General features: G+C 41.7%; 1 protein-coding gene and 1 pseudogene across 1 annotated transcript; both read left to right on the top strand.

Moving 5' to 3' along the window:
* Positions 1–9,384: 9,384 nt before the first annotated feature.
* LOC136118336 (trafficking protein particle complex subunit 2-like) lies at positions 9,385–9,805 on the top strand (annotated as a pseudogene).
* A 46-nt stretch (positions 9,806–9,851) lies between these two features.
* On the top strand, positions 9,852–10,196 carry LOC136119272 (NADH dehydrogenase [ubiquinone] 1 beta subcomplex subunit 2, mitochondrial). Its single transcript, XM_065872715.1, has one exon. It carries the CDS (start codon positions 9,861–9,863, stop codon positions 10,176–10,178), a length of 318 nt encoding a protein of 105 aa, XP_065728787.1. The 5' UTR covers positions 9,852–9,860; the 3' UTR covers positions 10,179–10,196.
* The last annotated feature ends 50,752 nt before the right edge of the window (positions 10,197–60,948 follow it).

Here is a 60,948-nt window from a genome sequence, read left to right as displayed (position 1 = left end):
TTCTGGGACTGACCCCTTAACGTGTGGGATCTGACTCGCTCTCCATGTAGATAGTATCAGAATTGAGTTAAACTGGAGGACACCCAGCTGGTGTTGCCGGGATTTGCCTGGTGTGGGGGAAAAACCTCCACACATTTGGTGACCAGAAGTGTCAGAAGTGGTGTTTTGTGTGAGTGCTAAAGAAGACACATGGAACACACATAGTAAAGGAAAAACTGGGTATGTTTTTTCCTTTAAAGCCCCAATTCCCAGAGATTCGGATCCAGTAGGGCTAGGGTGGGGTCTGAGAATTTGCATTTCTGACATGTTTCCCAGTAACCCTGATGTGGGCGAGCTACACACTGAGACCGCAGCTCTAATCTCATGCCACTCTCTCCCAGGATCTTCTTTGTCAATTACCACCTACCAGAGAAAAAGTACTGCCTCTCCCACAGTGAAGGTACAAATGTATACAGCCTACAGGCAGGGAGTATATCTGTGGGTCCCTCCCACTCCCAAGGCCAGTCCCTACCTGCAGTTTACTAAGAGACAGAAATCATTACGTTTCAAAAACTGTGTCCAGGTAGGTTTCTGGCTGTGGTTTCTAACTCGCAGAATTGAACAGAAGCAATTAGACTGAAAGCTGCCAGGTTTTAAGGGCCTGTATAGCCTTTCACCTCTCCGGTCTCACAGCACTGAAGTGGAGGCTACATTTGGTTCTTTTGCCAATAGTGCTCTCCTGTGTCTCTTCCACCAGGTCAGAAGCTGTTGGAGAGTAGAAAGCACATTTTATTCACCTCTGTATCTCTTCCAAGCCCGTGCTCAGCTCCCTTGCTAGAAAGGAACATAAAGTTTTGCACATTCTAGATGTAACAGGAATCACATTTAGAAGATATTAAACAGCTACACTTTCTATTCTCATATGACTGATGTTCTCTCAAAGCCCATCCATCATTAAAGCTCAGTTTACTGCCCAGGAAAAAAGAGGGAGGTATCAAAGAGTCATAGTTCATGAAAGAAGATATTACTAAGTGATGTCCCACTGGGTAGAAAGCTGAAGCAGATATACCTTCTGATTCTAGGAGGAAGCCATGAGGTAGAGAAAGCTAGAGCAGGAGAGAGGACATGCCCCTGGGGTCAAATCAAGAGAGGTCAAGGAGGAAAGGCAGAAGCAGAGGGGGCTTTCCTGTTTGGGGCCTGAGGAGGAGACCACCTTCAGAGAACTCCTGCAAAAAATAAAAAGAGAAAATGGCAACAGAAGAGAAAAATAGACATGGTAGTATGCCATGAGGATGCAAAAAAAAAGGTATCTGGGAACGGTCAGCTCATGTGGGGCAGGGAAGGTATCCAAACACTCTGACATGCTGCCAGAGGTGGAAAGGTGTGGAAGAGTGAGGAGGGTGGTGGGAAGAGCAGGGGGAAACTGACCCTGTGGCAGAAGCTATATGGTGGAAAACCATAGACCCAGGATGGAGGGAGGTGGCTGAGACCCAGAGAATCTGCAGCTTTAGTGAGGACCAATGTGACGGAGAAACCCTGGGCCCCAGTAGGCCACCACATCGCAAGTCATGCTGACTGCAGTGTCAGCAGTTTCTACCAGCAGGATCCCCAGTGGATGGACAGGACATCATCTCAAAGGCTAGAAGGGACCAGGGGACAGCATCAGGACCCGTAGGTGGACATCACCCCTTTCCTCGCCACAAAGAGGACAGCTAAGCTTTCCTTCCACCCAGGAGTCATCTTGTGGATATCTAAGGTGAGTCCTAAGAGGAAACAGGAATCTTGACTTTGAGTATTTATCCAAAAGATACTAAACAAATCTCTAAAAGGCTGTTTAAGCAGCAGAGCCTGAAATACCCTCAATGTGCAAATTTCAGTTTTTTCCCCACCTTCAGTGGGAATGGGGGGAGAAAGAAGATAATAATAGTTTCTTCTCCACATCCAAATGTCCATGTAAAAATGTGTCCTTGAAACTCAACAAAAATGTGACAAAGTGTGTAGGATTTTGCTGTTACATTCATTTTGTATAAGCCTAGTTTATTTAAGCTAAAGTTTCTTCCACTGGAAAATAATAGCAGAAAATGGAGCTACTGGGAACAGCCCAGAAACAGTATCCAGGACACTGTGTGTGGCAAGATTGGATGGATAGATAGTAAGGAGGATGACCTACTCTTCAAAAGTTTCCTTCCTCTTTACTACAAAACTCATTTTTCCCCCCTCTGGCATTCATCTGTTGAAATGAATTGCCCCTCCCAAGGAGGATACACACAAAGATAGAATGCTAATAACCACAATACCTAGCACCTCAGCTTCCTTACAGTAGGCATTGAATATTTATTTGGTCATTCGATGTGCTAATTAGATTTGAAGAGAGAGATCATGAAAATTACGTGGTGTACTTGGTTGATTTAACGAAGGGAAGACAAGATGAGCGCTCCTAGGAATATCCATGGAGCTGACAAGGGCTGGGTATGGTCATACTTTGTAGTAGCTGCTATTGGATGGAGAGCAGGGCTACCTGTCTGCTGTCCTAGATGTGCTGGGAACAGAGAATGAGCTCGCTTTGAGACATGACTTTCCTCTTAGTTCCAACTGAGTTGGAAGTTTGGCCTCTTTTTCTCCTTCTCCATATTCTGCTCTAGAGAGGCATTTGAAGAACATCTAGAACAAAAACCTCCTATTATGGATGAGGAACCTGAGCTCACAAAGGTAAAATAATTTACACAACTTCTAAATGACAGAGACTGGAATAATTTTCAAGCCTCCCAGGTCAGGTTTTTCCTTTACTGCAGACTCCTCTGGATGCAGGCAACAAATCAAACTGTCAGAGGGGGAAAAAAAAATTATTGGCCCAGAGAAGTAAAGTCCAGGGGCAATTTCGGGTATGGCTGAATTCAAATGCTCAACTCAGTTTGCCAGGAAGACATATTTCACCATCATTCCTTTCCACCTTTTGCTATTTTGGCTTTTATATCATGTCAAAGATGGCTACTGGCACCTCCAGGCTGAGGTTCCACAACTTAGAAAATCCAGTGGGAAGACAAGAGTCTCTTTCCTGACTCGAGATGCTGGTTCCCCTGCCTTTGTTCACTGCTTTAAACCAGTCGCTGTGGTTAGAGCTTCTCTCATAGATGACACATGCTCCTGGAGTATAAGACAGTCACACCCTAAGCTCAGAGACTGAAAGGAGAAGAGAGAGTGGCTTCTCAATGGAAAATCAGAATATTGTTACCAAAAGGAGGAGGGAAAAGAGTCTGTTTCTATGACAGCATCCTTCTAGGCTGTGTGGTCCAGATACACCTGTGACATCAGACACACACCTTGTATTATTCTCAATTGAAAGGAAGGTTAGTTTATTTAATCTTATGAAAGGGGATAAAATGGTCTTCTTTTCATGGAGAATAGACACCTTGCACAATGTTCACTCTGGAAGGTAATGTCAGGAAGGATCCTGGCAGGCAACAGGGGCTCGCTCTAATTCAGATAATCTAAGAGAGTTTAATAAAGAGATATTTACAAAAGCAAAGGGTGTAGGGGAGGTACAGAGATGGTGCAGTACCTGGAGGGTAGTAACGTCTGGGTTCCCTGACCCCCCTGGCCCTGAAGGGGCAAGAGGAGGGGGTGACCCCTAAACCAGGAGGCACAGAGGACTGCTTGGAGAGGGCAACTGGACTGAAGTTGTGACCTGTAGTGAGGATACAGTCTCAAAATGGGAGCTGGGGAAACAACAAATTCCCAAACCTTCCTCTCCTCCCTCCATCCAATTTTCTGTAGAAGGTCTCTATTGGGTGACCCATCACGAGGCCAGAAGCAGGAATCTCATCATTGTGGATCATAAGGTCAGCCTCTCAGAGCACAATGCTGGACAGACAAGGATCAAGATTGGGTCCAGAGAGGAACAGACAGTATTCAGTTTCTCAGTTACATTTGCACCCTATTCATGGGCCATGAGATGTCTGACTGTATGCCCTTGTCTAAACTCCTATACTGCAGCATTGCCCGCTAAACATCTATAATTGAAATCCTTTGAAACATGTGGGATTGTGAACATACATGACAACAGCAACAGCGAGGCCCACTGGGGCTTCATTTTGGTTTGGGGTCATAAGACTTGCTCGAGTGTTTGTTCCTTTGTTTGCTAGCTTTGTGGCCTTGAAAAAGCCAGATAATCTCTCAGAGATGGAGTTTCCTCATCTTCAATATGAAGATAATATTTCCCTTGCCCACCTGATGGTATCTGTCATTCAGTACAAATGAAATATTAGATATAAAAGTGTATGGGGAGGGCTTCCCTGGTGGCGCAGTGGTTGAGAGTCCGCCTGCCGATGCAGGGGACACGGGTTCGTGCCCCGGTCCGGGAAGATCCCACATGCCGTGGAGCGGCTGGGCCCGTGAGCCATGGCCGCTGAGCCTGCGCGTACGGAGCCTGTGCTCCGCAACGGGAGAGGCCACAGCAGTGAGGGGCCCGCGTACCGCAAAAAACAAAAAACAAAGTGTATGGGGAATGACAAAGTACTAATTTCATATTGATCATTTCAGCCTTTGTATGTGAGCATAGGTAATACAATGTTTTATTTATGGCTATGCAGTTTTGTAATTCTTACATCAGGAAAAGTTCTAGAGTGCATTTGATGCATTCTATATGTGGCAGTATGTTTTAACCATGTGAAATTTGAAATGAGTTAATGAGAAATTAACCTCCAGTTTACTCCAGGATTGCATTGAGGAGATGATTTACTGTGATTCTGTTTATTGCTGGGGGAAAAATATAAAAGGTTAATCAAGTTTTCTGCCTGACAAGTGAGTCACTGTGCTTATTATCTGTTTATGAGTAGACAAAGGCACAAAACATCCTTGTGTCCCAGTGAGCTCTGTGAGTCCTTTAAAAACTGTACATTAGCCATGGATCTTCCTTCTAACTCTCCCCTGCAGTTTGCTGAGGATATTTTCCATAATATAACTAGGCTTATCACAATGTATTTCTGCACTGCTGGCTCCTAGGACAATTGCCTAGATTTTCAAACCCCAGATTGGAAGCTGTGGTTTGATAAAAACTACTTTGGAGAAAATGGAAACACTCCCCTCATCCCCTCTTACCTCCCCCTTTCCCTCTATGAATATCCTGGTTCCTAAGACTCTCTTGATCAGATTCCCTTATTGTCCCAGTTTCATGAGAACTCATCAGTGACAGCTTCCAGGGGTGCACTGAGAGTATACTATGTGTTAAGAACTCTACATCAATATTTTACTTAATCTCCCCAATATCAGATGAAGTAGGTGTTATTATCTCCATTGTATGTGAAAGGACTGAAGCTTAGAGAGGCTTACAGCAGAAGAATTTGAATCCAAATGTCTGAGTCCAAAGCCTGTGACCCTAACCACCATACTTTATAGCCTATCTGTTTCCATGTTGTTCTTTCTCTCTTATAGTAAAATCCGATTGATCCTCATAGAAGAATGGGTCTTACTTGGGTCAAGATGCAGAGGGAGTTTTTTTCTTCTCATTTCAGAAGACACTTATGTACCCATTGCAGATACATTGCTGATACTTTTTTGGGAAAGGGACAGCCACTATCCCCTGAGGACGCTATGTTAACAGCTGAGAAGGGAATAGCTGTATTGAGTTGCTGTTCTCTGTTAGTCACCATGAAGTCTAGATTCTAATTATTGCGATATCACAATTCAAGGCCATCTGCAAGACAAATGGTCAAAAGCCAGAGTGCTCAGCTTTGCAATATACTATTGTGGTAAAAACATAACACAGGATTTTTTTTTTTTTTTTGCGGTACGCGGGCCTCTCACTGTTGTGGCCTCTTCCGTTGCGGAGCACAGGCTCCGGACGCGCAGGCTCAGCGGCCATGGCTCACGGGCCCAGCCGCTCCGTGGCATGTGGGATCTTCCCGGACCGGGGCACGAACCCGTGTCCCCTGCATCGGCAGGCGGACTCTCAACCACTGCGCCACCAGGGAAGCCCAGGATTTTTTTTAATATAGAAAATGTAGGAGAATGCTCAGTGACTGAGAATCTATATACGGAACTTAATCTATTTTTCCTAGATGACGGCTATAAGAGGTTAAGCCCAATGGTATAAACTTTACCTTGCTGAATTTCCCCATCAATTTCAGCTGTTCATATTCCATTTTTTACTTCTTAAGCACATTGGAGAAGTATATGAGAAGAAATGCACACTCATCTTTTTAAATGACATAAGAGATAGTGAACAATTTAATAGAAAAGAAAAACACTCAACTCATTTAGTAATTCTTTTAATGAATTTTTGTCAAGTGCTTAATTTTTGCTGGGTTCCAGGAGTACTGGGAAACTTCTAGTCTAATAGGGGATCCAGGGACAAGCAATGTAATATAGTGAGTATTACAGTAAGAGTTAAGTAAGAAGGGTGAGTGGGCATGACCACAACTGACTCAGTCTCAGAGGGTCTAGGAAAACGTCCAAGAACACTTGCTGTCTCCTTTGAGATCTAATGGCTGAGTAGGCCTTAATCAAGCTGGGGGAGGGTGTTTCAGGCTGAGGTGCAACACAGACAAAAGCCTGGCTCCATTTTAAGGAAATGAAAGTAGTTCAGCGTTGTTGGCACTGTGAGGGAGGAAGTGGCAAAAGATAAAGAATGGCAAGAAGCAGAAGCTAAATCTTAGAGAGTCTCTTAGCTCCGTTAAATGATTTGGACTTTTCTATTAAGGTCAACAAGTAGCTATTAAAATTTTTAAGCCAGTGAATGACACGATCAAATTTGTGCTTTAGGAAGATGATTACTCTTGACTCCAGGTCCCAGAGGACGCTGGTCTGGGTTGGCGTGCTGGTGCAGTGACACTGACCTTCACCTCTGAGGAAGCTGAGTCCTTGTTTTCCTTGCCTTTGTTGGGCCATAGATGTTGCAATACAGCTATGTTTAGACTCTACATACAGAAAACCCATATTCAAATGAAACATCAATTCCTGTAAGGACAAACTTCTGTCTCCCTGGAGTGGAAGATGTCTGTTGTAAACAACCTGCTACCAAAAGGCTGGCTGATCTCCTTGGTCTCCGCTGCTGGCAGGTTGGGCATTCAAGAGCAGCGTTAGCTAGATCCGCGGGGACCCATCAAGCGTCTGCCGCACGCCCACTCTGTTCTGGCACCTTTTCCGCAGCACAGTATCATCCTTCCCCACTGGTCGTTGAGAGACCGCTCTGCAGTGGATGCTCCCTGGGGGACGGTAATATCTGCATACTTTGTGCCCATTCCTATAGGTGAGTCTACATACCTCTTCCCCGGACTTGCTTGTCCCTAGTTCTCCAGTCCTTTACCTTCCAGACTCAAGGCCAATCATCCATACAAAATGGGTAACCAAGCTTGCTGTTCATCACTTCCTTACTGAGTAATTTCCTATCTCTCCCTTGACTAACGGACAGGTCTAAGATGCAGTTTTTACGTCTTCTCAGGGGATGGACACACAGAATTGAGCGATCAGTCACACCTAGTGGCAGCCTGCTTGCTAACGAATCCTCATATCGGCTCTCCTTACATCTACTTTCCCCTTGTCCTGATCTCTGGGATTATTCTCAAGCCTTCAGGCTGTGCTTCCAAGGGAGCCCAGGCTAAATGGTTGGCATCAGGAGTGAGCTTAGAAATCAAACCATAAGAATGGGATTTTCAAATTAGATTACTAGTGGTAGTTACTATTACCCTGCACTGGGTGCATCAGAGTTGGTTGAATATCCATCCAGGTTGTAAAATTTTAACTGTGACATCACACCAGTGACAGCTATAAAGAAAGTGCCTGAATGTTCTAGATTCATTTTCCCATTCTCACAAGCTGGGAGTGCAGTGGCATAAATTACTATGTTGTCACACTTTTCTGAACCTATGGAAGGAAAGCTGTTGGTGATCAGGGGGATAGCTGAATAGGTGCTGTGGGTGCTCAGGTGTATTCGTTCCCTGTGAAATATTTCAGCATTTCTTCTTTCTGATGATTCGGTAACTGATGGCATTTTCCACCTTCATTGATTCCATGCTCTAAATCAATGAAACTCTACCCTGATGTGTACAACTGAATTGCCTCAGTGCTTAAAAAAAAATCAATGCATGTACGGACTCCATCATTTAAATCAGAATGTCTAAAAGCGGGGCCCAGATATCTGTGTTTTTAAAAGCTCCTCGCATGGTTGTAATGTGCAGCCAGGGTTGATGACAGCACTTCCAGACCAACAGAGAGGGGAGGGTGGAGGGTGACTTACATTCATTGAGCAAGCACTACCATTGGCATCTTCCCTTTTTATATACACATGCAGTTTCAATAACAGTGATATGGGAAAGAGTAATCAGATTTCTCCTTGAAGGAACATGCCAACAGTTTGGTAGAAATACTTATATTTGATGCTTGGGGTAAAAGGTGAGTCCTCTCAAGGGCATGTTCAAAACAAAACTGTTTCCAAAAATCGCAGGCATATGACAAGGAGAGGAATTGTTTGGCCTTTGTGGGACTGGGAAAGAGAATGTACAGAAGAGGGATAGGAAAGAATAAAGCACAAAGTAGCCTGCTGTGAGCCTCCAGATCTCCCACGACTCAACTCCCAGTGCTTGGGGTTAGGTCGTAAGTGTTAAGGTTTCTGCCCAGGTGACATGGTCAGTATGAAAACAGGAGCTGGATGGTCAGGAATGTCTCTCCCAAGGTCTATGTCTCAATGTGATAATAGCTCATATTCACTGAGGGTAATTTTAGACATTCAGGAGTTGCAAAAATGAGTTGAAAGATGCTGTCTGTCCCATTGTGACAGAAAAGAACCTGCTGATGTCAGGAGATCACCTTGGTGATGGGCTCACAGCTAGCGCTACACTTATGAGGCTCCACAGAGAGCCAGTGGGACCAAAAATGCCCCTCCAGGGTGCTAAGCTCTTGAGAGTAATCATGAACCAGCACCTCCCAAAGGGTGTTCTGTGGAACTGGAGTTCTACGGACATTAAATGAAAAAAATATACAAGGGTTTCCTGATCAAAGACGTTGGTCAGAAGGGCTAAATGAAAGGTCTTCCAAAGCCTTTAGTTTGCTAAATGAGCCTGGTGAGGGTCCAAGAGGGGAAACAAGACTGCAGCTCTCCTGCATGTTCTCATGAAATACCTCAAAGACCCCAATTCCCTGAGAGTCATTTGGGGAAACATTCCTACAGGCCTATGTATGAATGACTGATGACAAATAGATGTTTTTGCAAGAAATGAACAGAGACAAAAAGATATAAGTACATGCACTTATACATTTTAAATTTGCCTTCTTTTTAAATCAGAAACAAAAGTAAGTTGTTTTTCCTTTTTCTAGAAATAAGCCTTCATCAAAACAAACTGTTAGGCCACGGGAATTCACTGGGCATTTCCGTTACTGGTGTCTCACCGCAGGGCCTATCTATTGAAGACAATGTCTGGAAGCTTCTACGTTGTCATTGTTGGTCACATGATAATCCAGTTTTTGAAATGGAGTTTCTGCCAGCTGGAAAAGCAGAATCCAAAGACGATCACCACCATCTGAACGAGTTCGTAGCTCACACTGCTATCGACCTCGTAGACAGAACATGTGGCTGTCAAACAACACGTACCTGAAGACGGGGAACGAGTTCAGTGAATGGTTTGTTTCAGCATTCGTCACTGCGGGTCATATGAGATTTATTATGTGGCATGACGTCAGGCAAGAAGCCGGAATAAAGAACTTCTTTATCGATGTCTATGATTTATACATAAAGTTTGAAATGAATCCATTTTATGAACCCAATTCTCCTATTTGGTCAAGCGCATTTGACAGAAAAGTTCAGTTTCTTGGGAAGAAACACCTTTTATGCTGAATGCAAAAAATTCGGAAGTAGCGGCCTGGGGATTGCTGACCGAACGTGGGCTGGCATGTCGGCTTTGACGCGTCTAGCGCCTTTAGCGCGCGTTGGAGGCCACTTCTTCAGGGGCCTCCGCGCGCGGGCGGCTGGAGGCGCTGGAGTCCGTCATGCTGGTGGAGGTGTGCATATCAAGCCCCAGTACAGGCAGTTTCCCCAGCTGACCAGATCCCAGGTGATCAAGGCAGAGTTCTTCAGTGCAACCATGTGGTTCTGGATTCTCTGGCGCTTTTGGCATGACTCAGATGCCGTGCTGGGCCACTTTCCATATCCAGATCCTTCCCAGTGGACGGATGAAGAATTAGGTATCCTTCCTGATGATGAAGACTGAAAATGTAGACTCAACTCTTTCCAAGAGCCAGGTGAGAATTTCAAGAAGTTACAGACATCATATTGTATATTAAGTTGTAAATTAAAGTTTTGGTCAAGAATGAGAAAAAAAAAAAAAAATTCGGAAGTAGACAGTGTCACTACAGTAGGGTATACTCAGGAATGTGTACATTGTAAGTAACTTGATTAAACAGCATGGAAAAGTTTTAGTTGTAGTCTCAATTTATCGAAACCTAATGCAATTGCTTTCACATTTAAACATAGTATATCAGTTTCTTACAATTATCAACAGATTGATATTTGCTTGTAAAGAGTGTTATTTATGAAGAGTTCTTTATCGGGAATCTTGAAATATTTCTATTTTAAAAATTGAGAATAAGCTTTTGAATTTCCTCATTCAGATAGCTTGATCTTGTTCCAAATGTCATGGTCAAGATTTGGTAGGCAGATTTAAACCCAAAAGCTTCTTCAGTAGGGGATGAAGTTGATAGCACATACAGGGGCTCATCTATACATCTGAGATGTTATGAAAACGTATAGGTAGAATACATAGAAGTCGTATATGTACACTAAGAAGCCAAGAAGCCAGAGCAGACAGCTTTGTGTTGCCAAATGCCACAGGCCTGCCCCTGTCGGAGACGGGGAACGGCGATCCTCCTGTAATCCTAGAATCCTGGATCCATGTTTGTCAAGTGGGAGGCTAGGACCAAAGTGACAGGTTATGTTCTTATGTTTCCTTTCCTCAGACAGTAAACTAAAGATGAAGTGAACCCGTTGATAGCTGTACTAGGAAAAAGTTGTACAGCAGTTTTAGAATTGTAAATAAAGAAAAGCTTGCATCACATTAACCCTTGCGCTCTTGGCTATTTAGGCTGTATACCATAACGAAGGGGGCGGGAGTGACTTCTTTTGTACTGTAACAGCGTGGGATCTTACAGTAAACCAGTAAAGGTCCATTGAAAAGCAAGTAATATGACTGGGTATTTTCTGTGCTAATTGCGAGCACAGAAAGAATTTTGTTCCATTCTGAGTAACCCGAGCAAGTAATTCTAAGTTTGGTCTTGTATCTTTGTGTGAAGCTGTTAGCATAATTTTTTACCGCATTTATTTGATATCCTAAATAAAGATGTTTGTCCAAGGAAAAAATAACAAAACAAAACAAAAAACAGGCTGTTATCCTGCACGAGGCATTGTGTAGTCCATGGATGCTTATCCCCCATTGGTTGTACATGATGTAATGGCTCTGCATAGTTATTTCACTGACTCCTTGAAACTGCAACTCCCTGTTGAAAGTTGAAGTAATATATGTGAGAACAGTAGGGAGCCCGAAAGTAAAGAATTCATCCCGCTGAATTTTTTCCTATCATACGTTCATGATGTGACTTCACAAGTCGACCGCAAACCGAGAAGCAGTTCACATTTATTGGCGGGAGGTTAGAAACAGCTTGTGCTTCTGGGTCAAGTCACCTTTACTGAAGTGGAGAGACTGTGATGATGTAGCTTTGGCGTGGGAGGCAAGAGACCTGAATTCTCGTCCCAGTGATTCATACTCTTGCTGTGTGACCTTGGCCAAATGCCTAGCTGTCTCATCTGTAAAGTGGGGCTTAGATGCTCTTGCAGGTCTCTTCCAGTTTGAATCTAGGTGTATCTGGATAACTGCACGATAATAAATGTAAGCCATTCCAAAGTGACTGGAGAAAACCTTGGAGAACTTGGAATGGACAAAAAGGATCCTCCTTAGGAAAGACCCCTTCTTAACAATGAGGCTCCAGAAGTTTTACAGCCGCTATTCTCTGTGGGCCTGGGGGTAGAGATAGCGAGATGCTTAGTTTGAGAAAGCTTTACTCATTCCTAGGGCTCCTTTTCTTACTCTGTTGAAGGTTACACGATGCTGGGAAAAGGCTGAGGGGTCCAGGCCCTGAGTCTCCACGCGATGTTGCTATCCACTCACACGAGTGTCCAGCCATGATGCTCCCTTGCTCAGTTGTGGTGTCCAGGGCTGTGTGTCTCCACGCCTGCTTAGTCCTCTCTTGCACCCTTGCAGCTGTCCCTGACTTGAAGTTCATATTGATACCTTCTTTCCCTCTGCCCTTTACTTCCTCGTGGACTACTGGAGCTCTCACAGTGGGGCAAATATTTTTCTGAGGGTTGTGAAGAGCTCAGTCTCTACCAGAGCAACAACCTCTGTCCCATCGCCCAAGAATGGTTAGCATAACTTTCCTTAGAAGTAGTAAGACAACAATATGTTTGCATTTTCATACGCTGTCATATTAAATTCTCAATGATTCACCTAATTTTGTCTCCCTATTAGAATTTCTGATGTCTGAATTGGAAGGTTGGCGTGGCCAGGATGTATATAACTTGAACAAAGCTCTCCATGTGATTCTAGCGTTCTCTCCATCTCTCCACTCCCCCACCCAAACATGAGGCCTCTCTCCTTCTTTGGTCCTTTAGCTCTAAACATAGGGAAGCAGGACATTTCTGTTGACCTTAGCAGTGTTTGAAAGGTTCATTTCATTTGCGGCTTTAGACTCCCTGTGTGAAATTATGGGAAGAACTGCAACAGAATACATTTTTGTTCATGTGACCTTTTTCCCATTTTAGGTATATCCTTCTAAAATGTCTCTCTCATAATACTGCCCCCTCCATAATTCAAGCCCCTGGACAACTGGTAGAACCTCCAGCGTGGTCTTTCCTGTGTCTTCTCATCCATTCTTCATACAGCAGCTAGAGGGATCTTCTAAGAACTCTGATCGGGACTCATCCCACTGAAAACTCTCTTGGCTTTTACTGCTCTTAGGGCAGATTCTAAAACTCATAACATGGTCCACAAGAGCTTTGTGGTCTGACACAGTCCTAACGATATATCAGATCTCAACTCTGGCCACTTATCCCCTTTCCTTAAGCTTCCACCACACCGGCCTCCTGCTTTTCGCCATGCTCCTTTCTGCATCAGGGCAAATGCTGGTCCTTCAGCCTGGGACCATCTTTGCTCCACTTCTTCATGTTCCCAGTTATAAATCATCACGTAGGTGGATAGGGATGCCACTTTCTTAGGTTGCGGAGTCTATGATTATTACTTAGGAGCCTATCTGAAACTTTAGTTCAATGAGTAGTATGTGTATAAAAGTTAAAATATCTTTATTTTTTTCACATGGGGAGCCGATTTTTTGGCACTGTTAATTGAATGGCCATCCCTCCTGTACGACGCAATGCCACTTTTCCCGTATTTCTTAATTCTGGTGTGAACCTAAGTCTGTATCTACACTCTCTCCTCTTTTACTGAACCTTTGTGCCTATTTTTATACCATCACCACACTGCGTTAATTACCATATAGTTTTATAATAAATCTTTATATCTGGTAAGGAGATTCTCCCCCTCCTGACTAATTGTTCTTCAAGAATTTTTTTGTTCTTGGCCCATTACACTTCCATTGGGCTTTTTGGACCAATTTATCAAGTTCTGGGAGGAAACTCTGTTGAAATGCTCGTTAGAATTGCATTGAATTTTACAGGTATATTTTGGGACATTTTACATATTTATGACTTCTCATCCAGGAAGTTAGCATATGTCTCTATTTTGTAAATCTTTTATGGCTTTCAATAAAGTTTTATAATATTCTCCATAAAGATCTTAGACATCTATATTAGATTTATTGCTAGGTCACTTCTAGATTTTATCACAAGTTTTTGATACTGCAAATGGCATTTTCAAAAATTTATCCTTTCATTGGTTGTGGTTTGTGGTTGATGCACAAGAATGAATTCATTTTTCATAAGGTAATCTAGTATCGAGCAACTTCGATGAAGTCTCTTAGTAGCTCTAGTTTTTGCCTTTCAATTCCTTTAGTTCCCTATGTAGAAATTAATATTTTGCTCACAAATAATGACAATTTGATTTTTCCTTACCTATCATTTTAACTTTTATCTATTTTCATATATTATTCTGCTAACTAGGTCTTTCATAATAATGTTGATTAAAACTGGCATAACAGACATCCTTGTCAGATTTTACTATTAAGTGTAATATTTGCTCTTGGCTTTCTTTGTGATTTCCTTTCTCAGGTTAAAACATTTGTTATAAGTTCATATTATAAATTAGTATTAGCATTAATAATTAGTATTAGCATTATGAATGCTTTCTCTGAATTTGCAGAGATTACCATATGTCATAAAATGAGATGGAATATTTTCCCTCTTTTTCTATTTTCTAGACCAGTTTGTATAAGATGAGAATTGTTTTTTGAAGAACTGTTGGAATTTGCCTATAACATCATCTGGACCTATGCTTGTTTTTTCATTCCTTATTTATTTCTCACTTCTGCAGATTTTCTTTCTATCATGTGAAACTGGGAAGCACACTTTTTTAAAATTTCTATATATTATATATAGTATCCTGAATTTCTACATGTTATGCAAGTTTTTGTATTAACCTGACCCACCAGCTTTCTAAAATCAGGAGTCTTGGATTAGTCCTTTAAAATTTTTTTTTGCTGGGCTTCGCTGGTGGTGCAGTGGTTAAGAATCCGCCTGCCACTGCACGGGACACGGGTTCGAGCCCTGGTCCGGGAAGATCCCACATGCCACGGAACAACTAAGCCTACGTGCCGCGCTCGGCAACAAGAGAAGCCACTTGCAATGAGAAGCCCGTGCACTGCAACAAAGATGCGGCAACCAGAGAAAAGCCTGCGCACAGCAACGAAGACCCAGCGCAGCCAAAAATAAATTAATTAATTAATTTAATTTATATAAAAAAAATTTTTGCTTACTCTTGTAAAATGAGGTCTCTATTTTATTATCTATTCTTGCTAGTTAATACTGGAATATAGGAGGCATGCTTGCATTCAGTTCTAATCACTTTGCTAAGCTCTTTAAAATGTATCCAGCACATTATCAGAGTCAGCAGTCTGTGACTGCAAAATAATATTTTATTTTCTTTGGTATTCAAGATACAAAGAGTACTAGGCATATTGCATGGACTACCAGAAATCTATTTTCCTCCAGGATTTCACTTTCCAATAGGTTTTGGAGAAGCTCTAAGGAATGTATCTACATAAATGGTTCTCTGTTGTTGGAATCATCCACTTGTTCCTGCAGCCCATGCTCTGAACCACTGCTTCTCCAAAGCCAGGCACAGCCCCTCTCGCCACCTCACAGAGCATTCCACATCCTTATCAGATTCCTCCAAGCTTGGACATGATCCCCTCTCATAATTCCCAAACTATTTAACAAAACTTATTTGTGAGCACCTAGAGGAGATGATCAAGTGACTTATAACGGAAAGAAAATTTGTCATCAGATTTTCAAAAACAACGCTCCAGAAGAAAATGAAACAATATATTTAAGACACTCAAAGAAAAAGAATGTGCCGTAAGGGTTGTATAACCAGCCAAATTGACTTTGAATATCAAAAGCTCTAAACTTAGTATCAACATCTAAATATTCAACCCTTAACCCTTTCCTGAATCTACCAGAGATCAACCTTCAGACACACAACATGTCTAAGACTTTGTCATAAATACTGGCATGTAGTTATTTATAGAACTAAGTTGAAATGAGAGTAAAAAGACAAGATTATAGTGTGTAATAGTTATATGTTTTGACGATGTAATCACAGTCTAACTAAAAAATGCCTGGGGGGAGCATCACAAAAAAGCTTTTAATTGTTTTCATAATCCTCTGATGGATAGTATTAATATCAGTATTATGGGACAAACACTGTGTATGACATAGGATGAAACAAATTAGTAATTACGACCTATTCTAATTCTATTATTCCCTCTGTTCTGGAGAACCAGGATTCTTAGTATGGAAAAAAGAAGAGACAGATGTAGGCTAGAAGAGAGTAAGTAAAAACTCAATTGTCCTGAATTTGAATTGAATGAGTGTATATTAGTAGAATTCAAATTTATATTTATGAATATATATATATATATATATATATTTAAGAAGCTCTCGTTTCAAGATCACACTCTGGGTGCAAAGGATGCTCTGTGTCAATGGGCTGGTCCTAAATCTGTCCACTGAAAATTTCTGGAAATAAGGACACAACCCAGTAGCACTGAGCCTCCATAACACCCACAATATGATTTGAAATGAGGGTTTCTTAGAGATGTGACTAATTTCAGAACAGTGGCAGGAAATACACAAGATGATCCTGGACCATGTTCTTAGCCCATAAGGGTCATGTTAAATGGAACCAACTTGAAGAAGCTCCTCAAGGCCAAATATGGGGCTATTTGAGTTTTAATAAAGATATTAACTACAATAGATTAGTACATATCAAATGTGCTTAAATATATGAGTTTTTAGGGTTAGTCATACTTAGAGAAGGATTTGGGAAACCAACTTATTATCTTGAAAACTAATCAAGGGGAAAGACTCAAGCACTCATCCTGTCTTTCCTATATGAATTGTACCTCTGTACCTAAATAGTAGATCAGGAGAAGTGACTCTTCAAAGGAAGATTCCAGTCAATAAATTAAGAAGAAGTGAAATTCCCCTTTTGCAGCCCCTACTTAATTCACTGATCTAGGCATTGATCAGGAATAGCTGCTAATTTCACAAAAAGAGACGAAACCAGACAATCCATGCCTCCTGATGAAAGGGCACAAAACCCCTATAATCTTGCCAAAACAAGTAAACAAACAAACAAACCCAAATCTGATGCAATTATCAATTTATAGGAAATACAGAGGACAGAAGAACCTCTTAAACTACACCATGATGACATAATCAACTTATGGGAGTCTCTACAGGTCAAACAACCTAGATTCTTCAACAAATGCTTTCCAAGGGATAAAGTGGGAATTGGGGAGAAACATTAGATTAAAAGACAAATCTAAAAATAGAAAAAAATAAACTATAGCATTGATGGCTGCAAGATTGGGTGAAAAAAAAAATGATCTCTTAAAAAAGGAAAGCGATTACAATAAAAATCAAGAGAGTGGTTACTTTTAGGGAAGAGGGATCCAGTATGTGGAGGGCTTCTGAGGTAGCTGACGAAGTTCTATTTCTTGACTTGGCAGTGGTTACAAGAGTTATTTGCCTTTAAATAATTCATTAAAGTATAATTTTATATCATGGAGTTTTTTGTATCTAAGTTTTCATTTTACAATGAAAAAAATTTTTTATCTTTATTGGTTGCTTAGGGGATAAGCTTTCAAAATATGACTAAGTGTTCCTAAAATTCATCACTTTGGAGGATCACAAGCCAAAATCTAACCTTTGCATTCCTGTCTAGATCCTGCTGGGTTTCAGGGGAGCAAACTAGTTCAAATCCAACGTGGCCAAATATGTAGTAAGCCTCTTTAACCTTCTCCCCACCCTTTCACATCAATAAGACCCTTCCCCAGTCTATTCATTCATCCTTATCCCCAGAATGACTGGCAGTGGAAACATCAGCTTCCTTTCATAAGCTCTCTCACCTCCACTCACAGGATGTAACCTGACCTCAGGGCAGCAAAGGAATTATAATGACTGTTAGTATATTTCTCAAAGTCTGGGTTATTCAATAAAATAACACCACATGGGGGATGCCACCATTTGAGTCCAGTTATACAGTTAAAAGAAAAATCTTTTTTTGTTTTAAGATTTTTTTGATGTGGACCACTTTTAAAGTCTTTGTTTAATTTGTCACAATGTTGCTTCTGTTTTATGTTTCAGTTTTTTGGCCTCGAGGCATGTGAGATCTTAGCTCTCCAACTGGGGATAGAACCTGCACCCCCTGCATTGGAAAGCAAAGTCTTAACCATTGGACCACCAGGGAAGTCTCAAAAAATCATTTCTTTAGCTATTCAAAGCATACTCTGTTTAAGGCTGACCTTAATTCATGTCATAAGCAAAGCATTGCCATTTTATTCTGAAATATAATTGAGGTGTATGGTGCCCTGTTTTCTCCTTTAAAATGAGCTACCTTGCTGTGGTTTTTATTCTCAAATCTTCTCTTAGGGTCTTTTTCAAAACAAAGGAAATCTCAACTTCTAGAAATGGAAAAACCAACCACTTTCAAAAGATAGTTTTCCCGTCTATCTCTGTTGCTGCAAACCAGATCAAATCAAAAAGTTTTATCTTTATTAGGCACTTGTTTTAATGAATTCCTGTCATTGATTTTTTTAAAATCCCTTCATTTAACCCTTGGTTTCTTCTAGAAATCTTATAACCTCTTCTAATTCTTCCCATGAAGTCATGACACTTCAAAGACATTAAGGCGTTCTATAGGAAGAATTAGTCCCATTTATTTGTTCTCACTCTTATTATTGTGTGTAACAGATACCACAAGCTGGCCACCTAAATCCATTCTGTCCTCCTTCCTGGACCCATGGCTGGAGTAGATTTCCCGATTTCCTTCGCAGTTGTTTTAGGTGACTCGGTTCTCACCGTTGGAATGTGAACAGCAATAATATGCACCCTCCAGGGCTCATGAAACCGCCCCCACTCGTGCTCCTCCGCGTGCTTTCCTCTTTCTGGGTGACTGGGAAGGTGACCATAGGAAGCCTTGGTGGTCATGTGTGGAGAACGGCAGACTCACCATCACACCTGGATCCCTGAGAAACTATGCCACTGCTGCCGCTGACTTAAACTCCCTCAGTGAGAGAGGAACACGTTTCTATTTAACCCACTGAACTTTAAGGGTTTATTTGTTTACCATACTCCCTAATCAATTTCCTGAAATCATTACCTGAAAGTAAGCGCCATAGTAAACACCTAAAATGTATGGAATTAGCTGAGTGTTCAGAACGAAGGAAGGAAGAAAATGGGTATCAAAGACTGGAAAGCTAGAGCCCCGTGTTATCCATGGGGGAAAAAAACTTAATAAAATTATCATCTATGATAACTTGGAAGGCAGACCAAGAGCCTATGAAGCCTGTAGCTCAAGGGAAAGCAATTGGAAAAAGCAAGAATATTATTGTATGTTGGCTCCTATTTATCACTGTTAGCAAAGTATTACAAGAAAGAGATGAACTCAGGCAAAAATTGTCTAGTTTGACAGCTGAAGTGGAATTAAATAACAAGACTTTTAAACTTCAGGGTTTCCTAGGGCTGAGAAAACTGACGGTTTCTGTACCTCAAATACTAGAAGATAAGATTTGTATGTCATAAAAAAAGGGGGGAGACCCAGCCCAGTGGCAAAGATGATATCAAGGATGTTGCCTTACCACCTAAGACGATTGTTTCAGAGGTCAATGTAGATTCCATGAGGGCAAAGTGGATGGGCTGAGCAAAAAACAACAAAAAAACAGACTTTAGAACAGATCTAGAAAAGAATTTGGAGCTTATTTTCTTCTACATGAAACTGACTGGAAGCAAGTAGGTCAGAAGCCTGTCATGTTTTTGAGCAAACTGTATTACCCAGAAACTACAAGCTTGGGTCTGTAAAATTACCCTCATACAGTAGCAGAAAGTGAGCTTTGAAAGATGTACAGCTTATAACATACTCCACGACATCCACCCCATAGGTGACCATGAGCACAGTGGACAAGAATATTCTCCAGGCGGGCAAAAACTAGGGCCACCAAGAACAAGGACAAGAAAGCTCCTTGCAAAGGACAGACGCAGAGTCTAAAAGACATTTCCTTCTAAGGATTGGGGTTCTTTACAATATCTCCCCCTCAAACAGGATTCTATCACTGCTGTGGACCAGCTGTGGACCATCATTGCTGAGGACCAGCTGTGGACCAGCTGTGGACCATCATTGCTGTGGACTGCTTTGAGGGTTTTTATTATGGTTATCCTGTCCACTTTTGTATGTTAAGTGAGCAGATAGAGCACAGGTAAATTATCTTTTGGTATAGAGGGTGCCTGACCTTGAGGGACCATATCTGGATCTGAAGGAGTGGTCTGAGCATCACCTGGAGATCCTAGACTTTGAGACAGATATAATAACTGGATGAAATTTGGGGTTTTCTCCCCTAAAGAGTATGCATGTTTTATGTAAGGGATGATGGTGACCAAAAGGGCTAATTGTGATAGAGATTACTAGAGGTCTACCAAAATCCATTCTCCCCTTCTTTCCGGGCACACAGCTAGACTTCGCTTCTCAACAACCCCAGAAGAGAAGTGACTAAGTTCTCTTCAGTGGAATATTATTAAAGTGATACATGCCACTTCCAAGCATGGCCCATAAAAGCCTCTCACTCTTGTCCCTCTATGCCCTTTCTCCCTACTGGCTGACTGACATGGCAAGGTTTTGGATGACTCCCAGAGATCACATGTGGAAGTTGGCAGGGCCGCTGTCAACCTGGGCTCTTAAACAGCTGTGTGGAAGAGAGGTGCCATCCACTCAAATGCTATTGTAGTGGCTTTTTGATTTGTAAGCTACCGATATTTGGATTTTATTTTAACTACAGCCTAACATTCTCTAACACATCATGCTAAAAAGTAGTAGTGTCTATTTTTGCACAATTTGTCAATTTTTCCAAGAAAGGCTATAGCTGATCCATTGAATCCGAGACCTTTACACTGTCCCTCATCACCATCCATCCCTTCAGGATGAGATTAGATTGCATGGTCTCTTTTTATTTCTTACGATTCCCTTGAATAATCCACTCTGAATCTCTTCTCTCCCTCTCCCACCACTGCTCTCTCTCTCTCTCTCTTTCTCCTTATCCCCTGCTCTGCCTACACCCAACTGTCTACCTACTCCCATACTCACAAACTTTAAATTCATGACCGCTGAAGTAAAATAGGTCCGTAGTGGTGCCCAGCAATCTCATTACATTTCCATAGTTCATTCACTCATCCAGTCTCCTACAGAACAAGTTCGTATTTCCTTCTCCCTTCACAAATCGCCAGGTCCTCAACCCTCCTCCTCCTTCTCGGCTGAGGAGTTTGAATTCTTTTTCAGTAAGAAAGCAGAAGCAATCAGGGGAGAATTTCCACTGGCTCCCACCAGGCCTCTACTGCCTACCTTCATCTGTTCTCATGTAATTTGTCTTCCCTCCTGGGTGAATTGTCTGTGCTCCTCTCTAAAGCCAAAACCTTCATATGTGCACTGGGCACCATTTCCTCTTATCTACTCAAGGGTCTTACTCCAAACAACTCTCTCCTTTCTCTCCTGCTCATCAAATTTTCCCTCTAAACTGGATCTTTCCCATCAACACACAAAACATGTTGCAATATATCTCGTTTTAAAAAACAAAAAACTTAACTCCACACCCTCTTTCAACTGTTATCTCATTTCTTTGCTAGATTTTATATATCTTTCAAAAGAAAACTGTCTATATTCACTCTTTCTCTAATTTCATTCTCTCTTGAACCCACTCCAAACAGTGTTTCTTTCTCACCATTTCATTGAAGCAGCTGATATCATGATCTTTGATGACCTTCATGTTGCCAAACCCCATGGTCAATTATTGATCTACATGTTATTCAACCTGTTAGCAGCATTTAATACAGTCCATCATTCCTTTTTGAAATACTTGATTCTCTTGGCTTCCAGGGACCCTTCTCTCTTGGTTCTTTGCCCTCCTGACTGGTCACTTGTCCACTTCCCCAGCCTCTAATGTTGGAATGCCTCAGGCTCAGTATCTTATGTTTACTCTTTCCCATGTACACACATTCTCTAGAGGATCTTGTCAAGTTTCATAGCTTTTGAGACCATATTTATGCAGGTGGATCCCAAATTTCTGTTTCTAAGCTAGATGTTTCTCTTTAACCCCAGGCTTGTATATCCAACTGCCTTCCTGACATCTTCACGTGGGTATCAAAATTAACTTTCCCCCAAATCAAACTCACGATTATCCTTAAGCCTGCTCAAGCTAAAAGTAGCTCCATATTTGAGTTGCTTAAGCCAAAACCTTCATCCTCCTTGACTGTTCTCTTTCCCTAACACTCTACAACCAGTGCATCAGCATAATCTCTTGCCTCCACCTCAAACTATATCCAGAATCTGACACCTTCTCACCACCTCCATCACCATCATCTCTCACTGGATTACTAAGATAGTATCCTGTGGTCAAAACTGCTTATTTCCTCCCAATATCTCTAGTCCCTCCTTCTATACCGACAGAATTTTTAACTGGGTACCTGGTCTTCCAGAATCTAGATTTCCTAACATTTTTTGCAGCTTGGTGTAGCCAAGGGGATGTAAGCAGAAATGTCTGTGGAACTTCTAGGAACGTTCCTTATGAGATAGTCATAAGGTACCTTTTGTAGCTTCCTCTTCATCTTTTTCTCATCCTGCTTCCTGCTACATAGATAACTCTTTAACCCACAGACAGGTGGCAGCCTTAAGTTTACTCTTTCCTCTCAGCACTCACGCCCTATGTAAGTCCTTAGAGCAATGAGTTGGAAGGTTCTTGAATCCCTGAGGACTTGGTAAATGAAGCTGCCATCTACCTCTAGATTCAGACCTCTGAACTTATGAATGAGAGAGAAACCAACTTCTACTTAAAGCTTCTCTTATTTGGAGAACACTGTCCCTGCTGAGCTTCATTCAAGACAATATGCCTTCTGATTTTTTTCCCTGCTTCTGCTCCTTTATAAACTGTTCTCCACAGCATCAGCCAGAATAATACCAGGCTGGTTCATGCTACTCTTGTGATCAAAGCATTCCAGGGGCTTCCCATGCTACTCCTATCATAGTCTCTTCAAAGCCCTCACTAGACCTGTTTGCACTTCCATGTTCTGCCCCCCTTGCTCCTCTGCCGTCATCTCCAGCCACTCTTCTCCCCACTTGTTTTATTCCAGACACAATGGCCACTCGCTGACTCACAAGCACACTGCTGCTGAAGGGCTGTGCACTCTTTTCCTCATCCCTTGTTATCTCGTGGTTCACTCTTTCTCAGTTTCTTCAAGACTTTACTCAGATATCACCTTATCCATCAGGATTTTTCTGACTACCTGATCTAAACCTTTACCACAAGCACAAGGACATTTCCCAGAAAAGTTGGGGTTTTCAGCTTCTTTAGAAAATGCAACTGCTCTGACAATACTGGGCCCAATTTTCACAGGGAAGCAATGGACTTGAGACAGGAATAGCTTCAAGGTGGGTCTTTGGAGAACTTCAGTTATTCTTCCCATATAATTTCCATCTGTACTTTGTCCGTCTCCACACCCCCACCCCCGCTTTGACAGGAGCAAAGGATGCTGTGTTTATTTTATGTAAATTCCCATGCAAACTTAGCTTCGAGCACCAGTACCCTTGACTCCATCCCATCCCCAGCCCCAGTTAGATGGTCATCCTTCTAAATATAAAGTCTAAAGTTGCTGCTGGCCAGAAATCGGGAGGCATAAGCATTTATAGTTCACTTTCCCCACCCCACCCCCCACCAACTCCCTGTTGTCATGTATTCCCCTACTTCACAAATTCATAATTTTGTCTGGTTGCTCAAGACATGCCGGCTTAAAGTATTTAGTTCTCCCAAATTTATAGGGGAAAACGCAAAGATTAAGAAGCTTTTTGAGACCCAGAAGATTGACCCTTTAAGAGTGGAACTCAAGAGACAATCATTGCATACGACTTTCTATACCTGATGCTCTTAAGGCCGAATTCTGTCTACCAGATTATTTTACAAAGCCGTATGGCTCAGTCTTGGAGAGTTGTTTGATTTGGTTCACAGCACAAGTCTGTTTTCTTTTTAAATGTCAAAACAGGCCAAACAGGCCTTGAACATATGCAGAGATCATTGCAAACAGATTAATCTTTCCTAGTAAGGGATCTAGACTTGTGTGAACGAACAATTTCAAACAACTAAAAGGTGAATTGCATTACTGAGCTGGTGAATGCTGTATTTAGAAGTTACTAAAGACAATTGCTAGTTCAAGTGAAGTTCAAATTCCTCAAAGTGAATAACTTCTAATAAGTTTAGGTAGAGCTTGGTAGTGCCCTGTTACATACGTATATCAAGTTTGTATTAAAGAAAAGTGTTGGTGTTTCCATGTTAATTTTACCATGTCTTTATAAATGTTTTCAAAATCAAATTTTTGGAAAATGGTAATCAAAACTACTTTGAATGCAGCTCATGGACTTTTCTTTTTCTTTGTTCAGGATTAAGAATTATCATAAAATAATTTCATTCATCAAAAATCATGCAACAAACATTTATCTAGCAATGCTAGTCACTGTTCTAGGCACTAGATTTAGAGTAGTGAACAAAAGAGCCAAGTCCCCAGTCTCATGGAGATTACAGTCTTGTGGGATAGAGGGTGGAGGGAGAGAGAGTAAACAAGTAAACGTATAAAACATCAGGTTACAAAGAAAAGTGCCAGCAAAGCAGGCAGGGATGGAGTTTTATGCACACTTACGTCACCAGCATTTGGAGCTTTGAAGGAGCTTAAGAGGATGAATGGATTAATGACTTAATTTGATAAACTCTACCTGCAGAACTTCTGATCAGACAGACCATTTGCTCTACAGCCATGAAATGGGGTGGCTGGGGCATGCGTGCCTTAGTTCCATCTCCCACAAACTGAGGCCTTGTGCATTGGCTACAGGTGGTTCCCAAAGAAAAGCCTTAAGAGACAAAGTCCTTTTTATGGCCTCTGCTTGCAACCCCTCTCCCAGCCCCAAATACCAAGGGCTACAGAGAGACTTCACCTCCTCTAAGAGGTGGAGATTCTTATAAAGTTGAGAACTTCCCCAATTTATCTACAGCACATTAGACCTCTCTTTAGAAGAAAGGCTACCTTGTTGGGAAAGGCATCTGCAAGTTAAAATGTTTTCTGATAAGCTTTCTTTGTCCTTGTTGAGAGAAATAATCATTGACCGGGGTCCCCTGTTACTTTCCCAGGGTTTCTTCATCTATCTGGTCATGTACACTAGTTGCTAATTGTTTCATCCAACAAAGTCAGCACTTCTCTCCAGATCCTGTGCTGTGTTGGCAATTTGACTGGTCTTCTCTCTCTCTATTCAGTTCCGGAAAGATGGTATCTTACTTGCAGACTTTGCTTACAACTGAGCGGAAACAGAAATAAACAAACAGACATGCCCAAATGCTGAACCCTATATCTGCTTGAAAATCATGGAAAACAGTATCGCCCTTTGGCCTTTGACAAGACCTTTCCAAACCACAGCCCCTGAGATATCAGAGGATATGGTTGCTCCCATCAGGTCAATGCAGGAAGCAAGCGTAGGAGAGCCAAAGCCAGCGTGAGAGCCAGAGGCTGAGAGAAAGAAGAAAGGGGGTGACCCAATTCATGACAAATGAATCTCAGAGACAAGACTATGCTGTGAGGTCAACAAAGTTGCTCAGGGCTGCATCACGACTGCAGTGGGCTGCAGGCACTTTTATCTATGGGGTCCCCTTCCCCCATTAAATAATATAAAAAATTATATTTTATGATTGTGTTGGTATAAAGAAGAATATAAACCAAACTGGGTTCACTAGAACAGATTCATGATGATTAAAAGCACATTTACGTCACCAGCTTTTGTTCTTCTTATTAAAAATGAAATTAAAACAATTCTGTGGGCCCCTAAAAGTATTGCGTGTCCTAGACACTGCTTCCTGTGCCTAGTAGAGAATCCAGCCTAAGTTGGTGCTTTAGCTCCTTTGCTGTTTTTTTCACACAAATATCCTGGGCATCTAGTACCTTCCTGCTTCCATGGCTTGTCCTGCCCCCCGATCTCATCAGAACATCTTGGCAAGTTATGGAGTGGGGAACGATGTGATAAACCAGTGGACTTCCTGTATCCACTTTGTCCTCGCCCCCATGGGACCTGGTTTCAGCTGCCACTTCTCTACAGAAACTGCCCCTACTGAGGTCATCAGGAGCCTCTAAGTTGTCAGAACTCACGGATGATGGTCAATTCTTACACTTTAGTCCTTTCCAAGACATTCGACACCATTCTTCATTTAATTAGCTTTTACTGAGTGCTCGCATATTTCAGGCTGCGTGCCAGATTGTGGAGGCATGCTTATCGACTAAACAAAAGATTCCCAGCCCTTTTTGTGTAGTAGGGAATCCTGATAAATAAACAGCAAGTCAAATACGTTTTGGGATGCTGTAGAAGTACAAAGGCCCCTAACTTGAACTTGAGAAGTCAGGAAATGCTTCCTGAAGCAGAGAACACTTTACCTAAGACCTGGAAGATGAGTAAAATTCCGCCTGGTAATTGGAGAGAAGAGCGTTCTAGGTAGAAAGGGTAAATTCACACAAGTCTGGTGATAAGAGGATCACCTGTACACACTAGTAATAGAAAGTGACCCCCTATGGTGGAAGCCTAGATTGTGGGGGGGGGCAGGTAATTTGCACTGGCAAGTGTCATGAGCACATTGCATCTTAGGGAGATGATGCTGGTGTCAGTGAGGAGAATGAATCCGTGTGGGGTGATACAGGGGTCAGAGAGAGCCAGCAGGAGGCTCTGGATGGGATCTGGACAAGAGATGGTGGTTTCTGAACCAGGGAAGAAGTAGAGGGAGAGAAGAGAAGTGGACAGATGGAAAAGGTTGCATCAACAGGACTTGGTGATAGATTGGATTTGGAGGTGCAGGGGAAGAAGGATGGCATCTACCTGGGTTCTTAGCAGTAGAAACCAGATCCTCTTTTTTGGTTAAGCAGAATGCGGTTTGTTAATAAGATATTAGGAGGCAACACAATCTTTGGGAGGGCTAGAAAACCCAAGTTGGAAGGCTCTCAGCCAGGAACAAAGTAGCCCAGAGTAATGCCCAGCCATTCCATGGCGCTGTGGGAGCAGAATCACTGCTGCTTTTTGCTTGGCTCCTGTGAGACAACAACAGCCTTTACCCCAGAAGAGCCGGATGCCTCCCCATCTGATTGCCACAAGAGGCTACTTCCCCTCTCCCAATGGCAGGCCATACTGCTCACTTCTGCCTCCTACTCTTAAGAAGGTAGGAATGCTTGACTGAACCTGGGTCACAGGTTGAACCAGGCTGCAAGGGAGCTTGGGAAATGTAGTTCCTGGTTTTCCAGGGAGGCATACTACAGAGGGGTTGGAATGGGTGTTGAGGGAGCCCCTCACACTATCAGCCACAATTGGCATCTTTGCACCAGCTCCCTCATCTGAACGATATAAGGAAGGTGTTAGAACTCTTTTTAGAAATGAGGCTCAAAAGTTCATACCTTATACCAGGTTACTGTTGGGGCAGAGGTTTGAAGCTGGGTCTGGCTGACGCCACAGCCAGGCTCTTTTTGCTCCTTCATTGCTGTCTTTCAAGACACACCTCTATCCTGACCACCTCTGGAAAGGCTGACCTCCACCCCTCTGCCCACAGGCTGCATTAGATGTCCTTCTGCTGGGCTTCCCTAATGCCCTGGGCAGATCTTTGTGGTAGCCAAACTACACTGCATCCTCATTTTTGTTAGACATAAGTTTCTCCTACTTGGCCATGATATCTATGAATTGGTTCATATATATCTTTGTATTCCCAAATATCTAATATTTTAACAATGATTAGATAAGCATACAGAGTCCTTTAGTACAGGCCCTGTTGAATGTAAAGTGTTACCATTATTCTTTTGTAGTTATTCCTTTTAGCACCTAGCGTTTAGCCCACAGTAACTGCTTAATAACTAATCAGTGAATGCATTAATGAGCCCCAAGGAACTGAGGACTGATAACAGTTACTATCTGTTGCCCTTCCCAGGCATATTAACCTTTTTAATAAGGGATCTCTTCTTCACTGAAAAGGCTGAAGTTGCAATAGCGGAGCGCCAGGCTCAAGGACCAGACACGTGTTTTCTGGGGGTCTTCCCTAAGTCACTTCAGTTGTACACGTCAGGGCCAAATTGAGGGTACCTCTGCTTCCAGGCCAACATTCATTTTTGAATCATATGGTTCTGAGAGAAGGCAGTTACCAAGCAGTGCTTTCAAACACAAGCCTGCAATGTTCACGCTCACTGAGAAACCCGGGTCACAAGGCTCTCAACTTCACAGGTACACAGACCTTCTGGGGCCGACCTCAACCTCACCCACCAAATCTGCCCTGCATGTTTGTCTATTTATTATCGAAAGTTTTGCAAGTGCACAAAGCAGGGAGAAGGGTGTGGTGATGATAATCTGTATTTGCCGTTCGGTGTCCCAAGCATTCTTTATTCTGGGTTGCCACGGGCTCCCTCAGTGCTGGGCTTTGCTCAGTCCCTGTCCTGTGTTCTGTGAACCTCGTCCCCTGACTCAGGAAACCTCTCGAGCTGATGATTTCATGTCCACACAAATTCCTCCTACCCCAGCCTTCTCCCAAGTACCTGAAACAGGCTCTGCTTTGACGGTGGGGCCATCTTCCCAACCCCGTGTTTCTCATTTATACAATAAAGTGGAACAACTGAATCCCTTTCTGCAACAAAATTCTAGAATAAATTCCGGAATTTTACTTTTCTTTTTCTTTTTTGCTTTAGCTTTGGCTCAAGAATAGTGCTGGTTATAATAATTATTTTAATTGAATTCCTGAGTATCAGGATTTGTTCTTTTCCAATTCATGTTCGTCCTCTGGACTCCCTATGTTGGGAGCCTCTACCAACAGCATCAAGCATCCTCCCTCTTGGCCAAGGACCCTGTGTCCATCCCTCTGCCCAGCTCACTCTCATTTGCATTCATATCCTTTCCCACCAGAGGCACCTGTGCAATTGTTTCCTAATACCTGCCTGCTGCTTCAGTCTTGCAAAGGAAAACTGTCCTTTGGGAGTTCTGACAATAGATGATAAGGATACACAATGTGATGCTCGTCCCTAACCTGGACTCAAAAGGGGAGGAGGGGCTTTGTTAGGAAAATGTTCTCACTTCAGATCAGTGAAACCATTTTACAGCAAAGGCTATTAGCAGTGAGCACTTGAGCTGGGATCACTCGTCCCACACCATCAGGGCAATGGAACAGCCTTTTGAATGCACAGCTGAGGCAGAAGATTAGAGATGGTACCCTGCAAGGGTGAGTGCCATCCTCCAGAATTTAATATGCTCCCCAAATCAAAGACCATTATATGGCACTGTGTCCCCAGTAGTTAGAACACGTGGGTCTGGGCACCAAGGAATAGACTTTCAAGGGGCCTTGTTTACTGTAATATCCAGTGACCAATGGGAAATCTGTGCTTCTAGACCCCAGTTACCCACAGCAGACTCACTCCTTATCTCCTTATTTCACCTTTTCCTGGCCTCCTGCCTTCCCTGTGTCATTTGCCAGTCCCCCGCCATGCTCCTGAGACTATCTCCCGTGCAAATTCCTTGCCTCAAGATGTGAACTGGGGAGACCCAAGCTGAAGTGTGGGGGTAATGCTAGTACTCACCTCACAGGTTCGTAAGGAGGGACAAGTGAGAGAACGTGCTGAACTTCCCCTCTGTCCCAGAGGACATGCTCGGTAAATGCCAGCTAGCCTCAGCAGCTTCGTCATCATCACGATCATCGCCGTCGCCAGTCTCTTGCGGGGGAACTGAGTTTGACTCTGTTCAAAGTCCTAAGACAGGTGACATCAACATATTAGGATTACTCCTTCCTTCTCTTTCCTCACACACTTAGTACAATGCTTAAAATGTCTATGAGCAAGGAGTAGATTATTGATAATATTAAGAGTTGTCGTTTATCGAGAGCCTGCTCTGCAGCTACGTATTGTGCTCGTTGCTTTGTACACATTATTGCAGCACAACGTTGTCTCAATGAACTTACCGGATTACAATAACCAGAGGCATAATTATCCTAATAATAAGAGACAACATACGTCGAGCTTTTACTATAAAATGGGGACCCTTCGGGAGCTTTACATGTATGTAGTGATATAGTATCTTCCCACGTCAGGGGTGAAGAAATAGGTTCGGAAAGAGCAGAGATCTGCTCGTGACCACACAGCCTGGACAATATGGGATCTGGATCAGAACCCCAACCCGAACCCAAGTGTCCATCAACAAACGAATGGATAAAGAAGATGTGGTAAATGGATACACAATGGAATATTACTCAACCTATAAAAGAGAATGAAATTCTGCCATTTGCAGCAATGTGGACGGACCTAGAGAATGGTATGCTCAGTGAAATAAGCCAGAAAGAGAAAGACAAATACTGTGTGACGTCACTTATATGTGGAATCTAAAAAAATAAATCAAATGAATGTATATAGCAAAACAGAAACAGACCCACAGGCCTAGAAAACAAACAAGTGGTTACCAGTGAGGGGAGGAAAGGGGAAAGGGGCAAGATAGGGATAAGGGATTAAGAGATACAAACTACTATGTATAAAATAGCAACAAGCATGTATTATATAGCACAGGGAATTATAGCCATATCTTATAATAACTTTTAATGGAGTATAATCTGTAAAAATACTGAATCACTATGCTGTATACCTGAAACTAATATACAATTGTAAATCAACTGTACTTCAATAAAAAAAAAGAAAAAGAACTCAGACCTGGCTGACTCTAGAGAGCTTGCTCTTTTCACTAGACTACAGGCTTCTCTTAATCACTGAGATTGCTCTAGGTGGGACTGTATATCTGGGGGATTAATACTTCTCCAGGTAATAAAACATCATCCTTCACAGGAACTGCAAAGAAGACTACCACTCAGCCCAAACCAGCAAAGTTTACAGGAAATCTAACCCTGAGACAGTAATTTTAAGGAACAAGAAGACCTGAGTCACTCTCTCACTTCATAGCAAGAATAAAGTGTGGGATTCTGCTTACGCCAAAACAGATCCAGTGACTCAGTTTCAACCGCAGGGTATGGGAGGGAGAAGTTCTGCTGAAAGTCAGGATGTCGAGAGAAAGATGGACATCCTAGACATATTCAAATTTACTATTTTCTAACGAATGCCTAAAAGCGGCGTATGTGTCTATATAATAAATTCTTTTTATATTCTACCCTTAGAAAATTGTACTTAATCAATAATTTACGCCAACATTGGACTCATTCTCAGAAAAATTAAACCTTTTCTTATTTTCTATGTTTTTATATTACAAAATAGTCCGCTGAATCTTCCCAGTTAAAGTCATGCATTATCCCAAAACATTCTTACTATCTACAATTACAGTAAGAAAACGGAATTGTTTTACCAGCTCTTTGAACTATAAGAAACTGAATTTGATAGATTCTCCGTCCCCCATTATTTTTTGCAATCATTATATTAGTTAATATTTTCTAAGGGCAGCTTGTTCTCCAGGAACTGAGCTTTGAACTTTACATTATTTCATTTAATTCAGGGGACAACCCAAAGAGGAAAGTACAATTATTATCCTCACCTTACAAAGAAAAGGGAACTATGGATTTAAAGAGGTTAAAATCTTGCACAATATCACTCAGTTACTATGTGGGAAATTGAGATTTAAGTCCATGATTAATTACTGTATTGTAATTTGAAAGAATGATTCACCCAAGTAGTTCCCTTTCCATGTGGACTCAAGCCTTTAAGTTCCAAAGTGGCTGAAATCAGGCTGGACAAAAGCAATTCAATGTATTACTGAGTTCTGGACATGAAGATGAAAGTCCCTTCTAAAAGTGACATCTAAATAAACTGTTCTAAGAATCAACCTCTCTAGGGGGCACATGGAGACCTCATTCTTTAATCACTGTGATTTACAGATAAGTTGCCTCCCTGTCAGACTGTGAAAGCCATCACATGGAGTCAAAACAACAGACTCAAAATGTATGCCTTTCCAAAAACAAAGTCAGGGTTCACTCTCACGGTATGGACTTGCAAGTAATCTGCACTACCCTGTGACCCTGGGCTGAGCTGGGGATCAAATGTGACTCTGCAGTTGGTACGAACCAAGAAGCGGACTTTATCAGGTACCATGATCTCCTAAGTCCATCTTAGTCTGTCTGACATACAAATACCAAAAGCTGTATCCAGTTCGATTGTTGAAAACTGAAATAAAACTCTGAAGAAGTGGAGGCACAAGGTACATCACGGCTGTGTCTTCATAATAAAGATCCTCAATTCAGCTTGATCTTGTGGTAGTGACTCTATGCTTCATACTTGGTAATTTACCCTTCCTGGGCCTGCCTGCCATTCTTAGCGCAACAGTAGCGCATTCTTCTACTCAAGGACCTCTGATGATTTTTTTGAGTCGTATGGCAGATGACCCCCAAACAAAGCTCACCCACGCCATGGAAGCCACTTGCTGCAGAGGACAGGTCCCATAAAGAACAAGAACCCATTAAAATCAGAGGTGTCTGTTTACTTTAAAAGCGACAGCAATAGCCACCTCAAGACTTGTACGGGTATTGAGGGATGTTTGTTCTCAAGAAAGCAGTGTATTGCCACCCGCAGTGAGCTACAAGATTGTGTAGTCTGCCTGCCTGGAGAGCAAACTCATCTGCCTCTCAACCCAGTGAGAGGTAACAAAGTTCTTCATCCTTAATAACCATCATTTTATATTCATGGGGCGATCAGATTTGCTTCCCATTGAGCAACTAGAGAAACGAAGAGATTCTCAAGTTACTCACTGTAGTTTACTTCACAAAGCAGAAGTTAGAATCTAGCAAAGGCTTTCTAACGTTGAATCTGTTCCACTAATCGACAAGCTAGGATTCATGCATGACAGATTCTATGCTAACACTCTAAATTATTCAAGCATGACCCCAAAATAATACCATGTGTTCCCACAGATCCTACTCCGGTGGTTCTCAGGCAGAAGTGAGGTACATCTTGTCTGGGGCTGCATGGGGGCCCAGGATCTTAAGTGAATGGATTGTCTTCTAACAACACCCCAGAATCCGTCCACGTCACAGTACCGCTAAAAGCACCATGGGCCTGTATTTAAGAAGAAATGGTCCAAAGGGCATTCTAAACACCTCTTCCTCTAGAGCAAACAAGTTTAGCCCAGACTCTTCTAGCACAATCCAGAGTTACATTCCTTACCTTGAGGGGAAAACCACCTTGAACAATATAAGATTTTTAGGGTCTCCACTGACCTATCCTTAGCCATTAGGAATGCTAATAAAGATCTTGTGCCGTAATCCCAATTGCAAGAGTCAAAATCTTTGGATGGAGCCCTCAAGCATATAAGAAGATAGTCACGGAAATCCAGAGAGTGTTTTGAATACCCCCATCCCTTTTTTCTTTTTAAATTACTGATTAATAACTTGATGCCATTCATGGATTTGCCACATCCCAAAAAACAAAAAAAAGGAAAACAAGCATTCCTTGCTATATGTATACCATGTTTTTTAAGAACTATGGGTCTTAAATAGGTAGGTTGTAAAGTAACAGATGATCCCATGAGATAGTGCTTGCCAGAAATTGCGTTGCTGATCAGCTGGCCACTATTCAAGTTATATTCCTTGGTTTATTGCTTTCTCTAAATGCTGTCCTGGTGTCTTGCTAAATCATCAAAAACCTCTGGGCAACATCAGCTTCATTCTGACAGAAATACCTCCTTTGAGTTATGGTTTAGTGTGAGGTCCTTGGCCATAGGGAGAATTTTTTCTGCAGCTTTTATAAAAGTAAAACTGTGTTGATGACTTTTTCAGTGTCCTTCAAGTAAGAATCCATGTTGTAAATTCCTCTTAGGATTTAGGGACTCAAAAACCTATAACACTCACAAATTAGTTTATAGTAAAACTCCAATGTGTTTCTCTCCGTTTTTTAGAAAGACAAAAAGAAAATGGAATCATCAACCATTTTCTTCTTCCTAAAACAATTATCTTCCCATTCTCCTGAATGATTCCAATTTTTCCTTTTATTTACCTGCCTTGTGTATATTTATATAAAAAGCCTAAGTTTCTATAGCACATGAGCATGTTTTTTTATTATGTCACTACAAATCCTATCTATAGGAGGATCATTTACCTATACATGATAAATTAATACATATCTAGATGCCATAGATGGCCCACCGTAAAAATTTCAGGGTGGTAGAAGCAGACTGTCTGGTAGAAGCATCATGCCTCTGACAGAGTCCAGCTCTTCAGCTAGCATCAGGTGAGCTGGGGAGGAGGTAAAGATGCTCTGCATCCTAGCCTCCCTGACACCCCTCTGATTATCTATTGCTCTATAACAAATCACCCCCAAAGAATGCTTTAAAAACAATAACAATCATTTATTTTGCTCATGAATCCGGGGTTGACTGAGATCAGCTAACCAGCTAGGGGTGATTTTTCCCCAAGAGACATTTATAAATGTCTGGAGACATTTTTAGTTGTCACAACTGGGAAGTTGCTACTGACATCTAGTGAGTAGAGGCCAGGGATGGTGCCAGATATGCTATAATACACAGGATAGCCCCCACAGAAAGGAACTATCCAGTCTGAGGTTGAGAAACACCGAGTTAGGCAGTTCTCATTTGAGGTCTCTCATACAGTTGTAATTAGGTGGTGATGGGACTGCGGTTACCTTGAGGGCTTCATAGAAGCTGGGTGGCCTTTCTAACCCAAACTTGGAAGTCCCTCACTGTCACTTCTGCAGTAACAAAGTAACAAAAATCCCCTCCCCCTGGCTGTCAAAAGAGAAGAAGGGAAGAACCTGAGCTCCCACCTCCATCTGGCAGTGATGAAGAAGATCAGATCAGCGAGGAAGCCAGCTAAAACACAAGATTTAAATAAGAAGGTCCCCTTTTCTCCACACCCTCTGCGGCATTTATTGTTTGTAGATTTTGTGATGATGGCCATTCTGACTGGTGTGAGGTGATACCTCATTGCAGTTTTGATTTGCATTTCTCTAATGATTAGTGACGTTGAGCATCCCTTCATGTGTTTGCTGGCAATCTCTATATCTTCTTTGGAGAAATGTCTATTTAGGTCTTCTGCCCATTTTTGGATTGGGTTGTTTGTCTTTTTGATATTGAGCTGCTGGTGCTGTTTGTATATTTTGGAGATTAATCCAAAATATCCAAGCTGCTTCATTTGCAAATATTTTCTCCCATTCTGAGCGTTGTCTTTTCTTCTTATCTGTGGTTTCCTTTGCTGTGCAAAAGCTTTGCAGCACTATTTACCATAGCTAGGACATGGAAATAACCTAAGTGTCCATAGACAGATGAATGGATAGAGAAGATGTGGTATGTATACAATGAAATATTACTCAGCCATAAAAAGGAACAATACTGGTTCCTTTGCAGAGATGTGGATGGACCTAGAGTCTGTCATACAGAGTGAAGTAAGTCAGAAAGAGAAAAACAAAGATCATACATTAACACACGTATGTGGAATCTAGAAACATGGTACAGATGAACTTAGTTCCAGGGCAGGAACAAAGATGCAGACATAGAGAATGGACGTGAGGACACAGTGGGGGAAGGGGAGTGTGGGATGAATTGGGAGATTAGATTTGACATAAATATACCACCATGTGTAAAATAGATAGCTAGTGGGAACCTGCAGTATAGCACAGGGAGCTCAGCTCAGTGCTCTGTGATGAACTAGATGGTTGGTATGGGGGAGATGGGAGGGTGAGGGGGAGGGAGGACAAAGAGGGAGGGGATATATGTACACATGTAGCTGATTCACTTCAGTGTACAGCAGAAACTAACACACCATTGTAAAGCAAGTATACTCCAATTAAAAAAAAAGAATTGGTAAGCAAGTAAAGAAAACCAGCCATAATTATTTTCATGTAAATAAATAAATACACAAGATTCACATTCTTATAACTTAAAACCCCAAGTGTCCAGGTTTCAAGAACTAGGAACATCTCAAACTGAATGAGAAAAGACAATCAACAGATGTCAACACCATGATGACATAGACAGTAGAATTAACTGACAAGGATTATAAATCAGTCATCACAAAAATGCTTTAATAAGCAATTATGGGGCTTCCCTGGTGGCGCAGTGGTTGAGAGTCCGCCTGCCGATGCAGGGGACACGGGTTCGAGCCCTGGTCTGGGAGGATCCCACATGCCACGGAGCAACTAGGCCCGTGAGCCACAACTACTGAGCCTGCGCGTCTGGAGCCTGTGCTCCGCAACAGGAGAGGCTGCGATAGTGAGAGGCCCGCGCACCGCGATGAAGAGTGGCCCCCGCTTGCCACAACTAGAGAAAGCCCTCGCACAGAAACGAAGATGCAACACAGCAAAAATAAATTAATTAATTAATAAGCAATTATGAAAACACTTGAGACAAATGAAAAAATAGAAAGTCTTAGAAAAGAAATAGGCAATACAAAGAAGAGCAAGATGCAGATTTTGGAACTAAAAATTACAAAAGCCAAAATTAAAATTTAAAAGTCAGTGAATGGGGTGGGATGGGGAGAGTGGGAGGGAGGGAGACGCAAGAGGGAAGACACATGGGAGCATATGTATATGTATAGCTGATTCCCTTTGTTATAAAGCAGAAACTAACACACCATTGTAAAGCAATTATACCCCAATAAAGATGTTAAAAAAAAAAAAAAAGTTAGTGAATGGGCTCAGCAGAAGAATGGAATGGACAGAGGAAAGAATCAGTGAACTTGAAGGTACCTAATTTGAACAACAGAGAGAAAATCGATTGAAAAAAATGAAAACCTCAGCGATATTGGGACTATAACAAGTCCCAGAAGAAGAGAAAAAAAAAAACTGTCTAATGTGACTCTCAATGTAGATAGAGGAAATATTTAAGACACTTAAATTATTAATGAGGGAAGGTGGAGAGACGTAAAGGGAAGTAAGATTTTTACACTTCACTCGAACTGGTAAAATGTTGATACCAGTAGACTTTGATAAGTTATGTATCTAATACCTAGACTAAGCACAAAAAAACTGTACAAAGATAATACACTCAAAGAAACTATCAATAAAAACAGAATTCCAAAAATGTTCAAGTAACGCACATGAAGCCAGAAAAAAAAAATTGAATTTATTGCTCACTACAGTAAGGGAGAAGTAAGCTGGTTTGACACAGTCTCTCTGAGTAGAACAGAGTATTGATGTTTTACCAGCTTGGGAAAGCACAGAGTTCGAGGACTTGAGAGACTAGGGGTAATCATAATGCTGGCATCTATTAGGTGCTCAATAAACATTTCTTGAATGTATGGATAAATGCATGAATGGGTAATGTGTCAATAAGTGAGTGAGTACTCAGCTATTCTTTGTAAAATAAATGACAGTTGTAGAAAACTCCTAGAAAAAGTCTGGGATAACATCTCCCCAGCTTTCCCCAAGAGCCCCCTTCCTGTCATAGTTGCTAGAATGGCGAGTGCATTGTGCAGGTCAAGGAGGGAAGTCTGAGCTGCTAAGCCTGAGGGACACTAGCCAGGTGTATTGTCTGAACCATCTCTGTAGTTTCAGCAAACATGATGGCTGGAGCCCAGATTGGCCCCATATTTATATCCATCAGTCATTCTGAGCATGGATACAATTGCTCCTCTAAAAACTCAAGAAAGTAAAGTGGTGGTAACATCAGTGATCAGCTGGATAGACCACAAGTATCAGGGAATCTCTGGGACTGACTGCTGGCCATGCAACGCTGGTTGTGTTCCAGTCAGGCTGGAAGACAAAGGAACCTGGGATGACATGTATCTTCCTAGGACCCTATCCCTCCTTAAAGCTTGGAGTAAGTTTTGGGAAGCATTGGTCTAACAGGAGTGGCATAACTTGGGCTCTGGTCCTAACTTTGTTGCTACGTCGCCCTGTGACCTTGAGCTAAAAGCCCACGATTGAACTGCCTCTAAGTGTCAAGACTGAAACATAGCTGCAGTCTCCAAGACTAGTACTATGGCCGGGAGACCATCCTATGTCTGAGGGTGGTGGCATTCCTTTCCTCAGGTCTTTTGTCTCCTCCTCCAGGTTGAGTGAAAGCCTCTGACAACTTGGAGCCTGTTCACTTTGGAAAACATCAACTCCAAAGTCATCGACTGATGAGAGATGCTACTTTAACATTGACTGGGCACCTCAGTGACTGCCTGGCTGCAACAGGAATTGTCTCCGCATTTAGGATGTTTCCTTTGGATCAATTTGCATGAACTTTTCTGAAGTTGATATATAGAATATGTATCTTTCTTGAATTTTCATAAAATTTTCTGAATGTGATATACACAGCAGTATTACTGGTAGTGTAATTATGGAGGATTGGGACAGTCTTTGATGGTGTATTTCAATGCATAATAATAGTGTTCATGCTGTATGATCTTGGCTTGCAGATGTAATTGTAATGAGGAATTAATGATGTTGACAGAAATGTATTCGAAAGTCAGTGAAGAAAAATGAAGTCCACAGACGCCAGCCCTACTCTAGATAGTATTAAAATAGTTTTTCTTAGGAGACGGGGCTGAATTAAAAACCTTATCATCTTCACTTGCTTCAGATACATATGAAATATAAACCAAATTTGTTTTTTTTATTTCTGAATAAATGAGTGGCTTGTTGGAAAAAGAGGTGCGATCTCACAAATTCTTAGAGTAAAAAAAAAGAATTCTCAGAATAAATTAAATCAATTCTTAATTTTGCAAATGAGAAGACTGAGGTCCATATGGATGTTATGTAAGTTAGTCAAAAATTAGACAGCTAATCAGTGGCCGTCAGGGCTACACATGACTCTCCACATATGATGTCTCTACATCTATATCTGTCTAGAGCTACATCTTAATATTTACACTAATAACCAATATCTAGTAGGTATCTCTATCCACTGCCCCAGTATTTCCCAAATTTCAGTAGTTCACAATTCCCAATCTGTGCCACATGCACCTGCCAACTTACTATTATTTTGTTTGTTTTCTTTAAATCAACTCACATTTTCATTTAAATTTATTTAAAAGCAAGCTTTATATCACTAATGCAAATAGGAAACCAGTATCACTTGCCATAAATGGGTGGTAAAAACAATTCTTTTGTGTCTGAGTGTCAGTAGACATTTACTTTCCCAATTTTGTGAATTTCCCAGGCTGCGTTTCCTATGAAATAAAAAAAATATCAAAATTCTTAAAAGATCAGGAATCACGGGCCTAAGATAAAAGTAATCATCAAGATAAATGTGCAGCCTTTAAAAATTTGTGATATGTTGAAATACGGAAAAAAATGCTTTCCTTTTCATTGCAATACCTGCTTTTTTCAGCTCAGACAATTGGCTATTGGCTGATAGAGGTGAAAGCCTTTGAAATCCTTCATTATGTACAGCAGGGAAAATAAGTCTCGGGGATAAGCTGTAGCTGTCGCATAAATAGAACCCAAAGTCAGGAAGATACTTCTGGTTGGCACAATTCCGACCCTACCTCTTGCTACCAGTGCAATACTAGACTAGCTTTAATGTCTCAGAACCTCATTTTAAAAAATGGAGACAACCAGTGCCTTTTAGAGTTACTGTGAAGATTAATGAGGAAACATGCATATAACAGTTGGCCTGGTATGAAGAACACAATGGACTCTCAGTACTTTGTACTATATGGCAAGTTGGGTTTTTTCTGTTCTCCCATTTCTGGAATCTAATGTCTTCAAGGTTTTTGTAATTAATTTGAAAATGAAAAGCAGTGAGAGTTTCTTTTAGCATTAGAATGTACAGTCCATTTTTATCCCATTTTTCAGACAAGGAAACTGAGTTGTAGGATTAGCATAAGTAATGTGTCTGCTATGCAGGTGGTAAATGGTGAAACCAACATGCGCTCTGTCTCGGGAGTTTAAGCTCCTGATGTGTAATCTGCACTACTTACCGTGGCAGGTTAAGATGGCTGCAAATGCTTTGATACTCACTCCTTCCAACAAGAGGTGGATTCTATGCCCCTTCCTCTTAAATCTGGATTGGCTCTGTGATTATCTAATAGACTATGGAGTTAGTGAGGTTGTATCAGTTTCCTGGCCCAGATCTTAAGAGACTGGTAGCTTCCATTTCCTCTTGCTGTAATTACTCATTCTGAGAACTGAGTCTGCCTGTAAGAAATCAGACTACCCCGATGGACAGACCATGCGCAGAATTTCAAGACTACATAGAGGGGAAGAATGGCTCACCTGAGTCCGGCCTTCCAGCCATCCCCACCAAGGCCCCAGACGTGTGAGTGAAGCCTTCTTGAACCCTCCAGAGAAAGCCAGCCACGAGCTGAATACCAGCGTGACCCCCATCAATGCCAGATGGAGCAGAATAATCACCAAACACAGCCTGGCCCAAATTCCTGACTCAGGGGTTGTGAGTTGTTTTAAGCCACTGCAATTGGTAAGCTTTGTTACCGCACAAACTGGAACACATATATTGTCTCACGTGATTTGCACACAACCCTCTGAAGTAGGTAGCATGCTTCCATTTTACAGAAAAGGAAATCATAGCATATTAAATCAAGTAATTACCCTGAGATTCCACACTACTCAGTGTCGAAGCCACATTGCAGCTCAGTTTCTGGACTCAGCCCGTGCTTGTCTCACTGGATGCTGCCTCCAGGTGCTGAAGAGAAAGAATCTCCAGTCTTGCCATGGCAGCCCTGCATTCCCACTGGTGTTCAAGGTAACACGGTACTCTGAGGGCTCCAGTTCTCTCTAGCTTCCTCTCTACCTCATTTCTCATCTTTACATCCATGCCAGCCCCATCACCCTGGACAAGCCCACCTTTTCCTATACTAGCTGTGTGATCTGAGGCAAGTTACTGAACATTCTGGAACAAAGAAGTGCTTTTAAAGTATCAGCTGTTACGATGATTCCGAACTGCAAAATTCTTTTCACAGTCAAACATCATGAGGAATAAGAGCCCTTAGACCAAGAGGCTTCTGGGCCTACCATAAGCACTCAAAATTCTCCAAGCAAATATAAACATTAAATCTGACCAGAGGCCCACCATTCAGTCAACACATGTGATTTATGATTCATCTTTGTTGATGTGCATACATTCACTGTGTTGTTTCAGATGGATGCACAGGACCCTGTGCTGTGTGTCCACCACGTTTTACCTATTTATAATGTGTCAGGATCTATGCTAAACTCTTTACTTGGGTTATCTCATTTAGTCCTCACAAGGACACCATGAAAAATATTTTTAGTGAATTCACATACGATTTTATGATCCCACCATCTTATAAACCATTCCAGGTGCCAAAGTCATCTAGAAAAAGAGCAAGATGACTCAGAGCTTCTCTTTGGATAAAACCACTTTATAACGAAGAATCAGGCACAGAGAATAAAGAGTCAGAAACAGAACAGGGAGGGGAAAAAATCTGATTTTCCTTCCCATAGTTCCCCCAAGGACACTGGAGATTATTTTCTGAAAAGTTAAAGGAAAACTCTTTTTAATTTATGTTTTCATTCACTTTCTGAATAAATGTATCAAGCATCTCCTATGTGCCAGTGTGTTATTCTGGGTCCTCCAAGAAGCAGGCACCAAGAAAGGATTAAATGTGCAAGAAATTTATAAGGGGAAACATTTATGAAAGAAAATTGGGAGGGTGCCAGGAAAAGCTGAGAATGCCCTCAGACCATGATGCAGGTCTGACTCTGAGTGAAGGAAAGACGACAGGAAGGAAACAAGTTCGGGTGCACACGTCCTAGATAGCCATGCAGTTTAAGGAAAGTTGGGCAAGGCCAGGGGGAGTCTTCGAGCCAAAGTTGCCCATCAGAGGAGACCTACGTCTCTCAGGAATGGACCTGTTTAATATCTCTGCCACACACAGCCAGTGCCTGGGAGCAGCCCGTGGCAAACACGGCTTTGGTGCAAACACAGTAACAGATTTCAGAGCCAAGCACCTGGAGGCCTCAGTCCCTATGGTTGGGAATCTGAGGGGCACATTTTCATGGAACCACAGACAGGAATCTTTCTATCCACCAGAAAAGGGAAGGACTATAGCCCAGCCTGCTCCTCAGCCACTACCCATGCCCCAGAAGCCATTCTGGTGAGCCAGCAAAAGGCTGGACTTTCTCACCAGTACTCCCAAATCTGGAGAGATGCAAGCAAAATGAATTTTTTTTTTAAGTTTATTCAACTAGATTGTCGATATATTCTTGGCTGGTTTGTACACCCTTGCTCTCATTTACTGGGTATTGGAGAAGAGAAATCCTGTGAATTCCATTCACCATCTTAATCCAATTGTTTTTTACAATCACATCAGCTACTGTGTGGGGAATAGCTCAAGGAAGGCAAATTAGAAGCGAAGTCACCTGTTAGTGCCCACACTAATGTGATCACGCTGGAGGTGGAGAGAAGAGAATTTATTGAAAAATACAGTTTGGCGATAATCCAAAGATCACTGGTAGATTAAATGTCCCTGCCTTCAACTTTTGCAGATTTGGACAGATTACAGAAGAAGAGACTGTGAAAAGGCCATCGCAATTTTAAAATATTACACGCTATCACCCTCCAGCTTCTACCACGATCCTCCTATGGAGAGACCCTCTCGAAAGATGCTTTTAACTCCATCCAATCACGTACCATCCTGTTGTGATTTCCACAGAAAGGCCCATCACTGTCATTTTTGATGGTTAATGTTGTTTTCTTAATTTTCTTTTCCAAATAAACTCATCTGTTAAGAGCAAATGAGAACTCAAAATCATTTTATAAAGCCATCTGGATAAAACTGTTAGAGCTCAGCAATTTTCAACTAAGTGGAGACAATGTCCCAAAATAGGAAATTTGCCTGAAGCTTGGAAAGACGTTATAAAAGCACATATGAAATGTCATTGTGAGCCTTTCACATCTAACAACCAAGACACCCCACTGAATTTTTCAATGAGAATCCAAGATAACCTTAAAAAATTATCTTTGATTTCCTTTCTGGGCACAATACCTGCTTTATTTAACCTAAATGAAAGCTCATTGTACTAGATTGAGATCAACCTACAAACCTGCCTTCAGACTTCATTCTTGTAAAGTCTAGGGTGAGTCTGCAAGTGTCTGCTCCTTCCCATGCACACTGACCTTGACGTCATGCCCTTCCCGTGGGGGATGGCTAAAGTGCCTTTGGGGAAGGAAATGCGAGTTTCCATCCAGGGAAAAGAGAATGAGCTCCATGTAAGAGAGCAGGACCGGTAGGGCTGCACAGTTGTTGGAGGATATTCAGAAAGGAAAATCACGTCTCATGAGGATGCTTGGGCAGTCTGCTATGTGCAGTGTACGTACTCTCCTCCATTTCACCTGTGAATCCCTCAGTAATGTCTACATGGCACCTGGAAGCAATTTAATGAATAGTCTGGACTCGGTGCGGATACAAATAGCAACAGGTTTATTTTTCTCCTTCCACTGCTTCCAGCATGTTCTGATGGATCTCCTTTCTCTACTTTTTAAGGGCCTCCTGGAAGGTCCCATGACCTTCTTTGGTTTCATAAACAATCTCCCTCTAGTTATAAAGATTCATTTTCAGACACTATAAAGTCCTGTCCAATCTAAAGCAAAACTTGAACCTCCTGTCTAGTTCCAAGCTCTGTCCGTTTCCTATTTCCCCACTACCTGCCTCTACTGCCCCCCACTCCTTCCCAATCAGGCCTGACCTTAGCTGGGGGACTTGCAGTGGACACGGAACATGACCTTTGCCTCCCTCTTCTTCCATCTCTTCTGCACTTTTAAGGTCAGTGCATGGAAAATGTAGATTAGAGGAAGAGTCAAAAGTCTTTTCTCCCTCTCTGGTCACTTGTATGTTCTCCCTTGGCTGACACCAGGTGGCCACCTCTGTGCCGCCCCCTTTTAAATGCTGACTTTATGGGGGACACACACGTGGGTTCTTCAGAGTCACAGTGGGAAACACTGTACTGCTCTGCTTCTGAGGGGGTAATGTGCTCTCTAGTTGCTCTTTTTGGACCACTTCTGAGCTGCCCACTACAGGACCTCCCACAACTGAGTCTCCCTGGCCATGCATGCTGCCCTCTTGGGAAGATTCTCTCTAGATGACTGTCACAGACTGTATATTTGTGTTCCCCCCAAATTCATATATTGGAGCCCTAATACTCAATGTGATGGTATTTGGAGATGGGGCCTTTGGGAGGTGATGAGGTCATGAGGGTGGAGCCTTCATGATAGGATTAGTGCCCTTCTAAAAAGAGATAGGAGAGAGATTGCTTCCTCTCTCTAGTGTCTGCCATGTGAGGACATAGTGAGAAACAGCCATTTGCAAGCCTAAAAGAGAGATCTCACCAGAACCTGACCGTGGTGGCACCCTGATCTTGGACTTCTTAGCCTCCAGAACTGTAGGAAGTAAATTTGTGCTGGGTAAGCCACCCCATCTACGGTATTCTGTTATAATCGGCCCAAGCTGACTAAGACAATGGCTTAAGCCTGACCACCTTCTGTGGGTGAGGGAAACACAGGCCAAATGTGTTTGACCCTCTCTTCCTTTTTCTCCTCCCAGCCATTGCAGGCTGTACCATCCACTCTCATACCTCCAGAATGCTCCAGGTTGTAATTAAGCCCATTTTTCATATTCAGGAAGCCACCTAATCTCCAGCATCAAGGAGTCAACCCCTCCAAGAACTCTCTCCCCTCCTCCCTGGTGGCAGGCTGGGATAGCTGCCATGCTTCTGAGCTCAGCCAAAATCCAGCTAGGGAGAGAGATGCCAGCCTCCCTTTCTAGAAGCATCCACCCCAAAACCCTTTGACAGTTTCCTGGGAACCTTGTTACTTGAATCTGGAGATGAGACTGCTGCAGCATTCCCCACACGGCCTAAATCCCCCACCTCAGTGAACCACTGGGTCAGCCCCCTTCTAAAGTCGCATTTTCACTTTATGTAGGATGGTTGGAGTGTGGAGGGGGGGAGCAGGTGGTGATAGCAGCAGACAGATTATCTCCCAAAGCCGTAAAGGGTAGGTCTGCCAACTCCCCGTCACTCTCTTGAAAACATGGGGGAGCTTGTCTGCTCTCCTCAGCTTTGGGGCTTTATAAGATACCCTGAGAAAACAGAGAAATTCTCATGCATAAGCAGCTTGTGCACACCTATTGATCACCCATGGATCATTCACCATACATAGAAAGAGAAGTAGAAGCTGTGTGTCAAGGTTGGCGTTAGCTGCCAGGGTCGTGGGGCATGCACGGTGAATGCACACGTGACGGTAAGTTTATAATCAGATTCCGACCATTCCTGTGTTGAGTAAGAAAAGCACACTAGAGGCATATAATAAGGGCATTTTCCAATCAGCCGGTAAATACTAGCAAGAACCATCAGCGTGGTGGGCACTGTGACGGGTTCTGCAGGTGTAGAAGTGATCGGGACCCAAGGGTAGTGAAGGGGGGGCCAGGTCTCATTTGCAAAACCATTCAGGTACCTAAAGGATAAAAGAAAGCCAACAAAATCCCCGATCATACTTCTTCCTAAATGGATCTGTAATTGCATTCATTGGGAGCAGATTGCAATATCAATAACTACAGTATAATGAACTGACTTGCTATTCAATGTTCATGGGGGAGTTTGCAGTTTTCCCATGAAACCATGAATTATATTTACTTGAAGACAAATTACCCTCCCCCCACCCCGCCCAGTATTCACAGGAAGAAGTGCACTCATCGAAGAGGCTCAATTAGTCTCTCTAGCTTCCCAGCACCAGTCTCAAGAAAGCACCAAACATGATACATCATTGACTCTGAACTGTCGCTAATTTCTCAGTGTTTTAAGAACTCATGTAAATGGTTATCTTTAAAGATGCATCAAATTAGAGGGGATAAAATGAATAATATCCTGGAGTTAGGACTCCATCAATTCAATCAGTGAGCATTTCCTTTTGTTGGTTGACTCTTCAATCACCATGACTACACAATTCCCATACATAATAATTAGGCTCCATTTCTTTGCACAAGAAAAAATATTTTGTTTTCATTTCTTCCTGGGCATCATTCCCACGTATTAAAATCCTCCTAGGTGCTTGGAACTTTGCACAGATTATCTCTTAAAACAACCATAGAAAATAGGTAATATGATTCCCATTTAATAGGTGAATAAATGAGGCTCACAGATATTAAGTAAGTTGTCTACACCCACGCAATTAGCAAGTGTGGCAGAGAAGTTCAAGCTAGATTTGCCTAACCCAGAGCCTACACTCTTCTCCTACACCATCTCTCTAAAGAAGATTAAAGAGAAATATTCTGAGAAACGTAGCCAAGAAGTGGGAAGGATAGCTCACAAACTTCCACTAAATAGGTCAGCAGCAGCTCCACCCACGTTGGATGTATTGTGTGCCAGATAATGGGGAGTTCTCTAAATATCCCCAAGACGGATAATATAATTATGAATTTTCTTCATCCCAGTGGTGGTACACGAAAATGAAAATATCCACAACTCTCAGTCCTGCTACATTTATGAGTTTCCAAAATCAGGGAATCTCAGGGTGAGGATTCTACATGTTCTGGTCCCCAAATTCCTTTCAAGAGTCTCCGCATCTCCTTCCACGGGTCTTCCAGCTCATCCAGAATCAAGGATGAGGACTCACTCCCCAGGCAGCCCCTTCCATCTTGGCACAGCTCTGAGAGAAGACGCTGCTTCATTCTGAGCACAAATCTCATGCCCTGTATTCTCCATCCATGGGTCTTCCTTTTGAGACACAGAAGAATTTGAATGCCTCTTTTACCTGACAACACATCTCATATTTGAAGGCATCCCTTATATTCACAACTGAAGCATCCAAGCCTCTCCTAGCTTTTTTAAAATACAAATATGACACGATTTTTAAATCCCTTCATAACTCTAGTCACTCATCTCCAGCCTCCGTTGTTACCCTTTGCTCTGAGCCTGGCCAATTACAGAAACTTCTTGACTGGTCTTCCTGCTTCATTTCTAAACTCCTGTAGTCCAAACAAACTCCATTCTGAAGCTGGAATGTTTCTTTAAAATGTAGAAATGATCATGCTTCTCTCCCACCCCAAACCTTCCAATCAATTCCTGTTTAGAACAAAATTCATACTTCTTTCAGTGCTGTATTAGAAGATCTCTCTTTTGTTCTCAGAATGTGATGGACAGCTGACCTGAAACAATAAAACCTCAGCATTGCTGAGGGATTTTGCAACTGCTTTGTATTTTATTCACATTTAGATAAATACTTGTGTGAAATATGTACAGAGCAGGCTCAAAGGTAAGTCTGGTTTGCATGATCTGAAATGCAAGCTGGTCCAAAAGTGAAAAACCTTAACCTCTGGTTCTGACCTTGAAAATATTTTATGAACTTTTCAACTCCTTGTTGAAAAAGCCACAAACTCTGGCTTTCCATTATTATGGACATCTAATATGTTGCAAGTTTATTTTTAATTTTCTCATTAAAGAAGGACATTCCTCAGTCATTCTTAATAAGCCCAAAATAATACAACTGCAAATATGAATGAAGTATGTTTTATGCTACAGCATCTAAACCAGGAGTAATCAGTGTAGAATCCATGGGGCCCTGAAACTATATATGAAATTCCATGTGTGTGTGTGAGAGAGAGAGTAGGAGACAGAGGGAATGAGTTGCACACAAGGCACCCTGGCAACCTGCACTACCCATTCTAGCACTTTCTGCTTGGACTGTAGTAGTGTGTTTACTCGTCTGCCTTCCCCCACAGACTCTAGATTCTGTGAAGGCAGAGTTCACCTCTGCCTGCTTGTCCTCGGTTCTATCCTGTGGTCTAGTGTGGTGTCTAGCATCTGCTTGGTGCTCAGTAAATACTGGTTTTCAAACATCATAAACTAAAGAAAGTGTACCCTGACTCCCCTTTATGAAAACCTCCGTGTGAACCACTGGAACAAAATGGAAAGATCAGATGTGTTCACCTCTCATCCATTCCTTCATCCTCTAACTGTTTCCTGAGCTGCTACTGAGAGTCAGCACTATGACAGGCCCAGGGAGTCGAGAGAGATAATCCAGACAGGCCTGCCTGCCTTGTGGAGTTTTCAGTCCCATGTTGGAGACATACATTAAATCAGTAATCACAGAAATAATGCAGTTAACAGACTATGATAATGCTGTGTAGGAAAAGCAGAGTAGAACCTAGTTTAATGATGGGGCCTTAGAAAGGCATCCTGGGAGAGTGATGTTTCAGCTGAGAGCTAAAGGATGAAAAGTAGATAACTAGGAAGGGATCTCTGCAGGCCTAGCACTGAAGGTCTCTGCCTCTCCAATAAGTAGGTTTTCTGGGAGACATCCCAAGAGGTGAGACTTGCTGTACGTAGTAGCGTATCTCCAAAGATGACACCATCAGTTCCTCCCTTCTTTGTACCCACATGCCATTCCATCCTCTTGAGTTTGAGTTGGCCTTTAACGGATTTTACCAATAGAATGTGGCAGAAGTGATGCTATACTAGGGCACCTTCCTCTTTCTTGGAGCCCTGAGCTGCCATGTCCAGGCTGCTCAGCTGGAGAGAGAGGCCAGGTGGAAGAGCACCGGGGCCCCAGACCTGTGAGTGAGGGTACCATCCTGGGTGTCCAGCCCACATGAGCCTTTTGATGACTCCTGCCCTGGTAGCTACCTAACTGCACGTGCATGAGAGACCCCAAGCCAGGGTTGTCAAGCTAAGCTTTGTCAACTCACAGAACCATGACAGATAATGATAAATTGTTGTTTTAAGCCAGTACGTTTTGGAGTGGTTGGTTACACAGCAGAAGATAACCAGAATGCCTTCCAATGGCCACGTTAAGACTCATTTGGGGGCTTAACCTGAGAGAAATAGGTTTGTATCAGCTGACAGGGTCTCCTGAGAATAACATGTATACAGGTGTTCTTACTTAGAAGGCAGGAAAGAAGAGTTTTGTCCTCTCAATGGATCCATCCCTTACCTGCCCATCTTCAGGCAGCCTGCAATAAGTAATTCAGCAACCCTTATAGAATCACAGGCTATTAAAGCTGGGGGAGAGCTTAGAGATAGAATTATGCATTGTATGATATATTATTATTATATGATATATGTATTATTTGTATTATATTATTATATATATATTTCAGTGTATATTAACTGAGTTAATATTTTTCGATCAGCCACTAATTCACTACTCAAGAAAAAGTTATCTATGAAGGAAAAAAATAATCCATTTTGACTGGTCAGAAATGAGTCAAGATAAAAGGATATACACGTATGAGGATGGGTAGAAGTGACACTCTCAAAATTGATTAGCAGAACACTGCCTTAGCGTCCAGCAGGTCCTGGAAATTCCAGTCAAATAACAGTCTAAGCAAATATTAACATAGTGTTTATTATGTGCTGGACACTGTTCTCAGTGTTGTCTATATTTAATTCATTTACTCCTTAAAAAATCCCTATGAGGTAGACACTATCACTATCCTCATCTGAAACATAAGAGAACTGAGGCACAGAAGTTAAATAAGTCACCTATGGACACACTGTTATTAACTACCAGTTTGGGACCCAGGAAATCTGATGCAAAAGTCTGTGCTTCATCACCACACATACTGCCCTTCAATTCAAAGTTGAATGTTTCCCTATTTACCAATTATCAGGTTTATTTTACCCAAAACAAGTGATTATCTAATTTTTAGTATATATTTAGTATGCATATATACAGAATGCATACAAATAAATACTAAAGTAATGCAAACAATTTGATAGAAAACTGGCTAGGCCAGAGTGGGGTAACAATGTCCATGCCTTTGATGGGCAAAAGTGTAAAAATCTACCTATGATAAGTATTGGAGACAAATAGAGCCATAGGATTTCTTATACACTGCTGATGGAAATGTGAATTTAGAAAAGTTTGACATTATCTACTAAAGTGGAATGTTCATATGTCCTGAGACCCAGAAATTCCACTCTTATGTATATTCTCGAGACATTCTTGTACATCTATAACTGGAGACATGTATAAAAATATTTATATCAGCATTGTTCACAATAGCAAAAAATCTAAAAATAACCCAAATGCCATTTATTCACATGACAGTGAATAAATATATTATGTAAAAACATTTCACTTAATGGAATATTATATAGCAGTTAAAATGAATGGATTATAAAAATACACACCAACGTGTATAAATCTTAGGAATATAATACAAAGTGACAGGAAAAGCAAGTCTCAAAATGTATATAAACCTACAGAAAAAATCAAACAAAAAAAAAAAACAAGGGAAGGACAAATAGATTTGAGAGGGAGAGAGCCAGGTACATGGGATATAGGAAAGGTTTCCACATAGGTAGTATAGTAGCCAGAATTCTAAAATGACCTCCAATGACCCTCCCGCCGTGTATGATCCCCTCCCTTTAAGTATGAGTGGGATCTGTAACTTGCTTCTATTCAATACAGCATAGCAAAAGTGATGGTATATCACAACTGTGATCAAGTTATGTTACATTGCAAAGGTGAACGATTTTGAAGATGTAATTAAAGCCTGTAACAAATGACTTTAAAGTAATCAAAAGGGATATCCTGGGTGGACCTGACTTAATCAGGTAAGCCATTCAAAGAATATTTAGAGGTCAGAGACTCAAAGCAGCAGCGATTTTCTCTCCATTGCTGACTTTGAAGAAGCAAGCCTCCATGAATTCTATAGCCCCGAGGAAATGGATTCAGCCAACAACCCAAAGAAGCTTCCCTAGTCAACCTTCCAGATGAGATCACAGCCTGTCCAACCCTGTGATTTAAGCCTTGTAGGACCCAGAGCAGAGGACACAGCTAAGTTATGCCCAGATTCCTGACCTATAGAATTTTTGCAATTAATGATAAGAATATGTCATGAACCAAGGATTATAATTAACCAATTTCTGTACATCTGCAATAAAAATGAAGTGGGAGGAGGATAAGAAGAAAAGGACAGGAAGCCTGGGACCTGCTCTCTTCCTTGGGCAAGGAGCTCAGATTAGACTTTCCAGTCCAGTGCTTGTTTCCATTCCCAATTCAAATCCTGAACACCTACAGTCCCTAAGAAGAGTTCAGAAGACGGTGGTTATATTAAATTCTATTCAACCTGTGAAACCTTGAATGGATCTACCCATCTTTCCTCATGCCAACCCTTCCTAAGTTAAGCTTATCTTCTTTTTTTTTTTAATTTTTGGATTTTATTTTATGTATTGTTTTATACAGCAGGTCCTTATTAGTCATCAATTTTATACACATCAGTGTATACATGTCAATCCCAATCACCCACTTCAACACACCACCACCCCACCCCACCGCCGCTTTCCCCCCCTTGGTGTCCATATATTTGTTCTCTACTACTGTGTCTCAATTTCTTCCCTGCAAACCGGTTCATCTGTACTATTTTTCTAGGTTCCACATATATGCGTTAATATATGATATATATTTTTCTCTTTCTGACTTACTTCACTCTGTATGACAGTCTCTAGACATCCATCTATGTCTCAACAAATGACCCAATTTAGTTCCTTTTTATGGCTGAGTAATATTACATTGTATATATGTACCACATCTTCTTTATCCATTCATCTGTCGATGGGCATTTAGGTTGCTTCCGTGACCTGGCTATTGTAAATACTGCTGCAATGAAAGTTGGGGTGCATGTGTCTTTTTGAATTATGGTTTTCTCTGGGTATATGCCCAGTAGTGGAATTGCTGGATCATATGGTAATTCTATTTTTAGTTTTTTAAGGAACCTCCATACTGTTCTCCATAGTGGCTGCACCAACTTACATTCCCACCAACAGTGCAAGAGGTTTCCCTTTTCTCCACACCCTCTCCAGCATTTGTTGTTTGTAGATTTTCTGATGATGCCCATTCTAACTGGTGTGAGGTGATACCTCATTGTAGTTTTGATTGGTATTTCTCTAATAATTAGTGACGTTGAGCAGTTTTTCATGTGCTACTTGGCCATCTGTATGTCTTCTTTGGAGAAATGTCTATTTAGGTCTTCTGCCCATTTTTGGATTGGGTTGTTCATTTTTTTAATATTGAGCTGCATGAGCTGTTTATATATTTTGGAGATTAATCCTTTGTCCATTGATTCATATGCAAATATTTTCTCTCATTCTGTGTGTTGTCTTTTCATCTTCTTTATGGTTTCCTTTGCTGGGCAAAAGCTTTGAAGTTTCATTAGGTCCCATTTGTTTATTTTTGTTTTTATTTCCATTATTCTAGGATGTGGATCAAAAACGATCTTGCTGGGCTTCCCTGGTGGCGCAGTGGTTGAGAGTCCGCCTGCCAATGCAGGGGACACGGGTTTGTGCTCTGGTCCGGGAGGATCCCACGTGCTGCGGAGCGGCTGAGCCCGTGGGCCATGGCCACTGAGCCTGCACGTCTGGAGCCTCTGCTCCACAGTGGGAGAGGCCACAGCGGTGAGAGGCCCGCATACCGCAAAAAAAAAAAAAAAAAGATCTTGCTGTGATTTATGTCAAAGACTGTTCTTCCTATGTTTTCCTCTAAAAGTTTTATAGTGTCCGGTCTTACATTTAGGTCTCTAATCCATTTGTAATTTATTTTTGTGTATAGTGCTAGGGAGTGAAATAATTTCATTCTTTTACATGTAGCTGTCCAGTTTTCCCAGCACCACTTATTGAAGAGGCTGTCTTTTCTCCATTGTACATCCTTGCCTCCTCTGTCATAGATTAGTTGACCATAGGTGTGTGGGTTTATCTCTGGGCTTTCTATCTTGTTCCATTTATATATGTTTCTGTTTTTGTGCCATTACCATAGTGTCTTGATTACTGTAGCTTTGTGGTATAGTCTGAAGTCAGGGAGTCTGGTTCCTCCAGCTCTGTTTTTTTCCCTCAAGATTGCTTTGGCTATTCGGGGTCTTTTGTGTCTCCATACAAACTTTAAGATTTTTTGTTCTAGTTCCGTAAAAAATGCCATTGGTAATTTGATAGGGATTGCACTGAATGTGTAGATTGCTTTGGGTAGTATAGTCATTTTCACAATATTCATTCTTCCAATCCAAGAACATGGTATATCCCTCCATCTGTTGGTATCATCTTTAATTTCTTTCATCAGTGTCTTATAGTTTTCTGCGTACAGGTCTTTTCTCTCCCTAGGTAAATTTATTCCTATGTATTTTATTCTTCTTGTTGCAATGGTAAATGGGAGTGTTTCCTTAATTTCTCTTTCAGATTTTTCATCATTAGTGTATAGGAATGCAAGAGATTTCTGTGCATTACTTTTGTACCCTGCAACTTTACCAGATTCATTGATTAGCTCTAGTAGTTTTCTGGTGGCATCTTTAGGATTCTCTATGTATAGTATCATGTCATCTGCAAACAGTGACAATTTTACTTCTTCTTTTCCAATTTGTATTCCTTTTATTTCTTTTTCTTCTCTGATTGCCATGGCTAGGACTTCCAAAACTATCTTGAATAATAGTGGTGAGAGTGGACTTCCTTGTCTTGTTCCTGATCTTAGAGGAAATGCTTTCAGTTTTTCACCATTGAGAATGATGTTGGCTGTGGGTTTGTTGTATATGGCCTTCATCATGTTGAGGTAGGTTCCCTCTATGCACATTTTCTGGAGAGTTTTTATCATAAATGGGTGCTGAATTTCGTCAAAACCTTTCTCTGCATCTATTGAGATGATCATATGGGTTTTATTCTTCAATTTGTTAATATGGTGTATCACATTGATTGATTTATGTATACTGAAGAATCTTTGCATCCCTGGGATAAATCCCACTTGATCATGGTGTATGATTCTTTTAATGTGTTGTTGGATTCTGTTTGCTAGTATTTTGTTGAGGATTTTTGCATCTATATTCATCAGTGATATTGGTCTGTAATTTTCTTTTTTTGTAGTATCTTTGTCTGGTTTTGGTATCAGGGTGATGGTGGCCTCATAGAATGAGTTTAGAAGTGTTCCTCCCTCTGCAATTTTTTGGAAGAGTTTGAGAAGGATGGGTGTTAGGTCTTCTCTAAATGTTTGATAGAATTCACCTGTAAAGCCATCTGGTCCTGGACTTTTGTTTGTTGGAAGATTTTAAATCACAGTTTCAATTTCATTACTTGTGACTGGTCTGTTCATATTTTCTATTTCTTACTGGTTCAGTCTTGGAAGGTTATACCTTTCTAAGAATTTGTCCATTTCTCCCAGGTTGTCCATTTTATTGGCATAGAGTTGCTTGTAGTAGTCTCTTAGGATGCTTTGTATATCTGCGGTGTCTGTTGTAACTTCTCCTTTTTCATTTCTAATTTTATTGATTTGAGTCCTCTCCCTCCTTTTCTTGATGAGTCTGGCTAATGGTTTATCAATTTTGTTTATCTTCTCAAAGAACCAGCCTTTAGTTGTATTGATCTTTGCTATTATTTTCTTCATTTCTATTTCAGTTATTTCTGCTCTGATCTTTATGATTTCTTTCCTTCTGCTAACTCTGGGTTTTGTTTGTTCTTTTTCCTCTAGTTCCTTTAGGTGTAAGGTTAGATTGTTTATTTGAGATTTTTTCTTGTTTCTTGAGGTAGGCTAGTATAGCTATAAACCTCCCTCTTAGAACTGCTTTTGCTGCATCCCATAAGTTTTGTGTCATCATGTTTTCATTGTCATTTATCTCTAGGTTTGTTTTTTGTTTGTTTGTTTGTTTTTTGTTTTTTTTGCATTATGTGGGCCTCTCACTATTGTGACCTCTCTCATTGTGGAGCACAGGCTCCGGACATGCAGGCTCAGCAGCCATGGCTCATGGGCCTAGCCACTCCGCGGCATGTGGGATCTTCCCAGACCGGGGCATGAACTCCTGTCCCCTGCATTGGCAGGCAGACTCTCAACCACTGCGCCACCAGGGAAGCCCATATCTCTAGGTATTTTTTTATTTCCTTGTTGATTTATTCAGTGATCTCTTGGTTATTTAGTAACATATTGTTTAGCCTCCATGTGTTTGTGTTTTTTACATTGTTTCCCTGTAATTCATTTCTAATCTCATAGTGTTGTGGTCAGAAAAGATGCTTGATATGATTTCAATTTTCTTAAATTTACTGTGGCTTGATTTGTGACCCAAGATGTGATCAATCCTGGAGAATGTTCCATGGGCACTTGAGAAGAAAGTGTAATCTGCTGTTTTTGGATGGAATGCCCTATAAATATCAACTAAATCTATCTGGTCTGTTGTGTCATTTAAAGCTTCTGTTTCCTTATTTATTTTCATTTTGGGTGATCTGTCTGTTGGTGTAACTGAGGTGTTAAAGTCCCCCACTATTATTGTGTTACTGCCGATTTCCTCTTTTATAGCTGTTAGCAGTTGCCTTATGTATTGAGGTGCTCCTATGTTGGGTGCATATATATTTATAATTGTTATATCTTCTTCTTGGATTGATACCTTCATCATTATGTAGTGTCCTTCCTTGCCTCTTGTACCATTCTTTATTTTAAAGTCTATTTTATCTGATATGAGTATTGCTACTCCAGCTTACTTTTGATTTCCATTTGCATGGAATATCTTTTTCCATCCCCTCACTTTCAGTCTGTATGTGTCCCTAGGTCTGAGGTGGGTCTCTTGTAGACAGCATATAGATGGGTCTTGTTTTTGTATCCATTCAGCAAGCCTGTGACTTTTGGTTGGAGCATTTAATCCATTCATATTTAAGGTAATTATTTATATGTATGTCCTTATGATCATTTTCTTAATTTTTTGGGGTTTGTTTTTGTAGGTCCTTTTCTTCTCTTGTGTTTCCCACTTAGAGAAGTTCCTTTAGCATTTGTTGTAGAGCTGGTTTGGTGGTGCTGAATTCTCTTAGCTTTTGCTTGTCTGTAAAGCTTTTGATTTCTCCATCGAACATGAATGAGATCCTTGCTGGGTAGAGTAACCTTGGTTGTAGGTTCTTCCTTCTCATCACTTTAAGTATATCATGCCACTCCCTTCTGGCTTGTAGAGTTTCTGCTGAGAAATCAGCTGTTAACCTTATGGGAGTTCCCTTGTATGTCATTTGTCATTTTTGCCTTGCTGCTTTCAATAATTTTTCTTTGTCTTTAATTTTTGCCAGTTTGATAACCATGTGTCTAGGCGTGTTTCTCCTTGGGTTTATCCTGTATGGGACTCTGTGCGCTTCCTGGACTTGGGTGGCTATTTCCTTTCCCATGTTAGGGAAGTTTTCGACTATAATCTTTTCAAGTATTTTCTCGGGTCCTTTCTCTCTCTCTTCTCCTTCTGGTACCCCTATAATGCGAATGTTGTTGTGTTTAATGTCATCCCAGAGGTCTCTTAAGCTGTCTTCATTTCTTTTCATTCTTTTTTCTTTATTCTGTTCTGCAGCAGTGAATTCCACCATTCTGTTTTCCAGGTCACTTATCCGTTCTTCTGCCTCAGTTATTCTGCTATTGATTCCTTCTAGTGTAGTTTCCATTTCAGGTATTGTATTGTTCATCTCTGTTTATTTGTTCTTTAATTCTTCTGGGTCTTTGTTAAACATTTCTTGCATCTTCTCGATCTTTGCCTCCATTCTTTTTCCGAGGTCCTGGATCATCTTCACTATCATTATTCTGAATTCCTTTTCTGGAAGATTGCTTATCTCCACTTCATTTAGTTGTTTTTCTGGGGTTTTATCTTGTTCCTTCACCTGATACATAGCTCTCTGTCTTTTCATCTTGTCTATCTTTCTGTGAATGTGGGTTTTGTTTCACAGGCTGCAGGACTGTAGTTCTTCTTGCTTCTGCTGTCTGCCCTCTGGTGGATGAGGGTATCTCAGTCATGCTTATCTTCTGCTACTATTCTTAGTAAAGAGTCTATGGTGCCTAAAGAGACGGCCAGGACTAAAGTCCCCATAATTCTTTATAACCAACTATTCTGATCACAGCAGATTGAACCAGGGTGGTCACTGATTCAAAGACCACCATTGATAGTCTGGCCAATAATCTATAAAGAAGCCAGATGCAGCAGCTGGACTACATGGAGTAGGCAGTTGGGCTAGTAGGAGTAGTGAGAGTTGGATGGTATCTTTGGTGCATGTCCAAAGCTCATTCCATGTTATTTTGATAAGATACAGGAAAAGAAATAGCAAAAGTTGAATATTCTGTTTATGTTTTTGGCTTCATTCACAGGATATAAAGAGGAAGAATAACAAAGAGAAAATAACAAGGACAGCATGCCCAAACTCCCTTGCTGGGCATGTCTCCTGCTTGAAGAAACTGAACAAGGAACTGTATGGCAGAGAATTCTTGAAGGGTGTGTCATAGTCTGCAGCACTCTTGGTGACCTGAGCTGGGGAGGGGGAATGGGGAGCTGAGCCAGGGGGCTCTGACCATCCAAAGATGGTGACTGGTGCAAAAGCCTTTCCCAACTGGGCATTCAGTCCTGGAGGATAACTGGCTGAACCCATCAATCCTTGGTATGGAGAAGACAATATTGTTGGTGGACAATAGGGTAGGCAGAAATATGTATATATAAAGAGGGCAAAATGCAGAAGCCACAGGCAGTAGAGGACATGTATGAGAAGATGTCATAAGAAGAAAGAAACTGAGTAGAAATAGCTAGTGGCTGAGTGTAATAGGAGGGCAGAAGCATGAGAAGTAGTGACACACAGTAACTGAGTCCCCACAGTGATGGAACAATAATCTAGGAGCAATGGATTCAATCCTGCTGAAGGGATAACCAGATGCCAGGACATCTCAGGTGACCACTGAGATATTTGTTATTTTTCTGGCCTCTCCATCTATCCCAAAGACAAACACCCATTACTTGAGATAACATAAGAGTGTCTCTGTTCTTGTCCCACATAAGAAACCACCTACTGTAGTGATGGAAGGCAGGAACACTAGAGCTAGACTCCTGGGTTTGCATCCAAACTCCAGCACTCCCAAGCAATGTGACCCGGAGCAAGTTACCCGACCTCTCTGTGCCTCTGTTCCCTTACCTGTGGGGGATTTTATTATGGGTATATTATTATTACTTATCTTGTAGGGCTGTTATGGGGCTTAAATAAATTAATAATTGTAAAGTGCTTAGAGCAGTGCTCAGCACATAGCAAGTGGTCTATGATCACTTGTTGAATGAATAACTTGTCCGAAGGGGAACTCTTCTTCTCTACTCCCTAACACTCCCTTCCATGTGGAGGGACACCAATTAGTGTGACACTCCAGGTTGCTCCCCACCTCTTGACCACTCCTTTCCTCACTCAGGGCCTGAGGGGATGGAATGACTTATCTGATTGGAGAGTACATCAGCTAGAATTGGGCTCAGCCTTAAGTGACAGGAAACTCAAAATAATAATGGCTTAAACAAGATAAAGGTCATCTCTCTCCCATAAAGTCTGAAGTAAGCAGTCCAGGCTTAGTATGATGTCTCCAGGGTCCCAGGCTAGTTGGTTTGCCATCCTCAAAATTCAGTTTCCAGTTCATGGTGCAAAGGGACACCAGCTCCTTATTCTTGCCAGAAGGGAAAAGGAAAACTAGGGAGAGAAATGCAGATCCTCATTCATCGTAGAAACAGAGCACAACCTTCCTTTCACTCCCATCCCCTTGAACAAAGTCACATGGCCACACCTAGTTGCAAGGGAGATTGGGGAATGTAGTCTTTCTTCTGAGGAGCCACCAGGCCCCACTGATAAATGGGGGTTGTATTACTGTAGGGGAAAGGGAGAAGAGATTTAGGGGATAACTAGCAGACTCTGCCGTAGTGAGTTTGTAAGGAGAAACAGAAGGTTCAATTCATACACTTGTTGGGGAAAAGACCCCTCCTCATCTATCAGGGTTGGGTGGATGTCTGCCTGATTCTACAGTTCAGGATTAGAAAGTTGCCTTGGCCACATTTAGAAGCCATATTCTCCAACATCATTGTTATCACCACAGAGGTGATATATTTATCTTCACCTGCTGAACAACTTTGCCTTATTTTCAATTGCTTCAGAACCCTGGTGGGGAAGAAGGGTGATAGTTTTATAGACCCTTCATATTTCCAGTATAACTTAATGAGGAAAAGACCTGCACAGAATGTGTCAACACACAGGGGAGTCACATAGAATTCCATACGTTGTGGACCCACAGCATGGAGAGAATCCAGGGTGCATTTCTGGCTACATTTCAGTTGCACTACTCCTAGATCCAAACTGTGTTTGGTGGCTAAATATGTCTGGATGTAATCTTTTAAAAAGCTCCAGTGAAAGCAATGCCATTATACATCCTCCATCCTGGGAAGATTTTCTGTTGAGTGGGATCCAGAGCTTTCGTGTTAATTCTTTAGCAGAGTGGGGGTGTTTGGATCTAGACTGACTATTCTCTACCATGTCCTGTTTTAACATTTAGAAAGTGGCCATTTTTAGCAAAAGCACATCATGTGAATGTAGCATATTGGTGTGGAGGAGGGTTACATTTCAATTTGCTGTGGTAGAGAAGTAAGAAAATCACTGACTTTTAGATCTGGAAGGAAACTTAGAGATCTTTGAGCCAACCCTACCTATCACAGATAAGAAAACTGAAGCCCAGAGAAGGAAAGAAAAGCTGGCCACTCAAGCTAATAAATTAGAAAATTGGACAAGAGCCCAATAACTACCAGTTCAATATGTTTTCCAGAATACCATACCAGGCAAAACTCCCCTCCACTCTCTTCCACCCTGCAATTTCCCTACAGTCAATACAATTAAGAAAGAAAGGAGATGGGTTACTTAAATTAACTTCTCCATGCCTCAGTTTCCCATCTGTATAATGAGATTCATAATGCCTGAATCACAGGGCTATCCATAAAGATTAAGTTAGATAACTATGCTAATACTCTAACACAAACAAAGTAAATGTACCTCAAACAGAATAAGGGCTCACAAGGAGTTTTTATTAAAAGAGGACACCGGACTTCCCTGGTGGTGCAGTGGTTGAGAGTCCGCCTGCCAATGCAGGGGACACGGGTTCGAGCTCCGGTCCGGGAAGATCCCACATGCCGCGGAGTGGCTGGGCCCATGAGCCATGGCTGCTGAGCCTACGTGTCTGCAGCCTGTGCTCCGCAACGGGAGAGGCCACAACAGTGAGAGGCCCGCATACCGCAAAAAAAAAAAAAAAAAGAGGACACCATGTAAAAGGTTAAAATTTCTAAGCAAGGACCAATGTCATATAATCACTCTGTCACTTATTCATTGATTCATTCAATCAAGAGTAAATACACAGGGGACTTCTCTGGTGGCACAGTGACTAAGAATCTGCCTGCCAGTGCAGGGAACACAGGTTCAAGCCATGGTCCAGGAAGATCCCACATGCCACGGAGCAACTAAGCCCGTGCGCCACAACTACTGAGCCTGCACTCTAGAGCCCCTGAGCCACAACACTGCAACTACTGAGCCCATGCTCCACAACTACTGAAGCCCACACGCCTAGGGCCCACACTCCGCAACAAGAGAAGCCACCGCAATGAGAAACCTGCACACCACAATGAAGAGTAGCCCTCACTCACCACAACTAGAGAAAGCCCGCCCATAGCAACAAAGACCCAATGTAGCCAAAAATAAATATTTTTTAAAAAAAGAGTAAATACACAGTTATTATCTGCTCTGTGGCAAGCATTGCACTGAATTCTGGAGACATAAAGGTGAATCTAATCATGCTTATAGTGAGAAGAGGATATAAATGACTACATAATATATTAAGGGAAAAATGGAACAGGTAAGTACAGGTATGAGGTGTAAAGAGTGACCAGTGAATTCTCTTGATTAAGGCTGGGAGAGGAGAGATTAATAGAAAATATTTCCTGAGGGAAGTGACTCTTGAGCTTGGTTTTCAAAGAAATAGCATGTGCAAAGGCACTGAGGCATGAAACACCATGTTATTCATGGAAAAATAACAGAGTTCAATGTTAGAGAATAAGGTGCAAAGAGGACAGAAATAGGAGGTGAGGTGACAGGAACCAGAACATGAAGACTGTTCAGTCCATGCTGAGAACTAATAGTTTATGTGCAGGCAGTGAAGAGTTTGTTGAACACTTTTGAGCAGAGAGAGGTGTGGCCAGATTGCTTTCGGTATGAGTTGAGGAAAAGGAGCAATTTGACGAGGCAGGAAGCAGGAAAGCCAGTTAGGAGAGGAGGTCAAGACTGCAAGCTGTCCACCAATATCAATCCAATATCCATTCTCCCTTCCTACACAGGGATAAAATTTTTACCTGCACATAAGGCTGTCCAGAATGAAGATTATATTTCCCAGTTATCTCCTTGCAGTGAGGTGAGGCCATGTGACTAATCCTGTCCAATGGGATGTGAGTTTATATTACATGTGAAACTCTGGGTTCCTACTTAAAGGAAAGGTTAAAAAAAATCCTCTCATTTCT

The sequence above is a fragment of the Phocoena phocoena genome, chromosome 2 (assembly GCF_963924675.1).
Source record: "Phocoena phocoena chromosome 2, mPhoPho1.1, whole genome shotgun sequence".
Classification (NCBI taxonomy): Eukaryota; Metazoa; Chordata; class Mammalia; order Artiodactyla; family Phocoenidae; genus Phocoena; species Phocoena phocoena.
The sequence above is the reverse complement of the archived record's forward strand: the minus strand, read 5'-3'. Positions and strand labels throughout refer to the sequence as shown.

What these genes read in the sequence shown, in the direction of transcription:
- LOC136119272 (XM_065872715.1), top strand. Translation starts at nt 9,861, where the DNA reads ATGTCGGCTTTGACGCGTCTAGCGCCTTTAGCGCGCGTTGGAGGCCAC.